The following is a 72,089-nucleotide window of genomic DNA, read 5'->3' on the forward strand; positions in this document are numbered from 1 at the left end:
CAAATTAGTTTAATTTAACTAATTTATAATCGCATTAGGTATTAAAAGCATTATTTTCTTATACTGCCGTATAAAACATATAAATAAACCGATTATAACGATTACAACAAATATATTTTTGATAAATAGTATTTAAGATCATCAAATAAACATGATTTATTAATACAAACAAACTAAGTCAAATGATGATTCGAAAATATTGTATGATTAAATAAAACTATCAAAGTTATAAATTATAATAAAAATAATAATAATAATAGTGTACAGAATGTATATGCGTGATATTGACATCATAATACAATATAATATGATAATATATAAATATGAGTTTCTCAACATAGTTCATACAAAAACAACAGAATTATTTGATGGGTATAATAATAATAATAATAATAATAATAAAAAAAAACAATAAAATATAATAAAAAAAAAAATAAGACTTATGGTGGGATTGTAATTCCATACAGTTAGTTAGTTATTATTTTTTTTTTTTTTTTAAACCGTCCAAAAGTACTCGCAACAAATTAATAATAAAGCTAAACTATAGATTTTAATTTTAACAAACTGACTGAAAATGTGTGTAATATATTTTATGTATTGCATTTTTTTTCAATCAGAGTAGTGGTATCATTAATTTTCGGAATATTAGTTTGATGGCGATTTTTGCATCCTGTACCGGTTTCGTGTCTTCTCGCATTTTTTGGCTATAAATTATAATTAAATAAATCATTATTGTTATCTCGTGGAAATATGGTAAAATAAATATATATACTTACTGAGCTTAATTTTGTTACTGGGACAGTTCTGAAAAAAAAGAAACAATCATTTATTACGTATAGAACAATGTGAAAAACATATTAATTTAAACGTGATTATAAGTGTAAGTGCCAGGTATTAAATTTCAGTTGTTCATCTAACTTATACCTGACATATTAATTTGCCTTTTTTAAAATTCTTTAAAGGTAATTTTTTGTTAGTTTGAACAATAAGATCGATAAAATAATAAATAAAATAAAATAATACTATAGAAATTACGGAGCGAAGAGGCAACTTGTAGAGTTGACTGATGTAGAGGAACTTCATCGTGAAATATATTATTTTGTAAAATGAAATAAGCGATACAACATTAATCGCCTGTAAATTGTATGCTTCACACGTATAGTTACATACATTGTTTAGTTATTTATTATTATTAATAATACAGGGCAACTTTTAATGAAACATTTAATGTGATATTATTACTATTTATACATATTTAATGACCATATAACTATGTCAGTATTATGTGAATATTAAAAACGTTTTTAGTTTTTTTAAGAAAAAAACTAAAATATTGTAGTCCCTTGTCGAATTAAATGGATATACTATTATTCATTTTTTATTTTTTTTAAATATTCTATTATTTTACAAACATATTTGGTACTTTTTTTTATAGTTTAATCAAAATATATATTATTTAATTCAAGTTTATAGCATAATTATAAATCGATAAATAATATTTGTTATATTATTTATGAATGTACTGAATACAAGTACAACAGTATAATGACGGTGGAAAGGAAAAAGAGCGTAAGCGATATTTTTGACGAAAATCGGTTTTTTGCATTAAGGCGTAAACGACATAATTTTACATCGATTGTGCCCACAGATTATCGATATTTCGATAATTGACACAGTAATGATCGACAATAAAATAAACGATAGTTGAAGGCATAAGCACCATCTAACAAATTAATATTAAATTAAGGCGTATGAGCCAACTAACGGGCGTAAGCGCCAACGAATTTAAACAATTTAAAAATGGGCGTAACCACCACAGATGTTTATAGTTATTGATGTTATGGGTTATTATCAGTTTTATTGATATATGAAAATTATTATAATTACTACATGAGTTATTAGTTAATATATTTACACTAAAATCGTGTAGAACGTGTAATCATAATTATTATTTGATTTTATGATATGATAGTTGTAACCACCCAAATTCAGATTTGTAACAAAAATGATGCGTAAGCGCCCAATGGCGTAAGCACCAAAAAAATATAAAACCTAACTTTTCAGGTAAAAAAAAATAATATTCACTATTTTATATGATGCCAATTTATTAAGAATAGTAATATCTAAACAATTTGTTTATGCGAAAATTCAATGAAATTATTTTAAACGGCTTTAAAATTAAAAAAAGTAGAAAAAAATTGGTGTTTTGGCTCTTCTGTAAAATTGATAAAATGACGCTTACGCCTTTTTTCCTTTCCACCGTCGATAATACATTATATTGATCATAAATTAGACAAAAAACAAAACGATTTATAAATATTTAAGTTCCTAATGCATGCTATGCAATATTACGTAGAGTACGTATTATATTTTAAATTGCAAATACAAACGCTACTTTTCTTTATACAACACGTCCGTTTGATTCTCTAACTTATCAGAAACCGTACTGACTAATTAGCAATTGGTACTTATACTTAGTAGTTTATACAGCTTATGTTGTTGTTCGAATAAAGAATCGACAACAGCTTTTGAAACAGAACGTATATTTTCTATAGTACAATAAAATGCTACGAGCTAAAAGCATAAAAGATAAAATTTGAGTAAAAATTGCACATTGAAAAATGCACAGAAAACGTGTAGCTTAAAAGTTAAAAGTTGAAAAGAAAATTTTAATGCAATGCGAGTACATCTGAAACTGAATTGTGTGCTTGAAGTACAATTATTATTTGTTTCGTGTTGAATATTAAATTCTATACACGAGTTTTTAAGTTGTTATTATTACTTTATTTGAACAATTGTTGTCTAAAATGTAAGTATTATTATATTATATAGGTTCGTGGAATGAATTCCGATGACTAAATCACAAATCAATGTTTTAACGTCTGGTTTTCTACGTGTGGAGGAACGCGAGAAGCATTCAGCGTTGGTTGATTGTACTCGTTCGTCATGTAGTAATATATTACTATTACACCATTCTAGTATAATATGTAGGTAAGCAAGATAAATATGATGCTTGTATGTATTGTTTTCGGATTACAGAACGAATTATTAATTCGGGCGTAAAAAAACAAATGGAATAAACGACAGTGTTTTGAACTTACCGATTCGTACTCAAACCACATACAGTGTTGGAATTGTACGTATACTGGGTTACATTTGTTTTCTGTTTCTTCTGCTGGCCACGGAACTGAAACAAATCGCAATGTTTCGTAATAATATTGCACGAAAATGGTTATTATATTGTTTTGGTATTATAAATTATGTGTAAATTCTTATTTGGTTGAGTGTTAAAGTGATTAATCAATAACGCGATAACATGATCAGTCGGTTATAGAGATTCGATTGATTTAACAATATTATTAATTAATTTGAGTCAAAAGTTTGCATACTCAATTTTTTAAATTAATTAAAAAAAAAGAGCAATACGCAAATATAAAAGGGGTTTGCAGTAGTATTTATTTGTTTATGTTTATGAACTAATGTAATGATACAAATATTGCGCCAGTGTGCATTATGTTGAAGCTATATAATAGAATCTAATTTCATCATCAAATATAGAAAATGTTACAATAAATAAATAAAATATTGTATACGATTCGATGTTTTCAATAATAATTTACTCTGTTATTATCATACCATTATGTTTTCCCAATAATTTCATTATCGAAAAGCAATAACAAATACAAATTAACCATCGTATTCAATATCGCAGTGCATTATGCTATTCCAAAAAATTAATTTTCATTCAGATTGGATGATTGTATAGTAAATTAATTTGTATTTTAACAAATATAATGTAGCTATTTTAATATTAAAATTTATTATTGGAACGGCTATTGCATAATTCTTAAAATTTGTAAGTTCATACGACACGCGACATTAAGTTATATCCATTTGTTAATATTGTATTGCAGTTTATTTTAATTTTGGATATGGTCATATTTTTAAATATGCGATACTCGTGGTCAATGGTTTTATATTTATTTTAAAAAACGAATTAATATTAAAGTAAAGTATAGTATGGTTTTTAAAAGTACGATATTAATATTAATGTAATTTTCTGATAAACAATAATAAAAAAACTAGAATGGAAATCATGTGCGCACACATAGAATTCGTACTCAATGAATGATGTTTTGAAGATCTGATATATAAAATAATTACAATGATAATTACTAGAAAAAAATTACGTTGAAAAGTGTTTTATATAATACCGGTTTTGAGGGACTTCCGGTGTACTACCGGTACCTATGTTAACAACCAACACCGTTAACCATAATGGGGAGTTTTCAGTTTTTACAAAGCTCATACTACAAAGAACTTATAATGTGTAAATCGTTTTGCTAGGTAAGTATATAGAAAGTGCCTGCTCGTAAATAACGGCGTTTCTGAGCCTTTTGGTCGTATTGTTCATTTATACATTTTTTTTTTTTTTTATCATTAATATTGATGGGTTTTCGATTTAAAACACATTTTCGATAGAAGAAATAAATATATTTTTATTTACACATAATATTTAATCACCAATATTTATTTTTAAATACAATTTTTAATATAATTTAGAAATGTTGAGTTTATAAATAGAAATATTATACGGCATACAGTGAGTGCGTATTACCTACTCGACTGGACTACGAAAAGTAACATTTTAAATTGTGTGTTATTCATCAAATTATATTTTAAAAAATATAGCAAGGAAAGTACTGTCATTTTTTATTTTTTGAAAACGTACTATCATTAAGACTCAAAAAATACATTAAACGATTAGCTGTTTTTATAAACCTTTATATTTGCTTCGTAATTTGTTATCAAAAAGTACTATTTACACGAAAAACAATAGTTTTATTAAGATACTATTATTATAAGTGGCATTAAATATTTTATTCGAAAATGTGATATTTTCAAATTTTTAATTTTTAAGACATACGAATATACAATTTATATTACCATTAAATATCATAAAAATAACCTGTTATACAAAACGTACCATTTATTTATTTCAATCAATTAAATCAATTTAAAAACTAGGTTAAGGAACATAATTATATATGCATACACTCAAAAAACGTTATATTATACGTTATACGAGCGTACCGGTTCACGGTGGCTGTGATGTTTGCTATGTATAGATACTATAACACGATTGAATTTTATTTATATTTTTTGGTTTTTACGTGTTATTTTTAAAAATCCTGATAAAATTCTTTGTTCAGTATTATGGTCATCGGGCGTATTGTTTCCCGTGGTGTTCGCTGCCGTGTAAAATTGCATACAAACAATAAGATGTGTGGGTAATTGGGTATACTTACTGTAGGTCTCCTCGAGGCATTTGTCCAAGGCCTTTTGCCCTATTTGTTTCTGCCACTCTTCTTTGAAGATGCTCTTCATTGCGTAATCAGCTATAAAAGTTTTGTTTAGTGAACCGTCTTCGGTGAGCTAAATTAATTTTAAATTACATATTATTTTTTTATATTTTATTATTATTATTATATTCAATATTAATTTCTATACCAATTTGTTTTTCTTTCCAATACATTCATGAAGGCACTGAAACGCAAGTTAAAAAAATAAGTGGTTGAAACATAAATTAAATCAGTCAATTAAGGAAAAAACACTCACGAATTGCTTTTTCTTGATAACCTTTACAGCTTCACTGGAAAACAAGTCTTGTTTTGGCGTAGTAGCTGCAAAATAACCAAATACAATAATATGAAATTCAGATATTTCATTATTTTTATCAACTATTTTTCTTTTTTTAAATTAATATTGGTTATTTTATTGAGTTACCTAATTTATTACGTTTTATTATTATTATTTTTTTTTAAATTATCACTAATTTATTTGTCAAAACGTTTTAACTGTTAAATATTATTAATCTTCCCAATTGTACAAAAACATTTTGAATAACAAATTCCACTGTTAAAAATGAGATGTTAGCATAAATAATCAAAAATAGCTAATTTGATTTAGCTATAATACAATAAAATAGAAAAAGAGATTGTAATACGTAACATATTATAAATGTATGATTATGATTAATATATCTTCTTTTAAACACTGTTAAATTATAATTAATTTGTGTTGTATTGTTATACGTAGATAATAATTATCTTAGATTATATTTTTTATAGTAATTGTTATTTTTTAATGTTTTTTTTGTGGGTTAGGGGAGAAAGGGAGATTAAATTAAAATTGATTATGATTTACAATTCAGGTTTTTAGGAAGGTATGAAATATTTTGTTTTATAATAAAACTACCCATTTATTTACGACGTGTTGTACAATCAACTAAAAATGAACTACCGAATATACCTACTGTTATATTTAATTTAAATAGTTGATATTATTTCAATATATTTGTGATATTTTCTCTTGAAACATAGTATTATTGCTTATTATTGTTGTTGTTATTAACTTTTTATTTTTATATTACATAGATTAAATGTTATATTAAATGTAATTTGATGCTAATTATTTTTGATTCAAGTGTTTGTCTACAATCGTATTACATAAAAAAATGTAAATGCTAGTGTAATATAATTGAATATAGGAATAATTCATGTATATATGCATATGAATCTCGTTAAAATATATATTTATATATGATAGAAATTCATTAATTTCAAATAAAATAAAGAAAACCGTCCAAAGTATAATATTAATTTGAATTTTGAACATCTAAAACATAATACGCTCATAACCCCGTTCGAATATACGACATAAATTTGCATATAAAATGTACTTCAAATTAATTTCCGTGTACGTTTATAATACCAGCACAGCAGCATGATATTATTCTATTATTAAACAAAATATTAATCATGAACCTAATATATCGGCACTCCGAAGCGTGGACTCGAAAGTCGAAATTTACTAATCTGGACATGTACTCGTTATATCGTACATTGCGTGTATATGTATACTGGAGATTTAACGTCTCTGGACGAGCGCCGAGAATTAGTTATTGTTAATTTAAAATGACATTCGTGTTATCCAATAGTAATTTCACAACGAAAAATTACTTCGATATTATACCAACATGATGTTTGCAACACATGCGCTTGTATAGTCTAGATTTTAATCCCGAACTTGTCAATTTAGACGAAGGGGATAATTTTATTCAAATCCTTTTACTGATCCTTTTTTTTTTTTAATTAATTCAAAACTTACCTACAGTACATACCAAACGGGGTTGTGAAAAATACAAGTGACCATCTCATATAAAATGCATAGGTCTGCGCGCGGGGATAATACAAGTGCCAGTGATAAATATTTTACAGCACACGATCGATACTCATACTTGCACAATATTATTAAACAAGTTTGAATTTATATTGTCACCTCCAATTAGAGTGTATTGAATTTATGAAATGAAAATAATAATAAAAACCTGTGGATTACATTTTCTGTTTATTAATAATTCCACATTGTACGGACTAGTATAAAAACGATAGAAAATAATTGTCTGTATAAATAAATTATAATCGTTAATATATTATTACTTACATGTTATATTATAAGAGTCAAAATACTTAGTTTGAGGATATTTGGGGGGGAGGCAATTTACGTATTTAGTATAGGATCTAAATCTTAATGCAAATATTTGTTTTTATTTAAACTAGATTATGAGATAAAAGGTAGACTTTGTTCTAATTTTAATATTTATTTGATTAAAAATACTTTTAAAGCACAATGCACGTGGTTATGCAAGAATATTGTTAAATATTTTGTTTCACTTAAATTTAAAAAACATTCATTTTTATCATAAGATTTTTCAATTAATTAATCGAAATTAATTTTTATAGAACGTACATTATCATATTACAAAAATATTGTATACTTACAATTTAAAATCACTTTTTAAATAGTTGATTTAGATTATTTTTAATTATATAATGTATTGTACTTCATGAACATTTTTGTTTCAATATAATTAGTTAAGTTGAATATCCGCTTATTATAAACATGACGGAGAAAGTTGAGAGGTCAGAAACTCAGAACCTTAAAATTTGTAGTTGAGTGGAAACCATAATATAGAAAGTTTTAGCTAAGAATTATCGTGATGTGATTAGATTATTAAAAACTCATGTATTACTATTATTATTATTATTTACAATTTTATCTTGTTACTCAAAATAATGCGAAAAAATCATAAAACAATGATAAGATTGTAAAATCAATTATACATTTTACTATCGTATCATTTTTCTTAGTGTTCTTACTCGTTATTAAAATAATTACTCGCATAGATACCTATACCTATGATCAAAATTATTTGATTTATTCCAACCAGTTGTTTGGAATTATGGTTAATAACGTTCTTCTTGTGATTATTAAATAATAATATAATTAACTATTGTTTTATAACATCGGAAATTGGTAATTAATAGTAAATTTATATAACATAATACTACAATAATACTATTGATTTTTGATGTCACTGTAAAATAACATTCAATATAAAAGATAGAAATATTATTTATAATAAACTATTTGCTTTACCTACCTAATATTTATAATATGGATTATTAAAACACCAATAAAATTGAGATAAAAAGCAAAATATGGTAAAAATAATAAAATGTACATATTTTAACATATCCAACGATTTATCTTTATGAAGTTAATTTATAGACTGTTCACTAAATACTAAATTTACTTAGTCAATTTTGAACATAATTAAATTTACCTGCAGTTGCTGCAAACTTTTCAGCTACTTGTACGTAACACTCATCAGCTGCTACTTTGTCTTTATCACCGAAACGTTTCATTGCGTTATCCGGGCCACAACATGACTTGAAAAAAAGTATAATTTTTATTATTATTATTATTTTTTTTTTGCAAATATACAGGTTTGATTAAAAACTAAAGATTTTTGTTTTAGTTTATAAATACTTCTATTTTTATAACACTTTGTTTAAGGATGGATCGTGGTTATAATCTCATTAAATTTGTGATGAGTGGTCGCTAACAAAATCAAAATTTAATCAACTTGACCTAGCATCGACCTGGATGATTTAAAAGAAAAGTTAAGTGCTACTTGAGAATATTTTGGCAAACTATTAATAAACAATAGGTGCTTTGAAAATAATTTAATTACATAAACGTATTTATTTGAAACTCTAATGTCTAATGTGTACCTACTGCATTTTTTTTTTTTATGTTAAGTAACATAATTATATTAAATTTTAATCGAAAATGAAAAATGTATTTCTTTATTTTTATAACTAATTAAACCTTTTTACAAGTACATATTTCCTACTTATACAAAAACTATATAATTATTACAAATAAATACCTATTGAAATATTTGAAATACATTATATTAATAATGAAAAGACTCGATATTTTATATTTTTTTTTCAGAATATTTTATTTAAAGCGGTTTACTTAAATGTTAAATAATTAAAAATATATATGTATATATTCAGTTTTTTTTAAATATATTTTCTATTTATGACTTAATAAAAAAAAAAATTCGTAAAGCACAATTGTGTTGTTTTTGTCTTCTCTTCCATATAAATTACATAACATGTTAAAGGAAAAACAAGCATTACTGTTTAATTTCTCAACCAAGTTTATTGACCCAAACTGTACTCGACAAGTTAATTAAAATTGACTACTCAATCGAATATTTTACTAAGTTGAATCAGACTAAAGTTTTTACATGAGTATTTCAAAAGTCTTTAGTGTATGGTTTTAATAAGAATTAATTAAAAATTTAAATAATTATTTAATTTGGTTGTTTTTGTCTTAAGTATTTACTTCTGAATTGAATTTAAATATTATAAAATTTAAGATAGAGAGACAATATAAACAATTTAAAATGTCAATCAGATGTAAACCTACTTTTCAAGAACTGGATAAAATATATTGAAGTATATTTTGTTTAATTAAAACAAAAATAATATTAATTATTTCCCAACCGAACTTCTTTTAAATTTATAATTATAAGATATTATGCTGTAACAGAAGTTGATTGGTACCCAACTAAACAAATAATTATTCGATTCAAATAATAAAATGAACACTTATTTATTTTATTCAAATAAAACTTTAAATTAAGTTACATTTTATTTTTTCAATAACATTTCAATTGAAATAATCTTAGTACAATATAGATATCGTATTTAAATCTAAACAAGTATTTACATCAAACAATTTATTAAAAATATACGTTTTTTCGTTTTTCAATACTTTTTAAATTATTTGGATTCATGTATTATCTAGAAATATTAAATACCTTGTAATATATTATTTTTTTGAAAAAGGCAGTTTAGTCAAAATTAAGATAAAAACTGTAACAATTATAATTTGTAACTACTAAACTACTTGAATGTAAACAATTATTACTTGCATCCAAATTATATTAGTTTAAAATTTTGTGATATTGTATTTTGGAATTATCGAAAATTACTTGAAATATCTTGACGTATACTATACAAAGAAGACAGTAACACACACGTATTAAGTATGTTATATATTATTATCATTATTACTATTCCATAATATTTTGCTTTTTAATATATATATATATTATGTAAAAAAACTAAAAATTACTTTAAATTGATAATTGTAAAAATGGATTATTTTCTTTTAGCTACTATATAGTATAAAAGTTAATTCATTATGGATTATGATACAAACTCGGAGACCAATTTCAAACAAAACTCAACGGTTTTTATTGTTGGACAGAAGTTCTAACAAAAGAACTTTTACTTTATCAATTAAATCAACTAGGACGATGGACTAAATTACTATTTCCAAAAACGTCCAACACATTTTATGTGTACCACAATGAGTGTATTTATTGTATCAATATTGTTATAAAATGACAATACATTTATAAGAATTTTTGCGGTGTAAATAAATTATTATGTACACGGCATTATTATACTGTTCACATAATATACGCGCTAGGTACGGAGAAATCTGTTACACTTAATAAAGTGCTTTTGTCGGATTTTGAAGGCGAAAGTTAACGTTTCTTTTGAAAACCAGGCCAAATTGTTGTCGACGAGTTCGGTCAGGTTATACTTAGGTAAGTTTGAATATTTCATTATATCGGATAAAATTTGATGTTTGAAAATATTATTGCCGCGTAAGAGTCGTATGTAAACATATTTATTTGTAAACATATTTTAATAAGGCATACGAGTATCGTATAAGTACCTATAATACCGGTTATACCGTCCTAGTGCGTTTGTATTGAAAGTATTCGTGAAATGGTATAAGAATACACGATGTAAATGGTTTACCTTTCTGCTGGCTTGTTTGCACCGGAAGAAGTCGCTGTCGTCAGTATCCAACAGTTCTTTGCCCCGTCTGTGGTGACCCGCATCCGCTAAAATTACACGACATCGTCGAATTATGGTCAAAATAATATTAACTATATATTATAACTATATTAACTACTATGCGATGTAAGAATATCGGACGTAAAATCTCATTCGGAAAAATAAAATCTACGCCGGCGGACCGTATATTGGGAGATCTTATGCATACATAATAATTCATCGCAACATATTAATTAACAATAATAGATAGTCGTAATAAATATCGTGAGATTTTCAAATACCACGTGTGTACAATAATAATATATATTAAAATATCATGCTCACCGGAAATGACGGATATGTGAAACAGAACGACGGCGACCGCGATGAATTTGACCATTGCAGTGTTAGCGGACATTTTCGTCAGAAGTCTGTCTAGTTCGCGTGCGGCAACTATATTGTTGAAATATTGTGCGGTCGGGCACGTTTGCAGGGTGCACAGACTACTACAACTGCGTCGTCGCTTGTGTGTCTTATACCACGGCACGAGTCCAACAGTAGTTGTACAATTGTGTTATTATCGTTACGTCGAGGACGCGAAATATCTACGGACAGACCCACAGCAGAAGACGCACTGAGCGGTGACTCGGCTGCAGTCGAACACGTCGCCGCGCGGAACCGGCAGATCCTCCGGACGGCACATATCCGTGTCTCCGCGTCCCCACCATCAGGACCCACAGCCACAGCCGCCTACGCCCTCCACTCGTGTTTCCGCCGCGGACGCCGTTCTTGACCCAATCTTGTCGTGTTATACATATTATTATTATTATTATTGTATAGGTATATACCTACGATGTGCTTGACGTGCACAAACACGCGACCTGCGCCGGACCTGACACAAATGTCGTGATGCCACTGCCACCGACTTCTGTGCCGCGGGGTCGTTGACTTATTCAGAACCGGTCGCGCGCGGCTTAACCCTTCGATCACGCCCTAGTTTCGGTTATTCGCGGTTTGACCGGAGAGACTGCGGTGAGGTGAAAAAAAAAAACAAAAATGATAATAATCAATTCCTCGTGATTCGTGATTTCGGGAACGACCATGACCAATAATATTATTGTAGTGGTGGTTTGGAGAAATTCGGTGGTTCACCGCTGTTCACCGTTCCCCGAGAGAGATTGCGGAGGTCTATTGTAAGCTTAAATTATATATACATATATATTATAATAATAACGTCGATGTGTAGAAATAATTGTTGTTATTACTATTATTATGATCTCCGTGACGCATATGCGTAAAAGTTGCCCCGAAAATAGGACGACAGGTGAGGGGAACTGGCCGCGCATTTGGAACGTTTAATTAAAAATTATTAATATAATATATTAAGTAAATTTACTATATTCGTAATAGATAGTAGTCCAAATATGGTGGTCATAGCGGCGACGTAGAAATCTTATTTAAACTCGAGATTTTTTTTTTTTATATAATTTTTATACGACTAACTTATACAACTTTATTTTTACGACTGTGCATATTATTTTATTGACTGTGACTCAATAACAAATATTGAGTATCTGAATTATTGATGAGAATCAGCGCAGGGTGGTAGTATTGATACACTAATCTCCGTTCAATATAACCAAGACTTGTGTACTCGTATGCCGAGAGAGATGTGCACAAGCCTCCAAATAAAGGCAATAAAATGGATAATAGTATTGGTCGTGTGTCTGTGAATTATAAAAACTACGTATTGTTATAAAAAATATATATCATAATAACTTTGATACAATAACCAAATAAAAAGCGTTTTAGTTAGATAGGTAGTAAGTTTTTCGTGTTATTATTGAATTATATTGATTATTATTTTTTTTTTTAATATTATTAACACTTAAATTATATAGAATTTAAGCATATTTTATTTTAAAATTAATTACAAGATATAAGTCACATTACTAAGAGAAAGAAAAAAAAGGTAGGCAAGTGGATATCGCTCTGCTGTATAGTAGACATGGAGATGAGTAGGTCACTATAATGGATGTGTTAAATTTTAATGGAATGACAGGCATCATTGTATACGAAAAACGACTCTGAACGGAGATGATTTGTAAGTCTAGGATAATTAGTAGGATATATTATATTATTACCTATATTTACATTGTAATATATCGTTCTTTTATTCGATTTCGTAAAAAAATAAATTTCATACACTCAACATTTTTTTTTTTCTATTGACGCTGGAGTTTTTTTTACTGTTATTTGAAGAAAAAGTTATGGAAAACCTTGTATTGGGTTTTTTAACCTTAGATATAAATCAAAAAATTTTTATGAATTTTCAACTTTAAAATTCCTTGCAAATTTTTGCGATTTTGACATCATTTGTAAATGCTTATAAACAAAAATTGTGACTAACGATTTTTGATTTTTTTTACTGCAACAAGAACAACTTATAATAAACTTTGTATTAAATTTTAAAGATTTTTTTGGAAAGCCAAATTTTTTTTATCAGTATTTCAAGAAAAAACATTTGTAAAAATCGAAAATTGCAATGGCCTATAAATAGTTTAAATAAATTCTAAAATTTAATCCTAAATAGATAACGCTAATAAAAACACTTGGTGAAAATTTCAAGTATTTACAATGGTTCGTTTTTGAGTTGCAGAAAAATTCAAAAATCGATTTTTTTCGAAAAGTGGTTATGCGTAAAAATTACCGTTTTTTCTTTACTTTTTCAGGGTTTTCCGGACGCTATTGAAAACTAATGGACATTTTTTACTTTTGACCTCCCAAAGTATCAACTAGATTCAATTTTCTATTCAAAGAGGGGCTGAAGTTAAAAATCAAAGCACTATTACTACTCCAAAACGTAACGACAGAAACAAAAAAAAAAAAAATAAAAAAAAAACATATGCATCATTGTAAAATCAATACATTCATCACTCCGTTCAGAATCTAAAATAAAAAATAAAATACAAATATTGGATAAAAGTTTTTTAATTTTTTACTTAATTGGGTTAAGACATGTGTAAATTGTTATGGTGTTTTCTTCTATGAGAGCTTGTTGTTTTGAGGACAGATTGTTAAGAATTTGATAGTCTTCTGAGTATTTGGGCAAGTATCAATTATATGTCCATAGGTAATATTTCACATATCTTTATAGTTTTACTATAATTTATTAATTTATTATTATTACTTATAATTTATAAATAATAATATTATACTGTCATAATGTTGATTTGTATTTATTTAAGCTATACGAATAAATTCACAATAATACTAATAACAGATGTATTGCAGTATTGTCATTACAATTCGGTGAAAAGAATGACCGCATATTTCAAACGACTAATTTATTCGCCAGACTAATGTATTATTTCTATAATCGAATATACAACTGTTTTTATATATGTGTATAACGAAAAAATGGAATTGAGTACACACAATATATAATGACAATTTATATTTTGTTTCCAATAGAAAATGTCCATCATAGGAACTATTCTCTGCTGTGACTTCGCTAGAATTAATTAGTATAACGAATTTTTTTTACACAAAAACTCTTTTTTTTCTTTTATTATCCATAATGTAATTATATAAAATATATTATAATACTTAAATATTATTTACATTACGTTTTTATGTTATCGAATTAATTGATTCAATTATTATTTGTAGGAAAAATACAAACAGTTGTCTATAATATTACCTGTAAAAATGTATACATTTTATAAATATTAGTTACCTAATCTGGTTATAATATTTATCATTTGAATAATATATCTAGGATTATATACTACACTGATTTTAAGTAAGTAAACATATACAATAGTAATTAAATACAATTAATTACTTCCCCTTCTTTAGCTCATTCTGATTGACGAACCTAAAAATGACGAAGTTGAGATTAATTTTCGAGGAATCACAAACTGTCAACTTTAATTTTTTTTCCGATGATCACAGTATAAATTATTTGAAAACATATTCAAAATAACTAGATTATAATAATGTAGAAAAAAATAATTATTTTCTTTGTATCTGAAATAAAACTACTAGTTTAGATAATCGTATAATAATATGATCTAATTATTATTCGATATTGTGATGAAAAGTAGCGCATTGAATTATTACATTAACGTTTTGTATTCAAATTTTCGTAATTCAAGAGTTTTAGTGAAATGCAAATATAAATCTATCTACAGAGCATACTAGTGTTATGCGAGAGTTGAAGTCAATCATATTTTTTAATGATATTTATAAATTGTATTATTTAAAATACATAAAATAATAAATAATATCACTCTCTCGTGATTAAGTTGACTGAACATTGCTTATTATATCTTGACTCACAATGTAATCAAATGATTATTTAACTAACGAATCAAATGAAAACCAACAGGTATAAAATGAACTTTAGGTCATTATACATTGATATTTTGTGAACACTGCAGTGTACTCATGTTTGGATAATTGAACACTGACAATGAAGTAATGGTGAGGGCATATCAATGCTGCAAATCGATAGTACCTATCTTTTGTTACCCATTAATAATTTTACGTTTTAATGATGCCCTTATAACAGATGAATTCATATTTTTTATTTCTCGTAGAATAATGTCTTATTATATTATGAATTTATTATTACGTTCATGTGATATTTTGATTTTGGTGGACAAATAATTTATTGGATTCATAGATAATATTATACAAGTAATTATAAGTAAACAATCATTTAAATTATAATATTTGATTAAAACAAGAACATATGTATTATAATAAATAATAATGTATGCTAAATAATTATTGTATAAAGAATATAGACAGAATATTGTAAAATAGGAGTTACTAGCAGAATATAATATGTCACAATACTCAAAACTCATAATATTAACTGATTATAGGGATGGTTTATTTTTATGTTAAAGATGTCCATTTTTCTTTTATTTTAAGTTTGTTAATTTTAAATATATTGAATTTTTATTGGTATTATAATAAATAAACCATTTTTGGTAATATAAAAACTGGTGAATTCACTTAGCTGTATAGTAGATTTGAAGTTTACAACGTCATTGAAAAAATCACGATCAAAATATAAAATTTTAACTCAATGATAAACCGTCTTATATGAATAAAATGTCAGAGTGAAGAAAATGGATAGCTTATCATATTTTATTTGTAGAATAATTTATGTTATTATTATTATTAAGTGAATTCGCTAGATAGAACTATTATTTTCAAAAGATATTAGTAAATAAGTCTAAATATTTTGGTTGTCCAGAAAAAATACTTTTATAAATATCCGTGAAAAGTTAATAATGTCTATAAGTAACATTTTTTAAATTTCATTAAAATAACTGTATTTGTCCATGGGAAATGTTCTTCCTATTATCTATCGAATCTTGTCAAAAACTGTACTTACAACAATTATCTAAAAATATTTAATTTATTATTAAATTATATTTATAATTATTTATTATTTAATAATGACTTATTAGGAGCCATATTGTATTCAATGTTTAAACTTTAGAATTTTAGATATTAAAATTGACTTTTTTAGTATTTTCAACAAAATAAAATGTTCATTGTGATTTTAATTTTTAACGTCGATATTTAAAATTCAGCTATTTATTAAGAAAATGGCGTATACGTATTTTTGATAACGTTGAAGTAATATAAGTAAAACTTAATAGTTATGAGAAAACTTGTATTCAATTTTTAAACTTTTTAACTAAGAAACAAACATTTTTTCCGCTTAATTTGAAAAAATAAGTCGAATATTAAAAATATCTATTTATAGGTAACAAAAATAAATTTAAAATGTTATTATCCCGTCCATAAAATACCGTTCTAAATATTTGGTAAAAATTCAATTTTCTAAATTACTACTATTCCTTGCAAAATGCAATAAAAATGAAAAAATTTAAATATTTTTTATTAAAATATTATTATGTTTCATAAATATTCCAATTGTTATATTATATATATATCATATATTATGATATGCACACGAACCATGTAATTTCGTACGATTTCATCAAAAATGTTTAAATATTTGAGTTTTAATGAAATTATTCATTTGTATAGCGCATATAATAATAACATGATGATATCTCAATATTCTTACAACGTACAATATTATGACGTATTAGCGATTCGTTTGTGTATTAGAAATCGATCGTAACCCGGTTCTTTAAACGCATGCATATTATTTCATTTCTTGATTTATACACAGTGAACGCGTAAAAAAATAATAATAAAAAAAAAAAAATACGTTAATGTTAATCGTAAGAGCGTGACTTGACGACGAATAGGCTTCTTGATGTATATATTATATACTCTTTATTTTTTATTTTTTATGTCATCAGCTTTCACGCTCTGAAAACCAAAATACTCACTTATTGTCAGCGGGTTTGGTTCAGATTAATCAAACATCTCAAACACGTTATAACGTCGTTACGTTTTACGGACAAACGGCGGTGGCCAGGTACGATATTATACAGCCGCGTAGAACACTGCCGGCGACGATGCCAAGTAAGCACTTCTGGTGTGTAATCCGCAAAGATCGAAACCCCATTACGTTTAACGAGGCAACGTTCACTATACATGTATAATATACATGATAATATTATTGTGCATAATATGCGCACAATATGTATATAATTTACCCGCCAATACGTCGTTATATCGTAGGAAACGGGTATTCGCGCAAGCGAGTGATTGAAAAACGAGACCGAGTGCAAACCAATAATCCCGTTGGGAATTATCGTTTCTACAAAGAGATCTTCGGTGATTTCGAGTGTGCATTATGGCGCGGTAGTTTTCTCCACACTTAACGGATGATTTTGCGTATCGCGGTTGGCTACGAGTGTTTAGCTTAGGTATTTATGCACGCGGATACCCACTTTCTTCGTAAGTATTCGTAATGTTTATCATTATCCGCGGGTCTACAATAAAATCTGTGCGATTGTCTGGATTAATTGCGATTTGATTGGCATTATGTACAGAACGGCAGACTTCACGTCGTCTAATTATAATTCTTTTTGTTTGGCGTGTGTGCGACGTGCTCTGTGTTCTATGGAACGATAGTTTTTTACCTGATGTCTTGCATAGTAAACCATCAGTAATCCCAAGCATTATAAACTGACAAAAATATGATTTCTATACTAGAAATATATTTTTTTGAAATCCAAATAGAAAGAAGATCGAATGTCTAATTTGTTCAAAAATATAATTTTATTAGTGACATTATTCTATTATTACAAAGTATCAAAATACATGTAAGTTTTTTTTCATACAATACAAACTATTGCGATTGGTTATAATATTTAATTACATAATTAAAACTTCGTCGATAAAATGATTAAGAATTTTTTTTTTTTTATTTAGAAACCAAAAGAAATTAACAAGTTAATCAAATACAGTTTTGATTACCTACCTCCTGTGAGCTAAAAGCTTGTGTTAGAGATAGGAAGTTATAACATTTACAGATAAAATAATACAATTAGTTTATTTTTATTTTATTAGATACATTAATTATTTATTTGTCTAGTGCTATTGAAAGGAAGATTAAGGAACAATGTTACTTTAAAAAAATATAATAATAATGAGAAAAAAAATGAAACAACATTTTAACATAAATACATTAATAGATTACTATTAATTACGATACCTTTAAGCAATCAAATACACTGTTATAAATATAAATAGCAGTTCAATAATTTACAATAATGATATAATATTAAGACACATTATTATTCAAATCTAAAAATATATATTTATGTAGTAATTCTTCAACGTTAATTTTTCCACGTACAATAATAGTTCTTTTGAGATCCAAATCTACAAATGCATGACCAAAAGATTTATTAGTATATTTAACTGCACAACCATATTTTCTAACTTCTCTTTTATATCTGTTATCATTATGTAACTGATCGATATTAAGTTGTTTAAAAACGAACATAATTGCTATATAGTTCTGTATACTTAATTGTTGTATATTTTTTGCATAATGTGTATACATTTTACACTAATGCCGACTAGTATTAGTTGGTTAATTAATATAAATGTTTTAAATTTAAATGAACAGAATTGGCACAGAGCAAAATATAGGTTTATTAATACTCCACTCTTCTATACTTGAATTATTTATCGTTTAAAAATTCGATTTTCGTGGAAAAAAGTTTTCAAAAGTATATTTTGTTTTGGGACATGAAATTAAAAATATATTAATATGATTATTGTTATTCACTGATTAAAATAGTGACCAATATTAAAAGATACATTTATAAAAAAAAAAAATAATTTTATAATAATTTGTTTTTATTCATTAAAAAAATTATATATTTCAAAAGAATAAACCTTTTTCTGCCTTGTTTGATAATGAATATGTATTTTTAATTGCAAGAAAACAATTGTAATTTTAATTTAATAATATTTATGCCATTAACTGTTCATAAAAGTAACAAATTTGCAAAAATTACAACTGATAACATTATCAAGTGTGATAAAAATAATAAAACGTTTAATGAATTTTAAATAAACTTTTAGCCAAAAAATATGTCAAAAAGAAAAAAAGTAATAGCTTTAAAATAGTAAAAATAAAAATTCTTCAAAAAGTTTATTTTATAAACACACTTTTTAAAAATCTTAATAATGCTTATCTGTTAAATTAATTTCTCAGTTTAATTTATTATTGTACCGTAGTTTGATAACATAACTATTTAATGTTATCCGTATAATATTATGTTTTTCCCAATAAATCTATTTTAGTTTTTTTTTACGGTAACCACGCCATATTGGATGCGTGTAGTTTCAAAACCAATTAAAAGGACATTTATTTAAGAATGCATTTTCATTTCTTATTTTATAATTAATAGTCTCACTTTATTAAGAGTCTTGTAAGAATATTGAACATCAAATAAGGCTATAACTGGTCCCAACTAAAAGTTGGTTTCAAAATCAACCATCCGAAGATGTTTATTTCAAAACCAGCCATGATCAAAAACATTTTTTTTCGCAGTAAAATATTTTATGATAATAATTAACTCTCTGATAATCGTACTACCTATCATATTATTCATAATTATATTATCATTTTTATTTTGTAGTTTGCATATTTTATTATATACAATATTGACGAAATTAAAATATATATCTATTTATGTTTTGGTTTTATAAAATATTTTAATGTTAGTATCAAAACCACTTTTATCACAGACCAATTTCGAAACCAGCTATTTTCAAAAAAACAAAAATGGTTATTAGTTTTAAAAACACCCATATGATAAAATTTGTAACAAAATCAGCTATATCAAAACTATAAAATATAATAACTGTTTTAATAATTATTTTATAAAACAAATATTTATACACAATGTGTATACACAGATTCTTGCTTTAGGGGGTTGGCAAGGGTGCTTGTGCCCAGTGCGCAAATATTAAGGAGGCCCCAAAAAGTTCATTGCCCATCGGAATAAATTAATAATACTATACAGCAATATCTTAACAAATAATCAGTAATAAAATTAGTTTTTATTTCAAACATTTTTAGGCTTAGATTTAATTAATGTTATAGATTTTTTTAAATATCAAAGCAAAAGAAATATTACAAGATATACAAAATGCAACTTTTTTAAATATTTTAAATGCAATAAAATCATATGAACTTTCGAAAGTGGCATAATATTATTCTAATCCATTTGTGAATTCGCTGCGGTGAAAATCGATCGGCTTTGATTCGCCGATACGTGTAGCCCGAAACGGAAGCAACTATTTCTTTATCGTCGCTGCCACGCCGCGCCACATATTCATATAATATAATAATTTTATTATTATACATAACAACGGAATATAAGATATCCGATTTCATCTACACCGGAAATGTATCACAGTGTGGCCGTCTTGGATACATACTAAATTACATCCGTGGTCCATTGTCATCAAGTCTTGATCATTAACTTGCCCGCCATAGTGTATTTAATAATATAATAATAATAGTAATGTCGGACATTTTGTCAGCACACATTTTAGAATTACGAGTCGAGATGTGCGCTGCTTTCTAGTATGTATATACGAATGAAACCATAATAATATTTGTTTACTTAACAAATCGACACATATTGACAGTATTACGAATTGTACGACTCTAATAATAATATCAGGAAATCATACCAATCACACGCTTTTCGACAAGACTATAAAATGGGTTATTTTCCTTCTGTTGAATGATTTGTTGTCAATGTACAGCATGTAATTGATAAGATATATAATATTATGATATAACTATAACTGTTTATGTTGTTTTTCTCATAAGCTGTCGATCTATTCAAATTCGTAATAGCACAGTCGTGTGTTCGTAGTGTACATTACACGTGTATGAGAGACGCGTTATCCCACCGGCGAGCGCGTTTACATCGAATCGAACCCAAGGGAGATGTATAGTCACCATCGTCATCGTAGACCGATAAGGGTTTTACTTTTGATTCGGCACAATGATAAAAATTAAATACGAATGTATGAGGACGCGGACTTGCCCGACAAATAATATAGTACTTACCTAAATTGTTGCCAAAGTCTACAACGGTACCATATGAAATATTACTGGTTTTAATTACTTTTTGACGAGAACATAAAACAGTAAAAGCCATAACGGTAGATATTCTATTGAACTGCGCATACACAGACACGAGCTATGTGTATTTATATTTTCATGAAGGGTGACGCACCGCTCCTAATATTTATTTTACGGTGAGGGATAAATTAACTAAGTTGATTAATAACGGTGAACGCTGTAAAACAGCAGTTGTGATTTAAATATTATTAGCAGCAACCTTAAAGGAATTCTCGGCACGTTATAAAATGTGATGAAAATTGATTACACATTATTTTAATTAAACCTGAAAGGAACTACTGCTATGGAGTGGTGACTGTAGGTCTTTTTCTCGAAACGATTCATACCGTTATATTTTCATGTTTAATTTGACATAGAGTTATATGCAAAGACAAAAATAAGTTCTTATACGAGACCTACCAGGTAAAAAAAAAATACTTATGTATAGTTCCTAAAAACCAAAAAAATTATATAATATATACAGCAAAAAAAAAAAGGTACGTATTTAAGTTTCTACACTAATTGTTTATCTATTATTATTATAATATATATTATATGTTATACGTATACCTACATTTCATAATCTATTAATTGCGAAAAATACATATTTTATATTTTATTTCGCTAATATTGGAAACCTAAATATTTAACATAATTGTATTGATTAATTTTGTTAGTTGAAGAATTTAAAATGTTGTTATCAATAAAATTTTCTTTTTTCGGCAAATTTTTGACTGATCTTAGTTTTTGTGTTATTTGTAATTATTATTTTTATGTATGTATTTATTTGAAACAGTTTTTAAAATTTCAATAATTTTAAAAGTTTGTGGATTGTGAATGTTGGTGATAAATATTAAGAAGATTGAAATCCGATTGAAATAAAGTTGTACGTGCATTTGTTGTATGTGTTTCGTCAGAAGATTACTGTGGACACATTTTAGATGAAAAAATACTAATAAATCTATTAAATAATGATAATTACAACGATTTGTTATTGTTGAATTTTCAAGTTTATTTGCTAAAAAATATTCTGTAAAACATTCTTTCATTTTCTATAGGTTGAGAAAAGGAAGTCCAAAAATATGCATTAGCCATTTTCTTACATCGTTATTTGCTGTTTTTAATAAATGTGGCATGTAAACTATATTTTAATTGAATTTTATGAAACCTAGCTTTTTTCAAATTAAATCGACAACCAAAGACTTTCAAGAACTGCTTGATACATTGCTTTTTAAAAATCTAAAATAATTCTTATAGGTACTACCAATAACACTAAATAAAACTATTAATAATTTGATATTAGTATAGATATTAATATAGTTATGGATTTAAAGATTATTTAAGGGGGGGATAACAAACTGGTAATAAGGATACTTAATAACATATAATTGAAAAAATATTTCAGCGGTGAAGGATTTTTCATTAATACTTTAATAATCACTCATTAATTTAGTAATAATTAAAAAGAAGATCATTGGTTGATGAGCGTTCATCACGTTACACCCCATTCATTTATAATACAACCACTGGTTTACCATCTATATAAGCGAAAACGTGGCTTATAATTTACAAAATCTTAAATAAAATATTTATCTAAAATAAAAGCCAACACCACATTATTTATCATTTTATATTGTTACCCATTCAAATCTACTCTAGTCATTTTCCCAATTTTTATTCACGTATTAATAAGAGTCAAACATTTATATTTTATAGTTCAAAAAATAAATTTAATTAAAATTCAACCTTAATAAGTGTGTAATGTATATTAAAAATAATATTCTAAGATCTGTTTATAGTTAAATACCTTTGAAAAAATTTCATGTTTGAATATGAAGCGTAAAACGATTGATAGAAATTTCTTATTGAATTCGCTGAGAGAAAAATTTAACTCTTGATTTTTAAATTATAAAAGGTTCTAATTTAAAAAATTATTAAATAATGCAACTTTATTGACGCACACGTGTAGATCGTTTAAATTGTGTTAATTCGGGGATATCAAACTTTTGGTACATTATTGAAAATTATAAGAAAAATCGAGGAATAAATTGTATTATTTTGAAAATGTAACTTTTATTTTTAATTTAAAATATTATGCATACACTTTTATATACTTTTCCTCAAAACAACAAGTTCTTCAAACCTTAATCAAGAATTATTATGGATTGGTGTACGTGTGTATATAATATTATTACTTATTAGTATCTATGCGTTTATTTAGTTTTAAATTAAACTCATTGAACCATTTTAATTGGTTTATAAATATATTACAAAACTTGGGCTAGATCCGGTTTTAAACCAAATAGTTTACGACAAATATTTGTGTTCATGATAGGTTTGGTAGTAAAGTTTTAAACCAAATTATCTTAAATATTAATGTATACGTTTGCTAAATTATATATTAAATCTATATAATATAATTAATTGTTTAGTTTGAAATCCAATAACATTTATTTTTGAAAATGTTGAGTCGACCTATACAAAAACTTGAACTTATAGTACCTATAAGCATTAAGCAATCAATATGAATAATTTGTATTGGAACCTTCACTAGTGCTGAAACGTCAATATAGTTTACAATTTTCTTAGTAATTAGTACTTATTTAACATACTTATCGCTGTTCCATTATTAATTTAGTAATCATAAAGAAGTCAATAATAAGTAAAAACTTGAAGTCAATAGTGTAATAGAATATATTATTCTGGTTAGATTCACTCCACATATATATGTATCTATATATGATAAAACTTCAATACATTCCTATATAATACATTATATCGTATATATTGTATACATTTTACTATACAATTATTATGCCTGGATCTATTCCATATTATATACAAGGCTAGTTTTTTTATGGTTTTTTTCGTGGTTTTACGAGCAAAATTTTCTTTCTGATTTCTATAAAATAATGGTAATTGGTTTGATTCAAGTCTGAAAGTCAATAAATTTTAATATGTTACAAAATATTTTATTCTAGAGATTATCTTATTATTAAAAATTACTGGTTACAATCATAAACATGAATGAAACTGAATAATCAGAAATAATTTATTTTTACGTTGATTTTATGAAAGAACTACTGATATTAACAAAATTTTTTCAATATGCTATTGAATAATAAGGTCAATGAAATTCTTAATTTAAAATAAAATATCATACTATCATAGTTATAATTGATTTATACGAGTGAAAAAGGTCACATAGCGATAGATCATTATTGTAGACCATTTGATTTTCAATAATATACTGCAAGTTTACTGCAAAATTATACTAAAATTATTTTATACTGAATGCAAAAATAATGTGTCTATTGATTTTAAAATATTATATTAATATTATTTTTATATTTCCTGTGAATAAAAATACGTTGTTAAAGTTTCCGATTGGGATTAGAGAACTTTTGGTACTTTAGAAATGAATTTTTAAGATTTCCTTGAAATTTTAAAAACGCAGTCAACACAAATTTCAATCGATTTATTGTAAATATAAAAACTGTAAATTTTGTGATACAGATTGTGCATTTTTAACAATATATTTTGTTTTAGCTGTTGAGTTATAAATTAAAAATCACAAACATAATCTAAATATTTGATACCTTTCATAAAAATAAATTAAAATTATTTCATATTATTCTGAAACTCAAATAACGGTAATATTGTTTAAAGATAATGATAATGTTATTGTTTGTGATTATTTTTAATCTTATTTAAAATTTTAAGGTTTAACATATTAATATAATATTTCAATATTAACTTATATTTGAATCATAATTTTATAATGGGAAAAATGTTATTTTGTATTTAATAGCTTAAAACTGTGAAATAGTCATATTTTTATACCTAATAATATACCGAGTGTATTAATCAAGTGAATTATTTGTCTTTCTTTTAAAGAGGATGCCACACTGTCTATGTTGTTTTCGTCATATAGAAAATATGTGTTAAACAGTTTTGATTTTGTGTTGAGTCAATTTACTAATTATAAGACATAAAGGTAATAATATTATTTATATTTTTTAGTGGGTTATTACGGTATTTTTATTTTCTAAGCAAGTTATAAGAATTTTTTTGTCAGATTCTATGTAATGGTTTTTTAAAAAGTTTTTTTTGGTTTTATTAGAATAATTCATGCATTAATAATGATGATTCTACAGTCTGCATTCATACTATTTTAATTATTACCTATAGGTAGAGTTAAAAAATAAAAATATATACATATTATAAAATCGTATCAATACTTTTTAATCACGAACGAACCCATTAACTTTTGAAATCCAGATATCAGTGTCGACCAATTAAATTCCATGTAACAATCAGTTCTTTGAAATTTAGGTGAAAATAAATATTTTATTATTTAGGTCAATAATCATAACTATTAAAAAAGTATTACATCCGTATTAACTTTAATTAACTATTTTAATTAAACAATTTAACCAATAAAAAAAAAAAAGTTATAGGGAAATATAATATTATACATAGTGAAAATAAGATTGTTATTGATAATAATACATTTCAGAAATTAAAAAAAATATAAGATAGTCAGGTAGTAATTATTATTTTATGATTGACTGAAGAATTATAAAGTGTTTTCTTTAAAATGCATTGAGAAGAGGTTATACACTACCACTCCTTACCCGTCACTATGACTAGGATCGTACATCATGCTCATTAAAAACGTTTATTAAAAATTAAAACTGTCATAAATAAATGTTAATTATTCGTTTTTTAATTATTAAATTTTAGGTCGTTCTTTATTATTACCTACTTGATTGTAAGTCACGTCAAAAATATTGTCGACTATTCAAGCGTAAATGGTGCAAGTAATAAAAATAGTTGTATGAATTTTTCTGAAGAGGAAGTTCATAACTTTTAATTTTATAATAAACCCTTTTTTCATAATTATATATATAAAAAAAAAATGTCTATAATATTTGTTAAAACTATATTATCATATTAATAATGTTTTCATTTTAAAATGACACATGTTAACTATAGTTTTAATTTAAAATTCCCGATAAGGAGCCAATGAGCTCCTTCTCTCTTGCCACCAACGCTTATTATTTTAAACGTCGTACATTAAGTTATGTAATTTTCTCTTTGCATCATTAATATTAAGTTAAAATTGTAACTTAAGAAAATATTTTGTTTTTAAACATTTTATAAACTTTAATGTTCTTAAATTATACCTATGTTAACTATATATATGATGGATCAAAGTTTAAATTGATTAACTTAAATATCTTTTAATCAGTAGTCACCCTTTAGAAATTAAAAAAAATATTATTTTTCATAATATCTTGAGAACACATATTATAAGATAATATACATTTATGTTATACAATTATTATAATATATAGCTTAACTTTATATTTATCAAGAGATAATTTGTTTATTTATTCATTATTATTTTTGTTTTGTTAAGAAAATATATATTGGCACGGTTTATTGAAAATGTGTTGGTGGCAGACAATTTATTGACTTTGCGGTTTCTTAATTATTAATTTTCAACAAATCTTGACATTATTCAACGTTTTCAATCATAAACTGAAAAAATTTTCTTTTAACCAATATAATAACGAAAATGACATATATTTTATAATTACAATAAAGCATACATTCACAAACACATGATATTTATGTTGTAAAAATAAATATGTTATATAGGTGTGAAATATATCATTATTATCTTTTCATATTGATACCATGCTTAACAGTTAACGTTATTCACTTTGTTCAAATGTCTTTATCATAGATTGAATAATAAATATTATTAAGAAGACAATTACATTTTTAAAAAAATGACAAATTAGACATGAATTAAAAGATACGCTAAACTTTGATATACGTATATTACCTCTAAATAAGGGGAATTAAATTATATATTTTTGAATTCAATCTTAGGTTAGGTTACACTGTCAACATAAAACAGAATACACGTCATTTTTTTATTATCCATTCTGATTTTTTTTTAATCATTATCTGATTAAAAAAAAAATATAATAATAATAATAAAAAGATTTACAACTATAAGCATAGCTTGTATTGGGGAGTTTTAATTTTGTTTTGATTTATCTAATAAAATTTGCATTTAGTTATGAAAATATATGAGTGATTTCAATAATTTTATGTATAACTCAAATGTATTTACAATAATTAATTTAAATTAATTTTAAGTATTCTATAATGCTATAAATTTAGATATTTTTATATCAAATTGATTAAAGAAGATAATAGCATATTTTTTATGATATAAATTCTTAAGACTAAGTTAATGTCTCATAAATATAACGAGTAATAAGCAAATAAATTATTTTTAATCTTAAGCATCTTAAAAATATATTTAATTATAATATACTTATTTAAGTGCTTTTTAAAGAAATAAAATAAAAATATTCTTGTCTCCCCTAAAATATACCATAATATTAATAACTGATTATAAATAATACAAAAAAAAATAAAAACCATTCATACTATATTTATTAAATTATCAATATGGTAATTTCATTTTGGTAGGTGAGGTTATATAATTTAAAATTGTTCAGATTGTAAGAAACCTTTATTTATCGTCTTATAAAATTAATTGCAAGTATGAATGAATATGTATTTGTTTAGACATTATACTATATAAATACAGATATGCTCGAGTAAAGATAATAAATAGTTATTTAAATTAACCTGAAATTTGAAATCATTTAGCAATGAAAATAATGGAAATGTATAACAAAATGTTATTAAATTGTGTATAACTATTATGAGAATGATTTAAGCGGAACTACACAACACATTTCGATTTTTTTCATTGTAAATCGTGAACGCCATAGTTTTATTCACTGATTGGGGATGGATCAATCACAACATTTTTTTTTAGCCTTATACGAACAATAATCACATTATGCGTAGGTATACGTGTGCACGTCATTATGAATTAAAAAGTTTTCATCAACAAATATATGTAAGTTACATATTATTATTATTATTATTGTACGTCAGTAGAACACAACCGAAGCTCAAACGACTTAACAATATTATGAAGTACTGTCCAGATAACGAGTATTATATACTTATGCCTATAGGTAGTATCAGTATTTCGGTAGGAAGACTAAAAGAGGACACGGGAGTGTCTATATAGCGGAAAAAAGCGATCCGATATAATAATATGAACGGGTGTAAGAAAACGAGATGACCGGTTGTGCATGACATGCGGGTCCTACCTACTCATAGCGGACCGCGCGTGTCCTATAGTTTAGTGAGGCGCAAATGAGTAATATAATTATTATTATAATAACGTGGTCCTCGCCATAATGATAATGGTAATGTAGGTATTATAACGGATACAAAATGTAGTGCATCACGACATCTGTAGTGTACATGATTTAATGATATGCGAGTTCGTTGCCCAAACTACAACTCTAAAATATGCAGTTTTTATAGGACACAGTTAAATATAATATTATACTCATAATCGGTGCTATTGTAGATAGGTACTAAACATTTACATATTATAGTGGATCACGACCAGTATACCTGTTTGTACTGTTTGTAGGCTTTCCAAACGCCTACTGTGAATTGACAATTATTTATTTATTATTGTTATTATAATTTTTAGGTATAGACCTAACCATATAGGTTGTGAACCAAGGCATGTATCTTATAAAATAATTAAATTTTGGATAGTATATTCGTCTTGAACATTTTATATATTAAATTTGACGGTGTTCGTAAGAAAGTGCATGAGTAATTTTTCGACCTTTTTATATTATGCATTAACTTAGTAGTAATTTCCAACCTGCAACATCGTTTGATACTACCGTAAATCGTCCATGTGCATTTATCCGTTATTAAAAATAAAAAAAATGTGTTTGTGAGAAAGGGCATAAGTAAACTTTATATGCATTATAGTTATAACTATAGTAAAATCAGCTCACTGTTACCTTGTCTAATGTTTTGATAGTTATCTATAATATCTATCAAATACTATTTTATTAGTTATAAATTTTATATTATTTTAATTGATGCTTGATTATTTTTAAATGTTTTTAATAGTATTTATTAGTAGCCATTACTATCTTTCAATGAATTTTAAAATAAGTTAACAATTATTGAAACAAAATGGAACAAAATATAAATGACCCAATCGTCTCAGACGAAGAAATTGATTAATTTATATGCATTTTATATTTATCATTTTTTTTTTATTATTTTAATTACTCATGTTCCTGCGATTTTTAAATTGTAATTTATTTATCAGCTTACATAACCAATTATGTTATGTTTTGTTTTTTTTATTTCAAATTATTTACTAAAAACATACTTATACACAGTTATGTTTGTAACAAGATGGACATATATATACCCACCTTGGTTTGAAATCATTATATTTTATTTAAAGGTTTAATTTATGTTTGTATATAACGGTTTAACATTTAAATAAAGTTTATGGATTTATTCTTAAAATCATAGTAAATATATGTTTGTTTTGCTTGTTAATAGGTTGAACAATATTTTTAACATAGTTTTAAATTGTGTCGTTGTATAAAAATATTATCATAGATATCTTGAAAATATTTAATAAATAAATCATTTATATCTAAATAAATATCTGATTATTATTTTTTATTTTATTTGTGTCTAAAAGAATACCTAAGTATTGTTATATTCAAATGTTTTTCATCATAAAATGTATTCATGTGCGATAAGACACAAGTCAGTAGGTAAGTGTTAAAAGATAAAAATCGTATAATTATTAAATGTAATGTGCTAAACAACAATTAAACATTTAAAAAAAATGAAATACTAAATTAAAAATATTAGCATTAGTTTAAAAAAATTGATTAAAATATAAACTTTACTCATAAAGTTATAAATAATCATAATGATAATAAGCGAAAATATGTCGAAATTAGTGTTTTTAATTTCTCCTGAAATACATTGAGTTTTGATTTATGCCTTTTTTCATAAACACTGTCTAATCAATTATTTACCACATTTAAAATTTAAAATTTGACAGTTAAAATAATGATATATTTAGAACTTTAGAAGTTATTTAAGAAGTAAATTAGTAAAATTACGTATACATAATCCTTAAACTAATATATGACTCCTTTTAGGTTAGGTCTAATTTTTTTTAAAAAACTTTTGAACTCATGAAGTTCTATTTTCGAACTTTAAGATTTTTGACCTTATATATTTTCCAAATTGAAGTTTATTATTTGGTCAAGTTCCAGCTCATAATTTCGTTCACACTCAGTAAGTCATATTTTAATACGTATATTATAATCGATAGAGTGGTTCCAAGAAGTTTAATTTATTAGAAAGTTCGAAGTTTTCATTCTGTAATAACCAACTGGCGATTATTTAATAACAGCCGTGTTGACTGTTCTCACATTTTAGATCGTTATATCCGTGTCTGTGTAAGATTGAACACCAAAAATAATAAAACATATTAATTTGAATTTAAATTTTCAACAACAGCAGTCGACTTTTGGTTTTATGTCCATTGAAGGGGTTGACCAATATCAGGGTGCATAACTATTGAGATACAACTGTGCTAGTACACTGCTATGGATAGTTGAAAATTTTTCAAATACATTCGAATTATAAAATAAGACTGTGCACTCTTTCTAGTTAATATGAGACAAAAATTATTATCTATAATTATTTTAGAATTTCGTTTTGTCATACGCATCTGGTGAAATAATGTAGATCGAATTTCGATTGAAAATACCTAGCTATATTATACATTGTACATCGTCTCGTGTTGTTCAACACATGACGTTGACAGACACGGTCGTGTAAGGGTCTTATGTGTGTAACGTGATGATGGGGTAAAAAAAAATTATATTAAAAAAAAACTCGTAAACATACACTGAAATGCGTCTGGAAAATATCATTAAATCCCCTATACGCTGCACGAGCGGGTGTGCTACAGGGATAAGTCGATCGGACTGGAGATGCCATCGTCGCCGCCGATTTCCATTCCCCGTCGTCACTGATACATACGACAGGGTTGGATAGGCGGTTATTAGATTTAGCTCAGCGGTTGCAATATCCTAAACGATCTAAAAGCCCGACGGCGGTCGAGTCCTAACGTACGTTTAAACGGCACATTTGGTCGGATGGCCAGGCGGAAGGAGTTCCCGTTTCGATAGAAACGGACGGTGTGACAGTTGTCTGCGGGATGAGGTAAGTAGGTGGGAATGATGGGCCGGTAGAAGATAATACAAACCACCCAAAAACGATGTCAAAGGCATATTATAATGCTATTACATAATATTATAACTGCGAGAAACTGCGTTAATCATGATCTCTGATCGTTTTCGATGACCGGTCACCGATATCACGTCTTCCCGTCCTTGTCATACTGCTTTGTAAACACCCACTTTGTAGATACAAAATATCGCCCGTTTTATCGGTCTTAGCATTTTTAGACTGGTAGACTAGTGTAGGTATGTACTATGTACTGTTTTTTATATATATATATATATATAAATATTTTATGATATAATATAATGTAGTATATTATATGTTTAATATGTTTCGAAAACGATACTTTTATTTTATTTGTTTACCTTCTGTCATTTTGTGTCGATCTCACTCACCTTATATTAATATAAAAATAATACAGAGAACGTTTTTTAGATTTTATGTATTTTCTTCTTTTTTTTTTTTTGTATTCCAATTTATTATCAAACCATCCAAAGTTTTACGACGGACTGCTTCTTAATTAATGTAGTTCCTTTTGAATCCTGATGTTATCGGGCAACAAAAATAAAATTAAAATAAAACATTACAAAGCCAAGTTTTGTCAGTGATGGATTTTTATTTTTTGTTTTACTTTTTTCTTGCCCTCTGCCGTTATATCGTCTACTTCTATTTTATAATCAACCGGTCAGTATAGCGCGCTGAGGAAACGTAACGGCAATGGTGAGAGCATCGAATACGCTGTAGGTATATAACCATGGTCGCGCGGGGCTGCTCGATGGGACGAGGAAGAGAGGCAAAAGTGAAATTCATCCGGTCACAGTGTGATTACCGTTAAATCGAGTTTGTACATAAAATTGCGAAAATCAAGTGTACGTAACGGGTTTATAGACGACGATGCCAATCATAATATTAATAAAAATATAGTTATATATACTTGATATTACGAGTATACTGCCTATACAACGTTCGTCCTGGAAAACGGTTAAGTTATAAAATTACATTTGTCGTTATTATTATTATTATTATTATTTTTTTTTTTTTTGTAAAATATTTAATAATATATAAGTTTACCTACATAAATATGTATTTATTTTTTTACGATTGATTTAGAATTTTTGGGGTGACTGGATTTATATTATTATTTTCAATTATTCCATTTTGATAATAAATATAATAAAGTCAGATTCACGCTTATAATTTCTTATATATTATATATTACTGATAGATGTGTATTTAAAAAAATATAAACATTACAAATATATATTATGCATGACCTATACTTATTATTGAACTGCATGGTTTCTAGACATTAAAAAAAAAAAAAATGTTGTTAGTCAAAATAGATATATGTATAATATTATAATATGTATATATTGTGTTTTTTACAGATTTTATCATACCGTAAAACGTATTAGCTGATGCATTAAAAAATTTAATTTTAATTTTAAGTTAAACATAATTATAATTTAATATCTATAAGCATATTTGATAAACGAGTTTAAACTTGTCCAATCTCTACAGAGATACCTGTCTCGTGCCTATTAAATTTCTGAAATATTATTGTTTCTTAAAAATAATAAAAACGGGCTGACGATTTAATACAATAAAATATTTAATAAAATATGTGATACTATCATATTTTTCAACGATTCTCAGTATAAAGTCAAACATAGACAATACAAATAAAACACAATAATACAAGGATGAAAAAAAACAAATTCAACAGATTCAGAATCTTAATCGAATGTCACAAACATTACCTGCATAATATTACCTGTTCTTGGAAACCGACAGCATGAATCCAAGAGACACGACGAATCATTACATTTGCTACCTGCATGACTGCATCGTTATTTGTTACGTATGATCAAAAGACGTCAAAATCTTAGACGGAAAATACTTTCAATAACGTCTATTACAAATAACAATACTGTATAATAAACATCCAATGAATAATTTATATGGGATACGTATATGTAATAGTTCTACAACAAATACCATTATAATTTTTAAAATATATATTAATATGGTGTGATATTCAATGATGAAATGACGAACATTCAAAAACCGCGATGACAATAACTTTAACTTAAGATTTTTTTTTTAAAAAATAAGTTATCTTAAATATCTTGTAAATAATCTATATTTACCATCATATTATTGTAATCATTGCACACCGATTTTGTGGACATTAAGTTTTTGGGAGGAGCGTACTAGAGAATTTAACTAGTTTACTACAAATGGCTTCATATAGATATCTTAAACTTAATTAAAAATTATTATTTACTACAAACGATATCATCATAATTATATGTGCGTAGTATCGTATTCATTATGCTCTATACTTACCAATTACCATTGTTACACTTTACACGACAGATACAATCGGTGTCAAAAAATGTAGCTGATAAGTAATTATTTGTATAATGCTTATTTTTATGTTTATACTTGTATGTTTGATAACAATAAAATATTATGTCATTATTAAACATGATATATAAATGTTAAAACACAAGTTTAGATGTATTCATAAAATATTGATTGATTGATAAATTAGGAATGTTTACACTAAATACTAAATATTTGCCTTGTTGAAACCTTTATATGTCGATATGTACTACATAAATAAATAAGACTAATAATGAACTAAGTAAATTAATAGGAAAATATAATATATTTAATTATCATCGTATAGTGTAAAAATGTATGGCTATATTTTATCAAAATCGTGCAATAAAACCCAACAAAATTATTAATTACAAAATATATAACTACAATCTAACATTTAATTATTTAGGTGTCTTATTATTTTTAGTTTATCGACAAAATTGACTAAAATGCTATTTATTTGATCAGGTAAATAAAGCAGTTTAAATTTGATTACCTGATTGTATTCAAAAAGTAATTTATACCTCTTCGTTCCAGTTCAATATTTCGTCTACTTTCAATGAATTGTTATTCATAGATTTTATTGAAAACGAATAATGATATCAGTTATGCTTATATTTTGGTCAATATGATTGTAATTTTCTTTTGAGTTTTCTTTTATACAATTTATTGAATTAAATTATTATTGAAGCAAAATTATTGTACTGTAACATATTTTATTATAATACGAACTCAAAATAATATCATATTATTATGCATTACAATATAAGAAATTAATAATATTTTTATAAAGTGTATACCTACATAATTTTATTCCGTATTTTAAATCGTATTCCAATGGAAAAGTGGAGCAGCACACTATTTTACTTGTGGTGTTGAAAAATAATATTTGTTTAATATATAATATTAACACACTAGTTTTCTTGTAGTTATTATATTCTTGTTTTATCACGAATATCTGAAATCGAAAAAAATATGAAAACAAATTATTATTATTATTATATCAACTGGCATTATAATGAATACGTGATGTCAAGTTTTGAAATACAAAACTTCAGTTCAAATAAGTTTTACTATTCAGTAATCATAATACAATTATCCTACAATAATATATTACATAGTACTTATTTTATAGTTTAATGTTATAAAGGTAACAGTTAAATTACAATAGTCAAACAAGTTTGGTTAATCGTTTTTGTTAATTCCGTTATCTTAAAAATAATTATGGAAATCATACGTACCTATTATATAAAAAAAAAATGTATGCGAACAATTTAGCGATCATCAAAAGATTTTGTTATTTATCGGAATTTGCAATAACATCCCTTATTTATCGCTTCGAGTGGTTTTTTTTTCTACATTTCGTTTCTTTAAGGTTGTTATTCACAGTCATTTTTTAGGTTGCAAAAAGTATTTTCACCCGACGAAATGTTGTTATTTATTACAGTTAGAAACGTTCGTCTAAAACTTTTTAGTCCGTCATGTTGGATTTTTAACCCACAGCCAATTTTATCAGTACTATTCTTATTAGTGTGCCAAGCTTCATTGCTGGTAATTGAAAACTTTTTTCACGAAAATTACCCAGTGTACGACGCTTAGATATGTATTTCAAACAAAATATAAATAACGATTTAGTATGTACCTATATATATATATATTATATGACTGTACAAAAAGCGTAAACTTTAAATTATTATTCAATTAGCTCACACTATTTTATTAGTTAAATTATATATGTTATATAATAGATTGTTTGAAAACGGTTTTCTGTTTATTAAACATTTGGTTTTTAAATGGTAGCATTTCAGCAATAAATTAACTTAATTGCTTTTCAGCATTTTGCAAACCATCGTTGTATTATTCCAAACGCATTATTTTATTTCAGTTTTTTTTCCTAAATCTCATTTTAATTATAAACCAATAAATATATTTTACTAGAATACATAGATATAATTTACAAAATCATATAACATATTATATTTTATTATTATTTATTTTATATTTTTGTGTCCTTAATCTGCAGATTATTTTTATTTATGAGTAAAAATAATAATTTTATTTGTGCAATTTTGCTTCAGTATTTTCATTGCCGGTCAAATGTGTGTGAAAACTAACGATTGTCATATTCTAATAAGTTAAGGAAAATTAGTGGTTATAAACGGTTGTCTGTGTGGTTATGAATGATGCTGGCGTTCAATTTCAATAGTAAGCACAGTCGTCGTCAAATGGGACGTCTTCTATTATTGACGGCAGATACGCTCAAATGAATAATGAAAAAAAACAACAATATACTCGTAATTTAATGATTAAACAATACGCACGAGAATACGTCAGATCGAATTCAACGATAAATGTAAAAGTTATATAAAAAAAAAAAAAATCGTGAGTCAGTTAAATAAACTCGCAATTGTCGTAGCAATTAGCGATTCGTTGAACAAAAAAAAAAAAATATAAATAAATAAATGAACAACGATTTTACGGCTCGGAAAATCATTAGTTGTTCTCTTGCTCAACTCATTGCATATAATATACGCGCACACACCACGTGTTGTTATCGTACGATTGATCACAGATTGATAACAAGTATAGTAAAGTAAGTGTGACGAAAACACTTTTTATTTCAATTTTTTTTCTGTACAATTACACCCATATAATACAAATATATCTACACAGCTACGAATGGCCACACAAGACATTGAGATTTCGCCTGTTTTTTCTTTCTATTGTTATTATTTTATTTACACCTATTATTTCATTATGCGGTTTAATTAACCCACAATCATATTACAATATGACAGCAAATACAATAGTAATAATTGATTAAACAATATGACCGTGTGTATATCTGTTATTATTATATGTGCCTACACACCGTGAACACGATTATGTGCCTAGGATTAAGCAATGGAACAAAATATCATAACGCTACTATTATGATATTTTTCATACTTGCATATATTAGTATTATTATTTCCAGGCTTTCGAATAGGTTTATCCAGTTTAACGAGATTATATATATTGGACGATGTGAAGAATCCGTTGAAAAAAAAAATTAGTCTACAATATAATATACATAGTTTATATACCTATTAGGTATACTGGAGTTTAAAGAATACTTAGTCTATTTCTAATATTTAAGAATATATCATTTTTTTTATTGTAAATAAAAATAAATTATATAATATTGTTCATTTCCAGAGTTGAAATTTATTTTGTGACACAAACAAAATTGTTATAATATTTTTTTTTTTACCCCGTGTTCGAATTGGGTTCCACTCGGGAATAATAGATATTTTACTATTAAATAATAAGTATTAGCAATATAATATTATGACAATAAACTCTACTTACCATTCAAAAATTCAATCCAAAAATAGTATTTCATGGTTATTTTTTTTTTTAGGGCTTATCGCATCGTTTTTATACTTTTAAGAATAATTTAAAAATCCGCTCTATAATCATAGTAATAAGTATACATCATATACATAATTTTAGTATATTATTTGCATGCGTGTGGGTGTGTCGTGTGTGAAATGATTCGGACGCACCACAGAGCGAATTACACGCGCGTGCTGCGGCAGATTAGACGTGCCAATGATCCGGACATACCGCAGCGACAATCGAAGCGTATGACCATGGTCGCTGTCGTTGCTACGCAGCTGTGACACAGAGAAATGGGTATAATAGGTTTTCAGCAGTCACGGGACATTAATAAGGGCATAATTTGCAGCAAACACGACTGAGTGCCAACAGTCATGGCTCATGACTGGCACCCACTGCAGCTGCAGTCCGCAGTTAGGATAGTATCTATACAATATTGTATATTATATTATATAGCCTATACAGCACTATAATACCGAGTTATTATTTTATCGTTAGCAAGTATTTATTTCGGGTAATATGAATAATTGTTAAATACACCTTTAAATAAAAAATTTTAGTCTATATTCTTATATTTAGGTATTTAATAGGTGTGCATTATATATTATAATGTATAATACGAATTTAATACCACATTTATACACGAAGTCATTCCTTCAATTGTTTACAATCATCATTTCAAAAAGTTTTTGAAAGTATTTTATCTAAACAACACTTTTTATTTATGGGTGGGGGGGGTAGGGAAATTATATTTTTACAATTTTTATCATTATAATTTTTAAGCTATTTATTTATTACAGTAGAACCTCGATTATCCGAACTAATTGGGACCGAACCTAGTTCGGATATTGGAAATTAAAAAATTTTTTTTTAAAACACAGTTAAATATTTTATTATATGTACATACATATTTATTATCATTAATATTTTATTACATTATTTGAAATACATTTCATACATAAGGAACGTATAATGTTTGTTATATTTTTTTGACAAAATCATCGATTTTTATTTTACGATGAGCTGCAACGCGCTTTTCTGCAGCCAAATCGCGGATATGAGTTTTGATATTCGGATAACAGAACGTTCGGATACGCTAATTGCATTTCGGATAATAGAGGGTTCGGATAATCGAGGTTTTACTGTATTTGTATGAAAGCATTCGTTTTTAGTTGCTTACTATCAAATTCTGAATTAGAATATTGTTTGTAATATTCCGATACATAAACATTGAATTTTGAAAAAGTTGTTAATTTTGTAAGTAGTAGTTGGAACTAGAAGCAGTGGACCAATGCTTTACATGATATTTAATTACCACTGTACTCTGCTTGTTGAAATTGAAATTTATTATTAGTTAAAGTTAGAATTCAATTATTATTGTTAGAAATATAAAAAAAATATTCTGCATCAGAATATGAAATTGAAAATTAATGTTGTCATTCAAAAAATAAAAAACATCAAAAAATTACATATTATATAAAAGATGAACATGGTTTTTTTATGTTCGTATTTTATGATGACACTATATAACTTTTTTCAATTTTTTTTTAATGATGATCCAAATAAGGATCAAAATTCCTCCCCCCCCCAAAAAAATGGTTTTATTTTTTTTTTTTTAATTTCCCAAAAACTTCAGTTTCGGAAATGTATTATTTTAATATTCTCCATTTTTTCTATATTTTATAGATTTCCGGAATATTTTTATCCCTAGTTCCAACTACTCTTCTGAGTATCACCACGTAACCCAATTTTTCATTTTTTTCTTGTCTGAGGAGAGGAAGAGGGGAGTTTTTATTTAAAACTTACGGTTTTTTAGCGTGTCACATAAATAGTTAAACGATTTTTTTTTTCAAAAGTTGTACCAAATGAGGCTACGAGTAAATCACTCTTATTATTATTTCCAATTTCATTTTATTATTCATTCCAGTTATAAATATCATAAACTAAGTTAAATTATAAAAAAATATTATATATTATATGGCTAGGCTTTAAATAGTTTAATTATAATAAAATAACCAATTTATATACGAATCGATTATTTAACACACGAGCGAAGCCATGGATTATTCAGCTAGAATTATATAAAAACATCACCATTATAATTAAATATTTTACATTCGATTCAAAATGTAATAAAAAAAAAATGACATAATATTATGTTCATGTTTAATAATAATAATAAAAACTTTATGAAGAAAAAACCATAATATTCATAAAATTTGAGTGCTTTCATGTGATAAATGAGATCGATTGAAAAATAAACAATGCCGATAATAACATACACATCTTCTATTCTGTTTAAGTACTTAATGATAATATGCAAAGAATCGTCTTGGTTAATAATTTAAGATTTCGAAATAATTTTCGATTCAAATCTTCGGTTGACTATTGTTATTTATTTTATATGAAACCCAAAACTCAGAATGTTCCTAAATTTGCGAATGAACTATAATGTTTTCAAATTAAGTTATATAGTTAAAAACTTTCTTTAGGATTTATACTATAGCTTAATAAATTTTTAATTCACAACAAAATACCTAATCTAACCTGGTCAGAGGGATTCTATTTTAACTTTCGTGTAACAAGGCGTTATGCTTGCTTACCGATCCACTATCTATTACTTTGAGTCTTTGAGTCTTTGAGTCTTTGAGTCTTTGAGTCTTTAAGTCTTTGAACAGTCATCATTTCTCGGGAATGATATGTATTATAGTTCTGTAGAAATGCACTATGTTTGAATACATTTACTACTTTAATTCTGAAATTTAAATTGAAAAATAAACGTTTTGAGTATTTGTATATTATTTTAAATGATCGAAGTATGGATCAAAGGGCACTTTGTTAATTTAACTTATATATAATACAATTTGTAGATGTATTTGCTTAGCCGTAATATAACAATAATATTATACCACTGTAACGGTTTTAGTTTAAACAAACAACTAATAAGTACATTTACAACTTGTGTTCTCTACGTTGAAACGTAGTGTATTACTCAAAATTTTAGCATTTGAGTGGAACGGAGAGAAATTATTATAATGTTAAATACATATTATAGTTGTGGTACTTGTACGTTATAATTTTATTTTATTTTTATTAAATCTGAATTAAACAATCTTGAACATTCCGATAATTTCTTGAATTATTCTAATCGACTGACTACTATAATATACGTAGTTATTATTTTGTTTTAACTACATTATTGAATTTTTCATTTTTTTTTTTTACAACAATAAAACCAAAAACTAAAATAAATCGTATTCACTTACGCCATTAATTTTTATATCTTAACTGATTATTATACATTTTTTATATCACTCTTATTATTATATACTCTCATATAACGAAAAACTTAATTTATATTTAAAATTAAAAATGTTTTTCAAGTACATTAAAATTACTAGTTACGTGGTTATGTCCAGAACATTTTAACAACGTAAACGTACGTTTGAAATTTGAAACAACAACTGAATATATTGCGTGAATTACAATTATATCGACCTGAGGGGCATACAACAATTGCAATAGTGACACATAAACACACACACACACACACACACACACACACACACACACACACACACACACACACTTACGCGCGCGTGAAATGTCTTATTGGTGTCGACAGACCATGTCCGGCTTTTTATTTGTACAGTGATTGAGTGACATTTATTTATTACTTTTATTTCAGGAATATTATATTATGTTTTATATTATTGTAATACATGTATTTCTCAAGTGAAAATCACATCACATCAAAGTTTCTATTCACAAACTAAATATAGTTTCAAGATTTGCTTAATATTAAATAATAAAAAAGTATTAAACAAAATAAAAACATTATACCATTGCTATTATGGCGGATATTTATATGATAAACGGTTATTTTTAAATAACTATGATAAATATACGGACAAGTGTAGGTACACCTAGACGTGGACTTAGGACTCGCTCAACTATTATACTAATATGAATTAAAAAGAAAAAAAAATACTTGAATTATGCAAAGCATTCTTTAATATTAAAGACAATATTGCATTAAGTCATTTTAAATTTATCGTTGTATTTTCTTTTTTTATTAAAATCGAATAAACAAAATTAACTCTATTTATTTAACCTACATTTTGCTGGGTATTGTTGTAAGTTTGTCAAAACATAACAGAATGCCGTTTATTTAGTATCGAAGCTATAAATATTATATTATATTATTTCATTAAAATTTGAAGTATTGTTGTTTGCATTTTTTTTTACATCTTAGGTATATTTTTCAATTTTAATACATTATAAAAAAAAAAATATCAATAATATATATAATTGCTGTTGAGTAGTTCAACAATCGTTATTAAATTACTTTGTGTTATTTTAAACACCAAACCTACTAACCATGACATACTATAATAGTATAATAAGTACATTTTTATTTTTATTTTTACATGTGTATTTACTTATGTCACAGAATAATGAAACGGGTATTATTAAGCCTTTAAAAACAATTATTTTGTTATTTGTTATTTTCATTTTGGTTTACTTCTATTAATCATGTATCATCGATATAACCATATATAATATATTATATAGTTTAATATGTTATAGCATATATTATACAAATGACTTACAAATATAAAAATCTTAATAATACATAATTAGATGACATGATAAAAATCCAATGACGTTTTAAAAGTAAAACTCAAGCCAAAGAAATTGAACTCTCTTAGTATAAACCCTAACCAACGAGTATAGTTTATTTAGCTTAAGCACTCTGGTTGCCGTTATAGTGTTTAATATCTAAGCCAATAGACAATAGCTTATGAATAATAAAACAAAGTATTCTGATAATACACATAATAAAATGTATATATGAGGTGATCCATTTAACTTGAAATACTCGTTATTTCAGGGACACCAATGTTATTTTAAAATATTTCTTTTACATAATTTTATACATTTTTTTACTATCATAATTTTTAAAGATTTTTACTTTTTAAGGGACAATATACATTTCTAATTTCGTATTCTGAAACTGAATAATATTCAGAGTATTTTGGTTCATATATAAATTAAATTTTGATAAGTGTTTGATTAATGGACCAATATTTAGGAGAGCCCCTCTAATTTGCATACTCGAAGCACTTTTAAGAATATCCTGCTTATAAAATAATGATATTGATAAAAAAAAGTAAAACGTAATGTAATTTAATTAAAAAAATTTGTTTTTAACGACTTAAAGTTATGCAAACTAAATATTTTTAAAAACATTAATAGTTTTTTTAAATAATTAATACTTAACACTCTTAAGTAGATTACCTAGTAGTATACAATATAATAATATTCCTATTCGTACAGACTTTAACATTCAGTTTTGAACTTATAATAAATGATAACTATGCTTGTGTACATATTATAGTATAGTTCATTATATTTGGATGTCATTAGTATTTAAAAGTAAGAATAATTGAATATAACAATATTAGCGTATATTGATATAATAGCATTATCTATATTATCTATATTATTATCATATTGTATTAAAAATCCGATGGCTAAATTGAAAAAAAAAAATACGCCAATTAAGTATTTAGTATTTATATATTCAATTGTGGCCGGTGTCCTTGCTGTAATGTCTATATTTTATAATTGTTACCGTCTGCCAGTTGAATGATAAGTGTATTTAAATTTTAAATATCAGTGAAAATAATAATTATTCAGATAACTTTTTTTTAACTACGTTGTAGTAAAATTGTATACGATAACAAGATGTTTGTACTCTCTGAAGATATATAAGCGTATTATGTTTTTTTTTCTACAGTTACGTTTCGAGCATTAAGGTAGAGCAGAATAATTATTCACGAAAGCGTTTAGTGAAAATGAGTATAGAAAAATAAAAAGTCGGTCATTATTGCTAAATGATAATTGTACGACAGGGAAACTACAATAAAGCGTGCGCTCCACAGTTTCTATCGTTGTAACTAGATTTACTTTTAAAAATTGTATAATTACATAAGTTTATTTTCATAGTCTATTCAAAATAATATTTCAAACCTACCTATTATAATTATTGTCCTACTTTTCGTTCTGCTTTGGAACTTGAATATAGTAACTGCAGACACTGTAAACGGTTGAATTGTGTGACAATTATAACCTCATCCGTTCTTTGAAAACAAATTCAATTATTCGGTTCTGCTCTTGGAAACGGTAAGGTCATATTTCACGGCAAAAAAATTATAAATTTTAAAGTATTATGTGCAATTACAAAAACGGTGACTTTTCAGTGAATCTGAATCAACTTCTATTGGTTTATTCTTAGAAAGTTATTTGGAATGGAAACGTCTTTTGTAATGAATTAGCGAGTTTCCAAAACGATGAGCACTCGTATAGTTTTTAATCTAATTGAATCTTGAGAGAATATTAAAATCCCTAATATTGTGTTGGAAAACTGTGTGGCAGGTTATGTTTTTTGAATCGGAAAATTACTTTTTGGTTTTTAATATTTTGCTACCACAAGAATTTAAATCATTATTATACACATGTCGTTCAAATATTTCAGTCTTTGAAAAAAATTAACATTTTAGGAATTCTTTACGCTAGCACTACCGCTTTTGAATTTTAATATTAAACCTTGACAGTATTATGTACTTTTTTTAAATTTTTTTTAAAAATAAAACAGAATTTAGCACATCCCCCCCCCAAACCCTAACAAAACCGTCTTTTCCTTTGCGTGTACTGAAGTAACGTAAAAAGATACGGCACGTAGCGTGGTATTAAAACGTCCATCATGTCAATTATTACCAATACGCTAGCACCAGTAAGTTTGAAATTTAACTCCAAAACTACACCAGGGTAGGTTATACAATTTTTACAAATTTATAATTACAATCCCAAAATTATATTATCAGAATTAAAAGATAATGAAATTGTTGTTATTTTGTACCTTTTGAATAAAAAAACAAATAAAAGCTAAAACGACAAAGGCGATATTGGATATATCTTCTAGATATGAAAAAACCACAAGAAAGCAATTTCATGTTAATTTTTTAATTTTTAGACCCTTGGGGACATACCTAGAAGAATTTTTATTAGTACCGCACGAGAGTTAATACATTTGACGATATTTATATATTATATATATACAAAATATGTTTCTTTACGGTTTTGGTCAAAATAAATTATTACTCTACCTTGATCTTGAAGTATCTATTTATAATATTATTTAAAGTAATTATAATAATTAGTTTATGTAATATCAACTATTATATTATGTTCAACTATTCTTATGAGTTAGGTGTGTTTAATATTACCTATATCTTAAGTAGAAAATGTACATCTATATTTGTACATTTATAAGTTAGTTTTAAATTAAAAAGTTTATATTTCCATCAACTATACTACCTAGTAGTAATGTTAATACTTTGAACTAAATAATAACCTTATTTTGCCAGCCAAGTGCATTTTGTAGACTATTATTGCCTATTAACATACATTTCAACAAAATTTTCTCAAACATACTAAGCATTTTATTTATTTTAATTTATATGTTTTATGAGTGATTCGTTAGGACTTATGATTAATCAAAATGTTTATGTATAAAGTTATTATAATTATAAATGATGACAGTGAAAATATAGGAATAATAATTATATTTGATTCAATACAAACTATATAGTTTGGTATATTAACAAAGGACTAATGTAACTTGATTTTGTTAAGGATAATATGTTAGATTAATAGTCAATACCTTAATGTAACAGATAACCTAACCTAGTTATTCTTCAAGAACATTCTATAAAATATATTATATTTTTTTTATTAATATTTAAATATATGTTTAAAAAACAATATCCGCACCATTTTTGTTAGATTGTCAAAAGGTCTTAATAACCAATACACGTGTTTCAATTCACATTCGATCTATGGTAACACTTGAAAAAACTGATAACACAATAACAAACCGAAATCATAGAAGATTAAAAAAATGATGAGAATAATTTTGTAAACATAAAAACAAAAAGTGGTACTATATTTAAAAAAAATGGTTTTTGTAAACTACTTGTATAAATATATGTGTATATATTCCATGTATCCCAGAAAACAGGGTACACTTTATCACTCATTACCCTTCAAATATTTTTCAATTCTGTTTGCAGGAAGTTAAACTAGACAAAAAGATAATAAATTTCTATGACTTACAATTTTTTTAACTCGTGTTTTTGCGTATGCGCAACACAATTTCATTTTTTTTTTAATGGCAACCCCTATTTTTAATATCATTTTCGAATTAATAAATTTTTTTCAAGCAATTTTGATCAATCAACATATATTCTAAACTTAAAATTGGCGAAGTTAGGGCTAGGTATAACTTTAAAAAAAAATGTATTAAATTAAATTTTTTTTAGTTTACGAATTTTTTCATTAAATAATTCATAGATAGTAAATAATTTATTACTTATAATAAATGTATAAAGTATCAAATGGTATTTAAAACGAAAAAATACATTAATTAAAAAAAAAAAAATTAATTTAATACATTTTTTCAAAGTTATACCTAGCCCTAACTTATACTATAGGGCTATACTATACTATACTATACTATAATACTAATGTATTGTAAGTAGGTATATGTTATACCATTATTACTTATTGTAATAGACTTTATATTCAATAAGATATAAGGTCTATACTTATTATAAATATTATTTTTATCAGTTATTAATATATTGTAGACATTGTTTTTTTTTAAAAAACATTTTAATCAGTTAACCAAGTATAATATACCTATTTTGATAAGTTATTGGTAATATAGCTGTACACTAGAAACGATTTCAATAAATAACAATCATAATTCATAATTAAGCACATAAAATGTAATAACCATTAGTATGGAGGTATTGCATTGTAGATAGTCTAAATAGTCTAGTCAGCGAAGCCGATGTACGTTTCAAGTTATGTTACAAAACTATAAACTTTATACAAACGCCCACTACCGACATCAGGTAGCTTCGCTTCTATATTCCCTAATATCTTCACATATTTATTAAATAATATATTAATGAAATTGGTTAGGTGCACTACGGATAAAATAAACATTTATAAAATGTTGTTTGTAACACTTGTTGCATATTATTTACCGTAGGTTTTGGTGTATTCACTTATTTCAACCATATTATATTTAGATATAATGTACTAATATCAGTATAACCACGAATTAAAATATTATTTTATTTACAACATTAAAAAAACTAATAACATAAACGTTATTTTGTAAACAAATAAAATAGCACAATTCATGGTCTATAAGTTACTGTATTCGCGAACAGTCAATTTTCATATTTTTTCGTTGATTTTTTTTTTTTTTGTCGAAATAATAGTATTAATAAAATAAATATAATAGTTATAAGTAGACAGTGGTTAAAACAAATAAAGCAAATATATTATTAGAAATATGTGAAATGTTTAAAAAAATAATAACAATACAAGCTATTCTAAACAGGCTAACCTTACATCAAGATCCTACATACATGCAATAACTTTTTGATTATTATGAGTAGGTATATTATATTATATTAGTATTTATGTTTATATACAAGACGATAAATGCATGGTATGCAGTGTACCTACAATATTTCGTATATTTCAAGTAGTATATATGAACCAGCTCAGTGGGGTCCATTATACGTTATAATAATATTCTATTCAACATATATTTGTAAAAAAATAAATAATATAATTAATAATAATGTAATTACAATCATAATAATAAAATGATTATCTTAAAATTAAAAATTAAAAACTAGCCATTAGTACTAACTTCTATAGGTACCACCAAAACTCACCCAAAACATATGCTATAACTATAACACGGGGTTTGTCGACCTAATCTAATAAGAAACTGTTAAAACGATAATTTTAAAATAAGGTAGAAATAAGGTAGAAATGTATTAAATTATGATTAACAAGAATTTACTAGGTATAATTGTATAAATTTTTGAATAAGTGATCCATACAAATAATCACGACATAAGTAATATATGTGCAACAATATTGATATCTGATTTATTAAGGATGCATAGAAAAACGTGTGCTAATTTTTACAACTAAGATTCAAAAAATGTTTGAAAATAAATAAATTATCTATTTTAAAAGAACGTAATATACAAATTACAACATGAAAATAAATAACAGCGTATTGTTGTAATCGTTATTTTAAATACATTCACCTAGAAATTCTTTGGTTGTCAATCTAATTTTCCATTTAATACACAGAAATTGTATTAAATTTGTGATTGCATTACAATATATTTTAAAGATAAACAAATACGCATTAGATCAAATGGAAGTTATTTACTATAACATTTGCACTTAATCTACAAAACCAACAGAATTTGAAATTCAGTGACTAGAGTTATACTCTGAAGCTCATAAAAATATCAAACAATTTAATGATACGTTTTAGTCCATCACTATTCAAAAATTAAACTCATAAAACGTTTAATGGCTTTTATCTAAAAGCTATATTTAATGTTTTATTAATTTTAAACTTTGAGAGTAGCTTTAAATAGAAAATTGGATCTAGCTTGTATTTTAATGAGGTCAAAATTCTCAGAGTTTTTTTCCTAAGAAAAATATAAAAAAAATACTAATTTAAACGAAATTAATTATATTGTTATAATTTAAAAACATTATTCGCGGAAACTCAAAACTTTTACGTATATTATTTTATTACAATGGATTTTACTATACGAAATTTTTTTTTTTATTTCTTTTAAGATAGTACCTAATTATATTATGAATTTATTTTTGCTGTTTTATGGTATTTAAAGAAATGTAAATTTAAATCTCGAATTTTAAAAAATTTTATAATATGGTATAATTGTATACTATTATAAAAATTAAATTCTTCATTATCCAAAAAAAAAAATTATCAACTTACTATTATTATACTAAAATTAAAATAAATTGCCTTACTAGTTATATTAAAGAAAATAAACTACGAAATATACTTAGTGATATTATAAACTGACAGACTGTTTCCGCTTATAATCGTTTTTCGTATACAATGATATATCATTGAATTAATTTAACACGTCCATAAAAGTGATCCATTCAGAATCAAATTTATAGCACAGAGTAGTGTCTACTTGCCTACTTTTTTTAAAATGTTTTTTGTAAACTAATTATAAAAATAATATAGTAAATTGACATATTAAAAAAAAAAAAAAACAAACAATACATTTTTTACTTTGTTAGAAAATAATTTTTGGGTCTTAGCGTCTCAAGTTCCGGTTTATGATAACCTAATTGATTTTGTTGTCTTTGAAATATTCTATGAAACTACCAGAGCATGGAGAAACAGGCCATCTTTACCTTTTTTCACTATAAAATTAAAATAAAAATCATTCTCTAACCTTAGTTAATGTGGTATTTCTGCAGTACCAATCCAACACATATGTATACTGTATAGTTCTTCATTATTATTATATTTCATTATTATCGAGCTGTATTCAATTAAGGTGACTAAAATAAAATAAAAGAAGTGTATTATACTTATATTTTGGCTTTCGTTGGCATCGCACTCCTTCGGATGCAGGGAAGGGGAAAATCTCTATATTTCAGAAGCGTATAAGTAAACGTGTATAGTTTTAGTGTTTATATTATTATAATATTATATAATGACAATAAATACGATCATGTTCAGTAGTCTTATTCGTGTACAGCAGTGTACACTTATTGCGGTAGTCTTTTTCAAAATGAAAACTACGTATTGTATAATAATAAATCGAACAGAAATTGAAAAAAAATAATATAGAAGTAAGAATCAAGTCGTCTACTGACGCCGCTGCCGTGTAATGGATTGTATGTGACAAGCATACCCCGTGAAAAGAAGCCACCTACGGATCGCGAAGATTCCAGTCACGATCGTATAGACGTGTCGTCGTCGCCTTCGCCCAGGCTTGACACTTTTGCGTGCACATGGGTGCAGTACGTGGGCGTGTTAGGGTATGTATGCGCTCCCGCGAGTTCTTCGGCGAAGAAAACTTCAGCTGCTACTGTTGCTACGGTTAAACGCTGTTTGCCTATAATTATACAGCCTATATTATACATCGCATATACTCGTATCGGGTCCGTAATAACGACGTATGCAGTTACGATACACACGTTTTACTGCAACTTATCATCGCGTAGGTATTTCTCTCTCACACAGTCACACGCACTGCTGCCGTTGTCGTATATACTATACAATGTTATTACCGGATTATTACTATACGATTGTCGTATAGAATATAATACAACAATGCGTTCTCTAATATATAGCGGAGGTACAAAAAAACATAAATAATATCTGCAGTGCGACGACGACGATGTGAGCTTGTGGCGCTCAGACGGCGGCGGAAGCGGTGGTAATGGTGATGGCTGGTCGCATCAATATAAAATAAAACTGACGACAGTTATGGTACATTGTGTTATTATTATGTATTTGATATTGTACATTATTTTCTTAAAAATAAAATATATTATATGGAACGCATAGACGTGTATATATTATAATGACGCACGCTATACACTGTTACAATAGTACTATTATAATATACTTACTGTAGCACGATAGAAAGATTATAATATGTATTTAACCAAGCAATATATGTATATTGTATGTATGTGACATACAAATAGGTGATATAATGTGATTATTGACGGTTATTGTTGTTTTTATTATACGTTTTATTCTGACATAACCAACTATCGGAGTATTTTACATTTTTGCCGATTCATAAGCTTTATCCGCCGTCAAATAGTACTTGATGAATTTTAAAGCGTGAATTGAAATTTATGATATATTCTCGATTGCTCTCAGTGGCGGCTTTGGGGGTGAGGCAAGTGATGCGGCGCCTCACCTAAAATTTCATCTCATCGCCCAACTATCAGGTCGAAATAGCTTTTACTAGATTATCCTTAATTTAAATGAAACTGACGCCAGGTTTTATTTATTTTCACCCTTACAGGATCGCCATAAGAAATTTACACTATTCTACCTTAAGTACCGACATCTCCGCTCTGGAGGAACTGGGATATAGAGTAAAACACGTTTAAAACGTCAAAGATAAAAATAAACATTCTCTTCTACCAATTTTTTTTTAAGATTTTCCAAATTTAAATAATAAGGACATTCAAAATATTAAATCGTTGCTAAATACCAAAGTGGTTATTAAAAAACTATAAATGCCATAAGTCCCAATTTTTTGGTCACACGCAAAATTATTAAAACCACGTCGCTCACTGCGTCAAATTCGGAGCAGAAGATCATACCAACGAGTGCATCAAGCACCGGAAAGTCTAGCCAAATTTGCATTTTGTGCCAAGAACCATACAGCCAACTACCTAGCTACCCAGTTTTCAAAAGAGCTCTAAAAAAAGCTATTCAAAAAGCACCTCCAGCCAAAGTTCTGGAGTCACACCCTCAATTCAGAGCAAAATTTTACACGGAAGTCGCCCGTGATCAGGATTTTTCCACATATCACATTTCTGTCACATTATCCAATTTCATTACTAACCTTAATTTTCTAATCAGTCTACTAATTACACTCCTCTTCTAAGTTCTTAGTGAATTATTCGCTATTTTAGGAATATGTCAAGTGTCTTAGCATAAAGAGCCATGGACACAGCTAGTAATATTATTCTCGAATAATATGAAGTAAATATAAGTATAAACGAAAACACGATGTTGAATAGATAATATAAATTAATATTATATTTAAAGTTAATTTTGCTTTTAAAATATTTTACTAGTATTAACTATTGATTATTGTTATAAAGTTTTGAAGAACATAAATTATTTTTTTAAACGTTGAATTTAAATAAAATTATAATTTTTAATGTAGTATGATATATTTTAATTTACGATTTGAATGTAGAAGAAATTTTTTTTATTTAATTTATTAGCGATTTAATCACGTATAGTATTTTTTTTAAGTGAAGAATGATATTATAGTGGGAGATTAAGACCAAAGAACAACTAGATATAAAAGAGTACAAAATGATACGTAAATGCATAATAATGAGGTAGCGGATACAGTCAGGACAAGGGTAGGCATGTAGTATAGTTTAGACTTTTGCAGAGAACAGTGAAGTAGAAGAAGAATCTAGTTTTGTTGTTACTTGAAATTGAATAATTACTTAAGCTTTAACCAATTTAGCTTTTACGCAAAGTAAATAAATACAATTATAACATTGAATTTATTAGGTTGGATTCATCTTTATTCTCTTTTATGACACTGTTGTTACTTGTTATTTATATACAACTAAAAACAGAAATAGTGTTTGAAAAACTTTAACACGGTTAGTTGAAATATAAATAATTATTTACAGACAGTTACATTTTTGGTATTTTGTTTGCCAAACATGTTTATAAGGTTACCACATAGCTCGCATATTCGATAACAAGAAGTTACTATACAGAAATTCACACAATAATCAAAGGATAAAAGCTGACCAACACGAGTTTATTGGGAAGTGGCCAAAAACATGAAAACAACAAACAAAATATAATTGGACATCATATAAATATAAAAGCCATAATATGGCTTATATATATAATATAGAAAATAAATGTGTATATAATAAGTTAATGACTATTTATCAACTTTGATAAATTATAAATTTATATGTAAATATTATTATTCGAGTAACTATAAAAATATTTAATAGTTTTTCCTTGTAAATAGAAAATATTTTTATTTTTAAACGTGCATATTTATTTTCTATTTTTCTATTAAAATTGATATGAATTAGGTACACTTATGATATACTTATGTTACTATTGTCCCAATACCCGTGTATCATATAATTCACTAAGGTATTCAAATAAGTATAATCGTAGGTATGCACTAAACAATTTAACATAAATACATTATTATGAAACAAACATTATATCAGTATATCACTTTTGTTTATTATTAAAAACAAATATTTTTGAACCAACTATTAAAAAAAAAAAAAAAATGATAAACTATTGCTAGTATTTTTTTTTTGCTAGTTATTTACATATTTCATGGATATCATAAATTCTGTACTGTTAAATATTTTTTTCGTAACATTTTTTTAAGTTAATAAATTTGATTACTATTAACACTCGTAAATTAAAAGTTATTTATAATTTGTTATTACTTAATACTAATAAGTAATAACCAAAAAAATGCTCTTAATTTTTTTTTACAATTAATATATTCTGTAATAGAAATAAAATGCATAGTTAAAATAAGTATTAGATTATATATAATGCATATAATAACATTATATGTATTACATTATTAAATACCGTCCTATTATTTGTAAGCAACTAATTAAAATGTATTTATATTATTATTATTATGCTTTACATGAAATTGTAACTATATTAAATATTTCAATCAATATTGACAATTCATTAAAATAATATTTAACTTTTAAATTATTCAAGTGTTTGATTTATTATAGGAACAGATTTATTTTTAAAGTCTAAATTGTTTTCTATAAAAATAATATTTTTTTTCCTGCGAGTTTAAAACTACAATAACCGGACGAATGAATAAGTTACACGACTGTTCGAATTGTCACAAGATACAGCGCGCATAAATCTAAATAACATCATGTGTCATATCAAAATGGCATAAAAAATAAAACTATAAAAATAACACTTCAAAGTCAAAAATGTTACATACACACATTTTCGTTTATAAACATTATACGTAGGTGAACCGTCAAAAAAATATGAAAATTGTAGGTCTCGTAAAAAACATTGCTCTTTGCTGATTTTATCATTTTGTTTGATAACCATACAATAATAATAATAACAACGAGAATCATTAACTCACAGAAGCGCTTTGGAAACATAAAGTATTCATTTTAAATATATTTATTTTCATAAATTTACATACATAGTATACATAAAGGTAAACAATTATAAATTATATACACATACAGTCCATAGACCTGTAGGTTAATATATCCAACAGAGGATATTTTATAGGGTTGTTTTGTTTTTTGTGAATTTACTTATCTGTTTCCACAGTGTAACACACAAAAAAACAACATAATAATATAAATTGCATTAAAATTTGTTTATTAATATAAATAGTACTTGAACATATTATCGTTACTATTATTATTGATGATAACTACGTGGAAAAGGTTAAAACTTATAACGATATCATACCACAATCTATTATTCTGTATAACAATATTTAATATTTATGTAAAATATGAACCACCGTTATAGATTGACGTCACGTCCTAAATGGTGCGATCATAAACTCTTAGTGCGATGAAAATAAAGATTTATTCATTTAATTGATACATGTTTTAGCTTGTATAAATTAAACTAGATAAAAATAGTACATTTATTTTTTGTTTTAAATTCAAAATATTCTATTTTTAATCTCAATATTTGTTGAATTCTGATTGGCACTGGCAAGATTATTATTCATATGATAAGGAACAAGTAATTTCTAAAAATGCGCAATGTTTATTTTTTATTGTAATAGTTATTTTTTTTTTTTTGCATATGATGGTTCACGGTCGTAACCCATAAGTGCTATTTATTTTTTTCACATGTTAATAAAGGTTCCAATGCTATTTTATAATATTGTATGTTACCGTTAAAAAGTTTTATTTATATTTTTCATTAGACGAGTGCAATTTCCACAACGCGTTTTCAGACAATAGTCAAGTAAAAACGTCTTAACATTTGATTTTTTAATGGTGACTTTTTGACCTACTACTTTTAAAATAGAATTTAATTAGGTGACTAAACTTCTTCGAAACGTGCATTTCAATTTAGTCAATAACTAAGAAAAATATAAACACTTATGCAATTATAATTGTAAGTTAACATTAAGTTTGCTGACGTAATTAGAACGGATTTTAAATGATTCCATGTCTTATTGATAATCTAATTACCGTAGTGCTGGTTCAATTTTTTATGTCTGATAATAAATTCATTTGACATATTAATATTCATCTCTGAGAAAGGAATTCAATTTCTTAGAAAATTCTACAGTGTAAATCGTTGTTAGCTGCATATATGAAAATTAAACTGAGACGTACGTCGTTACTTGTTTCTGTTATTATTATTTGATTTTATGCAATTCATTTAAAATGTTATTTACCGTTCAGATCAAGCTGCCCGCTTCAAAGATGAAAATCATCGAAAGTCATAATGAAATTAAAATATACGTTTATTTATTATTTATTTATCTTTTTTAATTAGTTTTAATTAATGCAAATACGTTATAATATTTTTTAAATATAGTATTTTTGAATTATCTTTCACGAACGACGCTTAGTATTGGAATACTGCGATACTAAAATAATTATAGTAAGATAAATTCATCTCGAACGACTGTTATTGGCATTTGTGAGATTATGTTACCTATTTGTTTTAGAAACACATACGTAAATGAGTCACAAACGCTGTTTTAAAAGCATCTGATTTGTGCGAATAGTCAATATTCGATCATTCTAAAAAGGCCTTGTACATATTATAGCGGCTATAACCGAGAATTTAATATGAATATGTTTTGTTCTAGGTTGGTCTAACTAATGGAGATAATGAAAACTGAAAAATAAATTAATATGTCTAGTTTTTAACAGCTTAATGTTTAAAAATAAACACCAGGGGACAAAAAATATAACGAAACTGCATACATTATAATATATGTGTAATTAAATAGTGAGCATTGCATGGCGAAGACGTTAGGACGTAAAAGGTCGTTTATATGATAAAAAAAAAAAAAAATGTTTTATTAAACCAAAATAAAATTCATCATCCTCCTAATCCGTATGTCACATTCTTTTACATGAACTTATCAATATATGTCGGAAAATCTTAATAGTTAATACCAACAAAATGGTTTTTGCTATAAATACATTTCTGACTACCAACCTCAGTCGCTAAACTAAAGTTGTGCCACTGGCACCTACACCTCAACCGCTGTCACAAAAATACTATTAAAGTATAAAATATTATCGTTACTATTTTAACACATATTATGTAAGTAATGGTGCGGTTTATAGTAGGATATGTGTTTATCAGTATACATATAAAAGATACTTTTAACTATTATAGCTAGGTATAACTAATTTATTAGTCAGATATTTTAAATAATCTCATTTTTTTGGTCATTGACTTGAAATTGACTAATCATTTGATAGCCGACTTTGTCATCATGCTATATATCCAGTGAAACTGACCGACATAACATTATGTCAACAGGGTAATGTTTATGTTTAAAATGTAATAATAATAATAATATTAAAAAATAATACGCTAAAACAAATTTAACAATCAGTTAAAAACCCCTGTAAATTAACAACATTCTTATAACTGTTGATGTTTTGCAAACATTGCATAGCAGTTGGCATAATATGATGGTCATTGTGGTAAACTTTGCTTTATTCGTATTTCAAAGCCGAATATCCAATCATTTTTACATAATATTTATATGCACCACGTGACATGATGTATTATAAATTAAAGGTAAGGTGTAATCAACCCAGTAATTTAAGGGATGAAACGACGGTCCAAGTGACAGGTATTTTAAAATTCAACCAAATAAATAACTACCATCGTATAGAAAGGACAGGCGAATACGTATCAATGATATCTGCTAGTACGATAATATTTCTACGGTATACCGGACAGCAACCAAACGTGCTTGTTCGTGTTTACGGCGTACCTACACGAATAATATTACTATGATATTATTATTACGTTGTGAACGTCAATCGTTATCACCGCGGCAAGCTATAGTATTAATAACTTGCATGCGATATAAAAACGTACGTTTACGGATTATAATCTTACCACATACCGACAGTAATTATATTTTGTTGTACCTACGTCGTTGAAACAATATTATTCTAACCGTATACGTTATGGTTAGTTTTTCGAAATCTGTGGACTTGGGATCGTGTATCTTTGAGACATGAACCCCAATTGACGCATACATTTTAGGCACGGTAAAATGGGACCAACACATTTTTACAAATTATAATACTGAAATCATATTATTACTCCATAATAAGGCCATTCTAAACGAAAACAATATAATTTAAAACAATAAACGATTTTAGTTTATTAAGGAGTTAGTTTGTTTTATGTTTTATTCGAAAGTCTCGCGCTAAGGTTATCGAAATGTTTGTTTTATATTATTATGTTAAAATAATGACATTATTAACCCTGGAGCTAAATGTTTACATGGCAATTTATATATATGTGCAACTTAGTTTTTTGATAAAATACAATTTTACAGAAAAGACGTATTCATGCGTTTAATGAACTGTTTACTGCTTCGATATTATGCACACATGTTGTAAAATAAATTAATATCCTTTGTCTTAAATGTATAATAAACTTTTTGATATTACTATACTCTCTCTTAAAAATATTTCGGTGACAGTTGTACGATAAAACATAATTTGTCACCAAAAAGTTTCTTCACACTTTGAAAAGGTATAGTCTATAAACGAATTAGCGTAGTTTCATCATCATTTAATATTGTATGATATTATTGCATACTAATAGTCAAAGCACAACAAATGTGTGTTACATTAACTCAGCTTTTATGTAAATAAGTTGTATTGGATATATGTGTACTAAATAAATATTAGTGGTATACGTGCATAAGAATAACTTAACATTTTATAGATATATGTAAATTGTTAAAAATACATTTTAAAATTAAGCAATTAGTATATTTACAAGTTAAGTAAAACGCAGGGGCTAAAATACTGCGTATTTTGAAATTCAAAATGTGTCCCCTGAATGACAATGTATGTCCCAAGTTTTATAACGTGTTCTTTGTTTTGATTGCAGAAATAAGTAATAACAAATATTTAGGAATTTCAACACAATTTAAAATATTTTGAACTTATACTTGTATTTATTTTATGTATTTTTAGTACCAGTATAATAAAAATAATATTAATTTTCAAGGTAAGTGGTACATACAAGAGGGGTGATTTCGGAAGTTACAACCTCTAAAGTTTTTTTTTGCTATACAAATCTATCAAAGCCCAAAAGTAACAGCTAAATTAATAAGTGTGTCCCCTGAAATCAGATGTATTTTAGGCCCTGGTAGAACGTAATTCAACACGCAATGTTTAGTAAACGTGATTAGTGCAAAAATAATTCAAGATATCGATGTCTTAAAAACCAAAAATAATATGTCATAAATACCAAAATGTTCAGGAGAGCCATTTAAAGTTCTATTATTATTCGAATACCTATAGTTTTTTTTAAATGTAAGTTTTAACTTATGTGTAAACTTGATATGGTATTAAATTTATTGTATAACAATAATTTGCTAGTTCAACTCTACTAAAACTCTATATTTTTTTTAAGTAATTTTTTTGTGGAACTAGAATGGACTTATTACAAATGGCAATTGTTATTATATCTTGCTACGGACATACAAGTATTTTATGGACATAATATCATTAATTAAAATAATTGTATGTCACTTTTTTTTTCGACTTTTATTTTTGTGCATTCAAAAATATGATTAGCTCATAAAATGCCAAATATTTTTATGTAAAAATAATACAGTTCTAATAATTCTGGACACTTGATGTTTGGCAGAATCGTAAAGAGCATAAAGTTTTCTTGATTGGACATATAAAACCAATTTTGGAAAAAATGGACATATTATATTTGGCTTTTAAGCCATCGATATATTTACCATTTTAATTTATTTAGAATTATACAAATACATAATATTATGTTATCAAATCAAAATGTGACCAACTGACAATAAATGTATGAAATAATAATTACTCGCATAGGTACACATAATCTATGTATATTATATTACGTGTTTGTTATATTATACAAATTATCAGGATTACCAGGCTCACAAAAATTACTTATCAGTAGTGTGTTTAACAAACATGTATGTTGTTAATAATTACTTCGATCATTTTCTGAAGATAGCCGGTTGACAGAACCCAATTCATTCGCAAGTTAACAATATTACACTATGTCTATAATAGGTACCGCGGTTATATAGATACTTGTCTATACTATTTTATGATGAAAAAAATAAATAACATAATATGTATGTATAATATAGATTGATAAACCATTAAAGTATTAATATCCAGATTAAGAATATTAACAATGAGTAAATCTATTGAAATATCATCAAAAATTATAATTCTTGCCTTTATTTTGATTATTAAGGGAAGTTTTTGGTGGGAAATTTTATTTAGTTAGTCCTATGTTGAGAATCGATATTCAGTTATATCTATTGTAACAGCAGTCTCTACAAATGATGTTTTTATAATAATCCATAGTTTAATAACCATAAATAATTGTTAAACAAATGTTTATTTAATGATTTTTATAGATACGAAATTATATAATTTTAAAATTATCAAAGCTGAAAATTATTAAGTATATTTAATTAGTATTAGTCAATTTACTAATAGAAAAAACTAAATAATGACATATTTTAGTTGTTAGGAAAAATTGAATTGAATCTTTAATATGGATAGGCACGAGTATTTTAAAACTTAAATAAAATTAATATCAAGATTTTAGGTTAAAGATAATTTCAAAAAATATGCACATCAATTAGTTTTTTTTATCAGATTCGCTTCAAAATATTATACCATGATTGATGACCATATTTTCAAAATGTAAGAAATATATTAGCTTCCATAAATAAGTGAGTAGTAACTATCATAAAGAGTCGAAGACAAATATATTCAAAATCAATAACAATTTAAAACAACTATACAACTTTTTATATATTTATTTAACGTTTAAATGCTTTTGGACTTAAATGGGTTAATAATTATTAACTATGCGAAATATTATAACGAATTAGGTAAGAAATATAATTGTTTCACATAAAAGCTTATACTAATTTTTTTAATAATAGATAATATGATATGAATCCAAATTTATAAGATTGAAAACAGAAATTTATTATATTTTTTTGATTATGAAATCTTGAATTTCATAGATATAGGAAAATATGTTGATAAAGATTATATTTTAATAATTAATTTTTATAATTTTTCTATAGTTATTAAAAGATAACTTAGGACACTAGTTATTTACAAATTTAATGAATGAGCTATTTATTTAATATTTTTAATTTAACTTGCGTTAATAAACATTTTTTATGTTTTAATAATTAATTTGAAACAAATATATAAATATATATTTATTAATATCTATTAATAATTTAATGATCTTAGATTATAAGCGGAACAATGAATCTATTGGTTTTATATCATACTTATTTATGATGTGTGTGTGTGTTTTTTTTATATTGAATTTCTTTAATTTTATGACAGTCAATACTTTTTGGGGCAGTAAAACTTCAAGTTTGGGAGTAATTTATAATAGCTTATTGGGTCAAGTTGGTAAAATAATCAGGAAAAAAATAATCATAGAAAAATTATAAAGTACTTACGCAAAACCACTATTTGACAGAATCGATAATATTATTATTATTTTTTACAACGGTACATAATTTAATTTAAATTTAATACATCTATTACAGTGATCCACTTGACACCAACTGTACAGTAAAGTGGTACCTACCTGTCCATTTTTTTAATTTTTAAAATAATATTTGATTTGTGGGTTTTTTTATTTATCACAGGCATCTTGTAAAAATCAATACATCCTACAATGATGTTTATAGTAATAAATAGGCATATCGTAGCTATGAAACATATTGTTAATTTTTATATATTTAAATAATTTTTGGTATTTTGTTTGTTTTTTTATTTAATTTGAAAATATTAACTTTAATAATGCTTATTTAGATTTTTTAATTTACAACGTATTGAAATAGGTATATTTTATGCTGTGGTGTACTATGTATATACTATATATTTCTCTTAGTTTACTATATATGTTTACATGAATATACATCTTTTATTCCTTTACCATGCCAAACGCATTTTTACCTTGCACACCAGTAGCCGCTAGAAAAAAATTGAGATTGTCTCCCATTTTAACTAAACTTTTAAAAATAATCTTCTTATCAAACTCAACTTTACTATATTGATTTAACAACCAATAATAGCTACAGCATCACTTGGATAGCCATTTATTTTCTTGATATTATTTCGAAATAAACAATCAACCATTTTTTTCTCATATTATTTACAGTTAATTTACACATTAAAATTAAAACTTTACAACAATTAATACCTACTCAAAAAGTTACATTATGTATCTAAATCAAAGGAACAAATTGTTCTACTATCTATTTCTCAATAATTTTAGTATAATGATTATAAATATATTAAATATATATTTTTTCTGTGTGTTTCTATTTAAAATCTGCTTAAATTATTTTAAAACATACATAAAATACTTACAATTATATCTACTTAATAATATTAAAATAATGTCAAGGCTGATGTTTACTCTACTTATGGAAACTTGATACAAAGAAAAACTTAACTAAATATAGAATACTGCTTATGAAAGATACTCTGTACCTATTTGGTGTCTGTGCTTTGAGTTTATTTATTATTAAAATATACAGAAACTTAGTCATATACAAATTAAGTATCACCTTTGTTCGAAGAATCAGTAACAAACTTAGGATCAGTTAATATAACAATAAGTATTATATTATAAAATACAAAATACAATGATAGTGATCAAGATTAATATGTGTTTTAATTAGATCAACAGTTGTTCAAATTTTAATTTAAGTTGTAATATTATAATATTCTTCTTCCATCAGACAAATTATTAAATGTTCACATTTTAATGTGAAGTAAATTTTAATTACATGGATTCCGGTACATATTATAAATTTGTAAAGTGCATATTATCAATAGTTCATTGTGCCCATGACTATGTTATTCGAAGGCTAAGCTTGACGACTATTAATTGTTAAGATTTTATCAAGAGAGTTTACAATTGCACATGAGCATTCAATAGAATAATCTTTGAATAAGTATTAAAATAAAATAATCTAATCAGAATAAGGTATACAGCAATAAAATATAACTTAAGATGTTTAGAATGGCCTATTGATTATTATGTTCAACAGCCAATCTTTCTATATTATACAAACCCGTGTAACAATTACAATCTATAAAAAACATTAATAAAATAGGAAAACATTAAACCATTAAAAATATAATTAAATAACTAAATCTTACCTAAACACTCTATAAACCAACCCTATGTATTCTACTACAGATAGATAGTTTTAAATTAATATAATAGTACCTAGTTACAAGAATTGTGTATTTCGACAAAAGGTATACATGGTTCTTTTATGGCTCAAGTAGACGTTCCCTGTGCTTAAAGATAAATAAGACTCATTCTAACAACGCGGCAAAACAGTTAAAAAGAAGCCAAAGGTCTTGTAAAAATAATAATAAGAAGAAAAATAAAGAAAAAAGTTACAGCAAATAAATTGGCATAGATGTGGAAAAAAGTATAAGAAGAAGAGGATATACGTAAAGACGTGAGTGAAATCGTTTATCGCGGTGGGCACACAAGTTTCCTTTTGATTGTAGCATTTAACTTTTAAGCCAATTTACCGGAGAGTAAAAATAAACTTTGTAATTCTTTGTAACACGCTATAGAGTACAACAGAGGGGTAGAATTGTTATTTGCAATTATTGTTCAGCTGTTATGGTTCGAGAACTTTAACCTCTAACGGTTACTTCGGATTTATTATTATTTTTTTTTGATCTCATATAATGACATTATAAAAATAATATAGTATATATTTTTTTGATTTCAACTGAAATTATTATAGAAAATAATAGTGTATTTTTTTAATTAAACAACTTTACTAAAATAATCTTAAAAAAAATCTATCTATAATTCAATAATTTGAAAAAAATGTAGTCGAAATCATTATTATTTCATTTGATGTTTACAGCGCATAGGTTGAAATTCAAATGCAACTCACTATAAATTGTTAAAAAATTGATTATAATTAATAATAATATATTCTCATAAGAATGCATGATTTATAGCATATCTAATTCCTCAAAAAATATTTGAATATCTACTTGTTAATAATATAATATACTTGTATTATGATGTTTAATTTTTTCGTTTTAAACTTATTTTTAAAAACTTCGTTATTATAAAATTTGAAATTTCATACATTATTATAAACAAGAACAACATTTTTATGTTGTTGTATCTTGACTTTCTAGTTATTACACAGACCATGACGTTTTATCTGCGAGAATAATAATAAAACAAATATAATGTATTTCAACATCTAGGAAAGCTATATTTTTTTAATTTATTTATTTTTTGAAAATACTTTATAAGCAAACATAGTTTTTGGAGTGTATATTACACTGCACTATGACCTGAAACAAATATTGATTAGGTAGTGTTTTACTAGAACTAACCATCTCCTTACATATTATTTATACAGTTATACATACATTTCAGGTTTGTCAGTCACCTCTATGTATTTTTGAACAAACAAATGTCGTTTTATGAACCATCTTATCATAATATTATGTCCATATAATTAAATATAAATATATATATATATATATATATATTTGAAATATGCGCAATAGGAACGTAGATTTAAATATAAATAAATACTTGTATTTTAACGTTAGTGTAAAATAATGTTGATTATATTAAGAGGTTGTCATACTTAAACGTGTCTCCGGTTAACTAAAACATGACATAGGTACTAAAATATACGTCAAGCAGCTTAAATTGTTTGTTTTTATTTTGTTAACTTAAATTTTAGAATAAATTGACTAACTATCTTACATAAAACATAAAGATAATATCATTATCATTGTTTGGTTTTTAAGTGAATTATGAGAATTTTCAAATATTTATATTTTATATTGGTGTACCCATAATTCATTTAAAAATTATAATAATATAGTCAAATTCCAACGAGAGAACATAGATAATATCATTACCTTAGGTTTTCTAATAACTTTATTCACTCTAGTATTTAATTTAACCGACACAACTAAAATTGTTGAACGTATATTTTAATACGCCAATTGTTAATTACACCTTACACGGAGACAACACATTAGGGTACCATATCCTCTTAAGATCTCTAAGATATTCTATATAAGGCACGTAAATTGTGTCTTTAATTTACAGCAAGTTACATATTATTTTATACAGTGTAACAACAGATAATGGTCATTTATTATATTATTGTGTTATTTTAACTTTTCTAAGTCCTGTTGTTATTGTTAAACAATTGTATACCTAATTTTTAATATTTTTGATATGTATAAAATATTGATAAACATATTATATTATGTTAAAATTTTTTTCAGTTGTATAATTTTCGAAATTAATTTATTTTATTAATATTATTTTTCATATTTTCAAAAGATTATTTACTATTCACCTTACTACCAACACCGATATTTATGCAAACGAATGTTACATATTAAACAGGCAAAATTCAAATAAACAGTCTATCACTTATGTACATAATAATAAATTCGTATAGAATAACAAGTTACATTTTGGATTTAAATGTAATAATAACAGTTATGATTTTAGTGAAAAACAGATACATTTACATTAGATAAAACTGTATGAGACAATATGATTATCGTTAATATGATGGGTTGAAAACTGAAAACCTATACACAACAACCGACAAAATATCAGTATTAAGTATTTCCTACGACTGGTGCTTCTCGATGAAAATCAATATACGGATTTGGCGTGGCTGCCAAAACCAAACGTCAACCCACGACCACGATATATGTATGTTTTAATCAATAAATCTAAAGGTATTTATAAATAAATTTTTAATTGAACAATTCAAGAAGACAGTAAAACAAAATCAAAAAATCATTAGTTATTCATAACTATTTTATCTGTCATTGATGCACGAGTACTCGTATATCATAACGTATGTTATGTTTTAATAACGATGATAACGACAAATGCCTATTGGCCATTTCTATAAAGTTTATTTCGTGCATTTTGTTGCTTACACAAGTTTTCTATACTATTCGTTTATATTGTCGGCTATTTTAATGATCCCGATTTTTAACATAACTGTTCGAGTTTTTGAAAAACGAAAGTATAAACGTTGATTGTAATATTATAACAATTGCAATTATTATTTTTTTAAATTATTTTATTTATTGACATTAACTTAATTTACGGTAACAGTTGCAATTTAGAGTAGATAGGTTTAGAAAATAATATCACAGTTAAATAATACATATGAACTGAATGATAAATGAATAGATAAAAATATGTTACCTATTTATAATTAAATTAATATAGCTGACGATAAAATTGCATTTTTTTTTAACGGTACCTAAAAATGTATATGATAAAACTGATAAACTGATAAACTGATATTGTATTCAAATCATGGTATTTTCTTTGATTGCAACAGCTGCATTTGTTCCTCGATTTGTTTTTTATATAATTTCTTGTATTAATAATGAGTATTGAATACTTCTAATTTTAATATAATATGTTTCGTATTGTATATTTATAAATTGATAAATGTTTTAATGGGCGATTAATGCATAGCATTGAATTTTGAATGGTAGGATTCACAACTGTTGGTGAACCTCACCAATACAAATTATATTAACATTACACGTAATCGTCTCTATATAATGTATAACTATATGGTTGGTTTTATATTTTATTCGAAATAATACTCAGACTTAATATAGCGATTATAGTGATAATCAGTATATTTTTGGCTTCCCAGCCGCAGACTCAATTTGTATACTTCTCGTTTATACTTATGACTCAATTAGTATACAGTGGTATGATTTGGTTATGTTTATGAGGATGAAATGTTTTTACATTTTACCTATACCTCCCTCCCTCACGAGAAAAAAATGTTATATATCATAAGCATCTCCTTTCAATACAATAATTATACAGAGGTATGTGGCACGGGCTACATGGAAACAAATAATTACAAAATATTCAATAATATTTATTGTTAAATCAGTAAATAAATATAGTTATCCAGCCTTTTTAAAAAAATAAGGTCAAACTATGACAACCTTGATTTAGAAAATTTATTGTATTTATGTTTTTATATAATATGTATAATATGATGGTTCATTAAATTCAATTATTCGTATTAATTAATTATTGAAATTTTGAATTAATAGCGACAATGTTATATAATAAGAATTGGAAATACATAATATAATACTATGTGTGTGTGTGTGTGTTTTTTATTTTTTTTTAATTAAAATAAAGTTTTCACAAATCAAGTATCGATTAATATAACATTGTTTAATTTCGTTGAATAATATATTTCTACAACAATTATCCCACTATAATATGTATTTACTTAGCATTTAGCACCATTTTCATGGAAAGTTGAATAAACAACATCATAATTACTAATAAATTATTTATTGATGATAGAATTTGTGTCAACAGGAGTTAGTACGTCTATATTGTAAAATGAATTCGGCTGTCAGCTAATTGGATTCGGCGTTTTGTACGTCTCTCATTATTTGACACTAAATAATTGTTTAACCATGACGTGTTCCAAAGCTTAGAAAATGATGATATGAATAGGATAGTCAGTATTTGAATAAAAATTAAAAATAGATAAACAAACTATCTGTTATAACATATAATAAAACCTTCTTCTTATATTATGTCTATGTCACGTGCATTTATTTAATAAATGGTTTGGTTTGATAAATAGTAATGTACTGATTTTATATATCATAATATTTTAATTAGAATATATTCTATAAAAAGTACAATTTGTATAATACTGTGTAGGTAGCTATAAAGATTATATTCACTGAATATTTAAATATTAGAATACATAAAAAATTAAGCACCCTAATAAATTTTAAATCATAACATTAAACATGTTTACAAATTTATGGATCAATAAGGTAGTATTTTAGATCACAGCGATTTAAGACTACTGAACTACGTAGATCCAATTAACGATGTATACATCACTTTAAGTATTTTTCTATAAAAAAATATGATATTTCAATTTGAGAACACATTAAATACACGTCAACGAGTTCGCTTCATAAATGTGCCGGTTATCGGTAAAAATATACGCATGGAAAAAATACTCCATAGAAATAATATCAAAAAAAAAAAAAAAAACATGTAAAACCATAGGTACTAATAAAATTGCCCTCCCATTCTTATCGTAAATAAAAAGATTAAAATTCAATACACTATGGTAGCCTCTTATGTTTTTCAGAAATAAATGATTACTATTTATGTAAAACTATATAATGACATAATATAATGGTTAAAAAAAATCTGCCTTAAGTGCATTAAATTAATTATTATTGATAATTAAACAAATATTGTAATTTAGTATAATTCTAGTAATACAAAACCATTAAAAATAATAACATCGAAAATCAACTAACGATACTTGATCACTTACGATAGCACACACTGACTTTTACACCATATAGGCGTTTTTACTATCTTTTTCTATTATATTTAATCAATACGAGTACCTACATTTTAATTTTCTTTTTTTTTTAAAGTTGTTAAATTATTATTATATAACTATGATAAATATTATCTTATAATATAACAGTGTAGTTAATTTTGTACTTTTGGCCATTATTTCCTCGGATATTTTTTACCGGGTATTTATCCTGTATGTACTCAAAATCAGTATTCATTCATGTTTTTTTTATTGTAATACAAAATAAAATAACTATCGATACATTACATTACATTCTCATGGTATAATATTATAAATTTTTTTTATTGTTTTTGAGTTATCTATGGACATTAAAAATTTATATATTTTTTCCAATAAATTACGTTAAAAATAATTCAAACAATTTATCCATGGATGGTAAAATATGCATGATTGCTAAAATAATAATACATTTATGATAATATATATTAATTTGTAGAAATAACCATTCTGCAATATCACTTCAGTGAATTATAATATAAAATACATAAATAGCTCGTTATTGTACTTAATCTATTATTTTAAAAATATAAGCTGACATACAATAATGTGTGTAATTGAAATACAACTTAAGTTCAAAAAGTTAAATAATGATACAATAATACAACCAAGAGGATAGTATAGTATACAAAAACTTAAAAGATGATATGTTCAAATGATATATGAGATTATCCATGCGTAGAGCTGCAAATGCAATTTAAAAGTTTTATGTCATTATTAAAGTTTTGAAGTACCTAATAAACTTGCTGATGAAATCTGATTTATTATAATTTCATGATAATAATTACCATTATTATTTTTCAAGATATCATTGAGTATTATCTGATTTAATTACATAAATAATTTATAAGTACTAATTATTTCTTAATATTGTTTTTGCTATAACTCTACATGCATAACGTCTAAATAGCCTTAGGTATAATATGTATTAGTTCAAAAGTATATATTATATTAATAATTATATATTAATTTTGATGGATTATGCTGATATTTAGATGATTCAGTTGATATTTAGCGTACAAGGTTATATAAATCAATTGTATGTCATTATCGTCTAACTGTGATAATATCTGTATAGATTTTTTTTATTATTATTTAAAAATACGCCTCAACTACCAGGGTTATTGGCGTTTCTGAAAAACTCTATATAGATTTATTACACTAGATAACCATCAAATATTGACATTTTACAATATCATATTAAATGTACGAGTATATCAAGTAATTATTTAAGTACTTATCATGAAATCTGCATTAACTGTTTTGATCAATGTGCAGGTGTTAAATGTTAATAAGAAGTGACATTCTTGAGATAAAAAAAAAAAAAAACTATTAATTAAAATATAAAGCAAATATAAGTTATAATATATTCGTTTTTAAAAAATGTTATTTTATAATTTAACACAGAAACTTCAAAACATAAAAAAATATTTCAGTGCCAAAAAAATCTAGGAAATTCCATTAACCATGATATGTACTGATAATATTATACTGAGAGTAATAGTAGATTATCGTCTATGATTCTATTCTTAATTCAACTTTGTTTTAACTGACATTTAATAATATTATCCTTTTGAGACAATGATAACAAATAGTTGTAATCAATAATCATACATACAATTTATATTTTATAATTTTATACATAACAATTTTGCGTTTTTTTGCTTGTAAAAACACAATTATATACTGATAATACTGTTAACTGATGTGTTTTTTTTATTTATACATTTATTGTAGACCACAAATAATTTACTACGGTATATTTTGCAGTGGCTTTATGAAAATATAATAGTATAATGCAACGAGACCGAGCTGTAAATGCCGTATTTACTATTTAAGGTTGTGGTCGGCATTCTACCGGATTATACTTTTTACAACATTATGCAGCCAGAACTGAAATCTATTTTTTTAAATTTGTTTTTTCTAGTTACTGAAAACTTTTTTGTTTACTTTTTGCATTTGAAAGTTTAATTGACCAACACATTTTAAGCTCTTTTTATTTAATATGTCATCCTCGCTGAAATTATCAAATAAATAGCTATTATAAAGCGTTGGATATTACATGTAGTATATTATGAACCATGATAGATGTTGTGTCGTTTGAATGCGCGATGTTAGTAATTGTGGAAGAGCGGAATTGGGGGCAGGGTGTATGTCGTAAGGAAAAACGAACCAATGTTTTAAAATGAAACGAGTATAAAATTATAATTAATGGCAGCCGGCCAAGGTGGGGACAGGGGTATTATTTAAAGACAAAGTATATTTTAAAGTTTTAGGATAAAATAAATTCAAAGGTGTAATTGACTTTTAAAACTACAATTTGAACAAGAATGTTGTCATATTGTATAACGTGCCTCGGAGTATATTTATATTTAAATCATGTATGATTAAAGTTATTAAATTTAATATCTGTATGTAAGAATATTGTATTAAATAGTTTGATGTTTGAATTGTAATATTAAAATAATAGTTCCTGAAATCATTATTCAAATGATTTTTTTTTTTTAATGAATAATTATGCGCAACAATCTCTGCAGTCTTTAATGATACATCAATAAAATCTTACCGTGTATACTGTATAGTATGTATCATATTTTGAACAGTACCTATGCCTAATTAAAAACAATTTAAAAACATACAACGGTCAGAAGCACTAATCGTTATACTGCGTAATCGAAATAATATACTTAAGATAATTTTGGTGCAATCGTGAACCCATTTAACCAAAAAGTCGATGTTCGTGTATCTGTATACGCGACACCACAACGGGTGTACAGAACTTTCAGCAGAGTGCTGTAATGGTGTCTGCTAGGTAAGTGTAGTGGAGAATAATAATGTAAGGGACGCACTAAAACATACTATAATTTTCTCGTTATCCTTCGTACATGGTATATGCACTTGCAATAGGTACCTATATTCTTCTCGTTGGCGGTCATTTGCATAAGGTCGGCGTGTTCTAGACACGTGTTGCAATAATAATTCTTGCAGGAATATACGTACACGACAATAATAATAATATCGCCGCGAAAAACCGTTTCTATATCACACTTCCCCGCGCACACACACACACACACACACACACACACACACACACACACACACACACACACACACACACACACACACACACACACACACACACACACACACACACACACACACACACACACACACACACACACACACACACACACACACACACACACACACACACACACACACACACACACACACACACACACACACACACACACACACACACACACACACACACACACACACACACACACACACACACACACACACACACACACACACACACACACACACACACACACACATACACATACACGACTTTCAACCTATAGCCACCACGTCAAACTTACTATTACCAACAATTACGAATGATAAATAATAGCACAACACACACACATACATTTCGGTATAACTCCCTTCGTAAGTATACACTATATTATATAAAAGGTCTGAGTAGAGGATTGGAGGGAGGTTGATGATGCTGACGCGTATCACATTATCTTAAATAGTCTTGTACGTTGGTGGTGGCGGCAGCGGCGTTGGAAACGTCGTAAAACAATTTATCGTAGTTAATGGTACGCGACGCCGACGATAAGGACCCACATCCCCACCACACCCAGCCTGTCGGCGACCGACCTAAAACAAAGGTGAATCGGTGAGGTATACTCGTGGTACCTATATACATACACATTATATATTTTTATAATGTGTGTGTGTGTGTATATGAATGTGCACTGGTGTGAAGATGTGATGATTGTGTGAGTGTATACGTTTACGATACAGACTATGAGAATAATAAGGTGATAACGCTTGACTATATATTATTGCTATTGTATTATATAAATTACGCCATGCCGAAAAAGACAAATTCATTTTCGTGGAAAAAAGTTATGCATGATGAGGATAGGCTGAGAAAAGGACATCAGCCGTTCGAGAAGCGATGATTCAGAACGCATCCTGCCAAAGTTATGCACAAAGCCTCTTCCCACTTTGTCACAACGACTTCAAAATTGTTTACAATTTATCTAATTACAAATCGTTAGAACACAATTTATCGCAAACCGATAAACACAAATGTGAACAATACAGTGTGATGTGTATGATATATTGACATAGCACGCGTAATATGTATGTAGCATGTACAATTGTAATGCGAGTACAATAAATATTTTGTCGAAGCTATTGTGTATTTCAATAATACAATTTAAAAAAATTAAATACCGAATTATAAAATAATTTTTGGCATAAAAATGACATCAATCAGATTATAATATAATAATCAATATTTATTGTCAAACGCTAAGTGAACAGTAATATGAATATATTATGTTAGATTAAGCACAACGCCGATCATAATCATTATCTTATCATAAGCATTCAGCATTGAGAGGCCGTTCTGGTAAAAGTGAAATGTATACAACGCTCAGGAGATGGCGTTGAATTTCATATCGCCGCGGTGGCGGTCACCCGTAACCACGCCCACTTTCCCCAAAGCTGGGCTACGCACAATAGTCTCGGGAGCGGCACATTATTATTTCACAGATCGCCGTTTTGAACGTTTCGTATCATTTCTGTCACTTACGTAGTTTGAATATGATACGGGCGTGCGTTCACAAACTAATTATTAATCGAAGCTTTTGTTCCCTAAATATGTATAGAAATAAATTAACTGAAAAACCTCTTTTACAACATAGTTATAATTTATATATTTATTGCATTATTACTTTAGATATGACGTATAAAATAACA

The 72,089-nt window shown here is 26.0% G+C and overlaps 1 protein-coding gene across 1 annotated transcript; it reads right to left on the reverse strand.

The window, feature by feature from the left end:
* Positions 1 to 610: 610 nt before the first annotated feature.
* LOC113555736 lies at positions 611 to 11,932 on the reverse strand. Its single transcript, XM_026960258.2, has 9 exons — positions 11,622 to 11,932; positions 11,259 to 11,344; positions 8,690 to 8,795; positions 5,620 to 5,684; positions 5,512 to 5,547; positions 5,310 to 5,436; positions 3,102 to 3,187; positions 777 to 804; positions 611 to 704 (listed from the first exon to the last, which is right to left on the reverse strand). Exons 1-9 carry the CDS (start codon positions 11,692 to 11,694, stop codon positions 646 to 648), a joined length of 666 nt encoding a protein of 221 aa, XP_026816059.1. The 5' UTR covers positions 11,695 to 11,932; the 3' UTR covers positions 611 to 645.
* Between the last annotated feature and the right edge of the window lie 60,157 nt (positions 11,933 to 72,089).

This window comes from Rhopalosiphum maidis, chromosome 3, assembly GCF_003676215.2.
Source record: "Rhopalosiphum maidis isolate BTI-1 chromosome 3, ASM367621v3, whole genome shotgun sequence".
Lineage (NCBI taxonomy): Eukaryota > Metazoa > Arthropoda > Insecta > Hemiptera > Aphididae > Rhopalosiphum > Rhopalosiphum maidis.

Excerpts from the sequence above, each read along its gene's own strand:
- LOC113555736 (XM_026960258.2), bottom strand. The coding sequence starts at position 11,694 with ATGTCCGCTAACACTGCAATGGTCAAATTCATCGCGGTCGCCGTCGTT. Across the intron at positions 11,345-11,621 it reads TCACATATCCGTCATTTCCG|CGGATGCGGGTCACCACAGA; the intron begins GTGAGCATGATA and ends GTGTAATTTTAG. Across the intron at positions 5,685-8,689 it reads AAAGTTTGCAGCAACTGCAG|CTACTACGCCAAAACAAGAC; the intron begins GTAAATTTAATT and ends GTTATTTTGCAG.